This window comes from Tasmannia lanceolata, unplaced genomic scaffold (assembly GCF_043159265.1).
Source record: "Tasmannia lanceolata isolate RefF3 unplaced genomic scaffold, GAP_Taslan_0.1 ptg000020l, whole genome shotgun sequence".
Classification (NCBI taxonomy): domain Eukaryota; kingdom Viridiplantae; phylum Streptophyta; class Magnoliopsida; order Canellales; family Winteraceae; genus Tasmannia; species Tasmannia lanceolata.
In genome coordinates, this window is record NW_027518697.1 from 9485476 (window position 1) to 9545456 (window position 59981).

Sequence of the window (59981 nt, forward strand, 5' to 3'; positions counted from 1 at the left end):
AATAAAACAGTCAATCAAGGGTGCTTTCTTTAATTTTTTATATTTTTTTCCGCTCTAAAGAAAGAAAAAACAACTTTTAACTATTTTATTGACTCATTCTTGGATCTGTTGGTGGTAATGTCCTTCAGTCAAGGATATGAGAAAGAAGAAGATAAGCTTCAAGGCGCGTAATCGCTTTCCTTAAGATATTATTCGCCCCCACCAGTCGTGTGCAAAGGGAATCCCCGAATTACCTCCAAGATTTTGATGACGTTTTGCACAAGCGGAATCAAACCCAAAACACATTTTTAGAACTTCAAGCCTTTGAGAAAAATCACTAAAACTGTTTCTGCAGAAAACAGATTTTAGTGCACTGTTTTATTAACAAAACTATCTTGAAAATACAAGTGAGAAAGAGATTGCTAGAGAGAGAAGAAAAACTACAGCAATAACTGCTTTTCTCATTCTTTAAAAGATATGTTTTTGCTTATTTTATAGAATCCTTAATGTCTATTCACTAAGAGAAACATCTCTTAAAAACATCACTTTGATTGGTTTGAATAATGACCATTTGATCACAACTCTTGGTGATTTAAGTGTCTTGGATCACCCACAAAATGTCCTTTGTGTTTGTAAAACATCCATGATCTTGGGAAGCAAAAGACATGACGAAAGGATGAAAAACGGAAGTGAAAAGCCATGTCTATTTTCTCCCAACGGATAGTTTTTCGAACAGCCATGGTCAACCGGGCGACGCTCGCCAGAATGCTTCTGTTCATTTTATTTTTACGATCCAAAGAACCGCGGTCGACCTCCGACACCTCCCTGGAAATCAATTAAGTTTCCAGTAACCAATCGGCGGTCACCTGAAAAACCCCGGTCGACCGACCCTGTCTTAAAACTCTTTTTATATTTAAAATTAAAAACTTGTAAAACATTTTAATTTCCAAATACTACTTTGCATTTTGAGAATTCTCTAACAGGATCATCACTATGTTTTTGCTAACTTTCTTTGGAATGACTTTTTGTTACTAAAAAATAAGAAACATTTTTGGAGTCTCCAAAATGACAGTCATGAGACTAGTTAGAGAACATAGCCTTAGTGTCTTTAGTCCTACTTCATTGAGAGTGTCACTCTTTATTTAAGGCAAACCTTTCACTCTTTAGGGGTGTGATGGGGGTAAAAACCGACGCCCAATAGAAGGCGGACACATGGCACGGTGGGCTCAGTCGCACCAAGGACAAAGGGGTAATTTCACAATTCATATGCGAGCACTAAAAAAAGCCTTAAAGCTGCAAGTCTAAAACACAACCTCCAGAGAGATTTCTCGAAACCCATGATTTCAGAATACTAACTTAATCTAGGAAAGATGTCCAGCCAATCAGGAAAGAGTCCTCCAAAGGCAATTTTTTCCTTCTGATCCAGGACCCTCATCCTATAAAAAGGACTCCAAAGCTCAAATGTACGAGTTCTACAACCATCCATTACTTTTTCCGGTGTGCATTTGTTTCTGTCACTTAGCATCATAGAGCCTTCCTAGAGTCCAAAACTCCGAGTGATTTTCTGATGGTTTGTTCATGAGCGCAGGTTGTTCGCTTGTCTCGAGAGCCATCTTAGCTACTTCCAAATTTCAGCGCAACAGGGTACAAGGATTGGATGCGATTGTAAACGAATGGTGTGGCCAACAAGGAAGGTGAGAGGAATGGAATCATTTATTTTACAATACCGACTGAGATTTGCTATCATGGGGGAAGGAATTTGGGTTTGAGATAAGGGTTGTTGGATTCATGGTTTCAAATCTTGGTTTAGGAATGCGTTTAATTTCTGTCCTCACCGAAGCTGAAATTTCGGCCGAAATTGGCCGAAATCAATTTAACGGCTATTTTATCTCGTAGGGAATTTTGACCAAATTACGAAAATTTCGGTATTTTCAGTTGAAATTTCGAGATAATATTAAATAGTTATCAAAAATCTAGAATTTTGAATGAAACCCTTGAATTTTGGATGAAATTTCGGATAAACAAAATTTAGACTGAAATTTCAAAATTTCAGCCGAAATAAACTACGTATTACCAATTTCGGTTTCGGTTTCCACTGAAACCTGAAATTTCGGTCGGTCCGAAATTACTGATTTCGGTTAAAATTTAAAACCATGGTCGTAACAAACAACATTCTATTGTGGTTGGTAAGGTGGGATCGAACCTGCAACCTCAAGGTTTGGATAGAAAGCTACAGGTTCGAGCCAACGTAACAACGAACGTGCTCCGAAACAGGGATTCCGCTAACCCTCATTTTCCAGCTTATTCTCGAAAAAAGTGGCAGTAACATTTTTAGGGACACTTACTTCTAATGAAATGGGAATAGTTATTTAAGGGGGGTTTAGTCGTGGTGGATTTTAAAGGTTGTGTGAACTCTCACAAATTGTCCGTGACAATTGAGAACTTCAACTTTGAATGTGCGGACATCAAGGTCATTGAACTTTGAGGGAAACTGTTCATGACACTTTCGGTTCGTGTAAAATTCAGTTAGCAACTTCATGATTTATGTAAAACACATTCTGTCTCTTGATTTATGTCCAAATTAGATGCCAAGCCATCCAACACTCGCGAGGAATTTTGTAATCTTGGGTCAAGAGAACAGGCTGTTGATAACGTGTCAGAAATTTTGCCAAAAAATATTGATTTTTATGCTGATACAGATCTAAATGTATAATGATATATTTCAGCACAATTGGAGAGAATAGGAGAGGAAGAAGGTCTAAAATCGAATTAGGGTTTCAAAACCAGAAAACTCCGACCAAAACCCTAAAAATGAAAAAAAAATTATAGAAACCAAGAAGAAGGAAAACCCTATGCTAGCTGAAATCCAAAAAATGAAGGGACAGAGTAGGAAAGGAGGAGGGAATTAGGGTTTCATTCTTTCAAGCTTTGAAACTGGAAAGAAAAGGAGTGCCCGAACTCGTTAGTTTGCTGAGAGGGATGGAGAGAGAGTAGCCCTGCTCTTTAGCCTTGATGTGGGAGGTCCAATCCCAGATCTAACAACTCAGAAAAGAGAGCGATGGTGTGTTTTGCCACCCGCCACCACTGCGCGCGCGCGCGAGAGAGAGAGAGAGAGAGAGAGAGAGAGAGAGAGAGAGAGAGAGAGAGAGAGAGAGAGACGGAAACGGTCTGTGCGAAAGGAAGGAACGGTCTGTACGAAAGGAAGGAGGAGGGCTGTAGGAGGCATGGGATGTTTGGTCGGTTGAGGGTACTAGGGCTTGAGAATATGGAAGAAATGTTCGACGGCTGGGATCTTTCAAATACCACATATTTTAGCGTGACAATCTATGGCTAGTTTTAATATATATGTGGGACTTTAAGGCCGCGTCTAGTTAAAAGTTCGCCCGTTTGGAGAACTTGCGACTAATGGGTAATTTCATTGTGCCCAAAAATTGACGCCCACGACTAACACGGGACACGTGAAGTCCACCAAAAGTAGCGAAAATCCCTTGCCATTAACCCCCCTAAGTGCTAAGAAAACAAGATTAATTTATCATTTTTAATTCCTGAAAAGAGAAAAAAAATAGAGAAAAAGAGATCATTTTTTCATTGGAGAATGTGTTGCTCTGATTGTAGTGGAAAGCAATTCGAGGAATGGTGTTGGAAACAGCTAATCCCACAATAGATCTCCCAAACTCCAAGTCCTCGATTCCCAGTTCCCACACAGTTTTCCAACTTTTCTTGGGAAAGTGATATATTCGCACCCTTTTCTTCCCCGGGCCACCCCTTATTGTGTATTTCTCATGATGAGCTGACGCTTCTCTCTGTGGTGATCATGGCCGTTTCTTCGTGAGGATAGCAAGGAAGAGTTTATTTTATACTTGAATAGGCTTTACTATCCTTTGTTTATGTAGTCCTCAGCTATACTATATAAGTTGGATAAGCAATCCCAAGAATTTGTTTCGAGAAATTTGTTTTTTGAAGCAAGATAACCAGTGACAAGAACGCCTTATCTTAAGATTTCTATCAATAGGCCCAAAAGGGCACTTTTTAATTTACTCTAAAATTGGAGGGCTAGGATATTGCGATGAAAATTAAATGAAAATTTAGTAGGTCTAATGATATTTGCACTACCATGTTTTAATAATGGAACAAACTCAGCTTGTCTTTTCCCTTTTTAATTGGCTTTGAGAGCTTTTTGGGAATTCCAATAACCATTGAAAGCCGAATAGACAAGCTAAGTTGTGCAATTATTAAAATAGCGTGGTGCCAGCTTAAGTAGCCTTTAGTAAGAGAGATTTATGGACCTGATCATTATACATGTGACAGTGGACCCATGCCATAATAGAAAGGGTTCTTCTCATAAGGGGAAAGTCCCCATATATTGCTTAGGGCTGCACATTTAACCGCCTAAACCGATAAACCGAACCGAACCGGGCCTTTCGGTTTGGTTCGGTTCGGTTTTTAGTGGCATTGGTTCGGTCACGGTTTCAGTTTTCCATAAACCGTTTGGATCGGTTCGGTCACGGTCGAGGAAAAATTTTAACCGGAAAAACCGAACCGAACCGATGGACCAATGGTATTTTTGCCATTTTTTTATTTTTTGTTATAAATCATATATATATCATTTTTCTTTACTTAGCACACCCAAATCTAATGTATTTAACTAGAAAGCGAAGAGACCGACCAAAATGGGTAGTTCCAAGTAAATAAATGGGCGGAAATATAACACCAAAGACCAAAAGAATAAAAGTAGCAGCAATCCAACTCAAGGAAATCGGATAAACCGTGAACCGAACCGAACCGATCCGGTCAAGATCGGTTTGGTTCGGTTCGGTTACGGTTTGGAAATTTTCCAAACCGATGGCATCGGCTCGGTTTAAGAAATCCCCCAAAACCGAACCGGACCGAACCATGTGCAGCCCTAATATTGCTTGATAATGTAACAACTTTGCCTAAATTTAGAAATTATAAATAAACCCTCGTATCTTACATAATTTCAACATCCCTTAACTAAGAAAGTGATGAAATCTTTGGACAAAGAAACTGTCTAGATTATTATTATTATTTTTGAAAAAAAGGAAAGAGAGAGAGAGAGAGAGCACAATGAAGGTGTTATGGCCATTTTGAGCTTTGGCATGCTAATTCCATACGAACAGTGTCATCTATTTTAAAAAAAAAGTTAGCACAGTCATGTTAAAAAAGGGACTTGCTGGCGTCCATCGCAAAAGGCATTTTGTGGATGGCCATTGCATGTCAGAGCAGCCACACAGGCTCACTTTTCAGCGGATTTTGTCTTCATTCACTCTGACTTGCGTTTGCGATAGACGCTAGCAAATTTTGTTAAAAAAAAGTACCAAATGAAGGCAAGTAGGAGGCTGTGTCACATCTTGCAACTAAGTACGTTGCCACAAATCAGCCATTCCCTTCCCCGTGAATGGCTGAGATTAGTCTATCTGAAAAACATGTTTTTTAATCTCAGCCAATCACACTGATTTCAGGTGACATACTTGGTCACGGCTGATTGAGGTGAAATTGGAAAGTAGTTACTAAAAGTAGGGGTATTTTAAACTGTATAGGGGAGGCGATTAAAAGGGATTAAGCTAGGCAAATTCACGAAAAGCCATTTCAGGGCTCACTTTTGGGGGAGAGAAAATAATCATTCAAGAGATTTTAAATTCCTAATGTACTATTGAGACGTACTTTTATAGTTATCGCGTGGGAATAGCCACATCGAATGCTTATGGCTCTAGAACGTCCTATTAGGAATATGAAGTTAAGCGTGCTTGAACCAGAGTAGTGCTAAGATGGGTGACAACGTATTTTTATTATGAGTTTTTATGTGTTGTGTGTGCCTGAAGTCTAATATTTTACAAAAAGTATAGTGGCCCCTTTTCATAGGATGATCCAAACCGTTCATTAGTTGGCCCACAACGTTAATCGGTTGAATAGCATAGATCATCTCCATAGGATGGTCCTAACCCTCCATTATATAGGCTGTAACATCCTATGAAGTGGGTCCCACTGTACTTTTTGAAAAATAATGAACAGTACTCTTTGAAAAATAATGGACAGTCTGGACTTCATGCGCACATGACATGCAAAATAGAAAGGGAAGAGAAGACGTGTGAGAAACCCACCTGGTGTGTACATTATTTTGAGACTCTGGACGAGTAAGAAATTATTGAGGACATTGGGTGGGGATAGACTTAGGTGGATTTTCCCTTTTCCTCTCCCTGGCCTAAGATAGTACGTAGATTGCATATTGCTTAAAAAATAAGAAGACAGGCCTTAGATTTTCTTGCTTAAACAAAAAGAATCTAAGGCCAAACCAGGAAAATAATGCAAAGATTTGTATTATATTCCTACATAGATTTATTCAAGTCTAAGGCCAAACCAGAAAAATAATATACAGAGATTTGTATTATATTCCTCCATAGATTATTCTTCTCCCTCAGTTTGGACCTGGTGGCTATTCCATCCGATAAAAAGGAATAAATTCCTTTATCATCAAGAATTTTAAAAGGCTACTGACATTGCTGCCGTATTTTATTAATATAAGAAACTCTGCTTGTCTTTCCCCCTTCAATTCCCTTATGAGTAGGGGTGGACATGGTTCCGGTTCAATATGAAGAACCGAACCAAACCGTTCTGGGATTTGGTGGCTCAGTTCCGAACCATTTTGTTTCCAGTTCGGTTCTGGGTTTGGGTCTTGGAACCTAGAACCGAACCTTTTAAGAGACGGAGTTTTAATTTTTTACAATTTTTCTTTTGACTTGAGAACCGAACCGTCTAGAAGAGTGTAGATAATGAAACAAGAGTCAAGGGATCAAGCCTAGCCGTTCATACTTAAATGTCTACATATTCTTGTATAGAGCATCAGAGCATAACTAGTATGGTTCTGGTTCTAGTTTGGTCCTGGTTCTGATTCAGTTCCTTAGATAAGTTATTCAACAAAAAAATTGAAAAAAAAAACAAGTTGGGTAAACCCAGAACCGAACCGAACCGAACCGATCAAGTTCGGTTCTAGTTCTAGATCGGTTCTATGGTTCAATGGTTCGGTTATGGTTCCCAATTTTGGGAACCGATTGGTATTGGTTCGGTTCTGGGTATACCCCGGAACTACAAAGAACCGAACCATGTCCACCCTTACTTATGAGACCTTTTTGAGAACTGTTATAACTCTTTACAACTGTTTAAATAATAACAGACAAGCTTAGTTAGTGTATTTATCAAAATATTTTAGTGCCAACATCAATAACCTTTAAATTTGTTAGTTTTTATCAGCTTTTGACAAGATTTATTACTTTAAAAAAAGAAGATTCACTGGAAAACGTGAACAGTAGGGATTTTTTTTGGAGTCTTGAATTCTGCTATTTGATAATAATAAAGGGTTAACAGCTAATTTAGTAAAAAAGAAAGATGATCTTTTTGGCCATGTTTGGATGATTCTAGACCGTTGATCAAGCACGGTGAAAAAGACGTCCTTTAAGATTAAGCCATTGAGTTTTACACTTTTTCGTTTGGCATTGGACTTGGACCCACCGGTTTGTCTTGTGACCATCAGATCGTCAATCTTGATCACTAAGCACGTATGCCACGATTGCATGAGTCGTGGTAGGTTTCTTTTACAAGACACAAACAATCTTTGATGTCTTTCAGTGGTGTGTGACAAACCAAAGAATCCCAAAGTAATCGAATTCCATAAAAATTTAATTCCTAGAGAACTCAAATATTAAAGGTACCAATTGTAAATGATTTTCACTGTTTTTGTACGTAATTGAATTTCTTGGGGAATTTGTCCGTTTGGTTGCTGGTATTTTTTTGGTTCTTGGGACTTTTGTGGAAAAAAAAACTTCCTTGGAGATTGGTGGGGAAAAGTAACTCCCTGAAGTATCCTGGTAAAATAAAAATCCTATGTTTGGCTGACCGGACTCGTGGGAAAAAAATAATCTCGGTAAAATAAAAATCTTACTTTTGTTTGGTTGCTTGAACTGTTGGGAAGAAAAAAGTTCTTCGTGGTTATTTTGGTTCCTCGGATTTTGTGCAGGACTATGTTGGTTCATGATTTTTTTTTCCAGCTTTGGGTATCGTGCGGGGTTATTTTGGTTCATGAGATTTTTTTTTTCTAGCTTTGTCCACTAGTTGTACCATTTTATACGTCTCTCTCTCTCTCTCTCTCTCTCTCTCTCGTTCGTTAGTAGGATCCAAAATAAGGATTTTTGGCTTCCCACTCTATTTCTTTACTGCCCTTCAGTCATTTCTTCCGCCAATCTTGTTTTCCCCTGTTTCTGCTGTCGATTAGGTTTTTTAACAAGCATGAATGGTTTGGCATTAACTTTCGTCAATCCGTATTGAAACTGTGGTAATTTCTTGATCTTTAGCTGTTTCAAGGTTTCTTTCATTTGAAAAATGAATTGGGTCTTGTCCTTTTCAGCTTTTCTTTGCTTATAGCGTCCTCTATTCTCTTGGGAAGGTGTCATTTCATCGTTTTTAGCATAGTTTAGTTTAATTTCCTTACAGAAAAGGAGATGGGGAGATGGGTTTTTCTGTTGGCATTTGAAAGTTACTGTTGGAGGAGATATTTGTTAGGTGCCTAACCAATACTCCAAAAGGTCCAGAGCTGGTGGAACATGTTAGGGTAGGCTCTTTAAACCTGTCTCATACCAGGCTGGGTCCCACCTAGTCTCATACCTAGGCAGGCACCCACTCATGACCGCCGTCGACTGCGGACCACTCTGTGGCTGCTTTCACCCTGGTATTTTTTAGGTAGCCCTATCCAGTCCGTGGAAACTTCACTCTGGTGGCTTTCACTTTGGCTTTTTTACTAGGTAGCCCTTTCTAGGTAGTTCTCCCCACAAGTTGGCCCTTTCGTGACTCGAACACGGGATGCGATGTGGTGGCTGCTCTGATACCAGAGCTGATGGAATGCATTAGGCCCTTTAAACTTGTCCAATACCAGGCTGGGTCTCACCCAGTCCCATACCTAGGCCGGCCACCAGGCCCACACTCAGGTCCGTAACAATATTACAGAAAACTGCTGGGTTTAGAGCTGTTTGTGGGCTTTCTTGTTGGGAGATAAATTACATGTCTTGAAATGAGGTGGGATCTGTTCTTTTGTTTAGAAAATTGGGGGTTATTTTCCTATGTGTGCCAAGCTTGTTTAACTAGGCTCTGTTCTACAATTTGAGTGGACGAATAATTAGAAAACGAGGTAGGAACAGTACCTTCTCAATTTACTATTCACTTGTATTAAGGAGCTGATTTGCATCTCTGTTGTATTACGGAGCCTACTTCCCGTGCTATATTCTGCTTCCTTAATTTCACATAAGTTCACCCACACTCCTCCCTCTTTAATTGTTTGAATTTTAACCAGAATATTTGAGTGTTCAAGAAACGTATTGTACATAAGACCAGCTCCATACAGTTGAACAACCTGCCTAAATATTGCTTTAGTGCTAGGTTTTCATTGTAAAAGTATTGAAAGTTTAATACTAAATCATAGTACTTATTTGTTTTGTTTTTGTGGTTCTATCACATAATTCTTGTTTGCAAATTTAGTGAATCAATGAACCAATTAATTGCTATCTGAACCTAGCAAACAATGTTAGCTAACAAATTGTAGATTTTGAGCTGCGAACCAAACTCGAATTGAACTGAAACATGAACCTGACAAATATGATCTACCCTTCTTGATTCATGAAAGAACATAGGGAAGATAGGCTGTTCGTCAACTCTAATATAATGCTAACAGAAATGACAGACAATGGTACCATGTAGACTGTCCTTTAATCATTATGTTGTGGATAATGTACTTGTTCGAACATAGGGAAGATAGGCTGCTCGTCAACTCTATATTCCTTCAAAGTAGAAGCTTCAAGGCTTTAAAGTATAAAATATCATCTATACCAAAGGTGCCTTACATAACCCAGCCCTCCTAGCTTATATAGGCATGCATTAAAGACTTGGGACGCTTGTAGACTTGAAATATTAAATGCATTCAACTGAGGAACAATTTACAATGTGCTTAAAAAAGTAACACATGGTTCCAATGCATTCAACCTTTGGAAATTCCTATTCTTATAAGTCATTACAACCAAGGTCATGGATCTATCTTTAATCATATATCAACCAATCAAAATAATATCACACAATATTTTAACTAATATCTGTTACCCGAACTTCATTCAGAGCATACAGAACTTGACCAACACACCTTCGGACTGCATTTGGAGGTATCGCTAATCACATCTAAACAACCAAAAACAGGGTGAAACACCCACCAACCAGGATGACTATCGTTGTATGGGTGGTAAATAGCAATAAATCGAGAAGAAACTCCACATAATTGTGCTACACACCGAGCACAATAACAAACACTTGCTTTGTTGCATTCATTTTTAAGGAAGCATCCCAATATGCCAAATTTGAAAACCAAAGTCAAGAAAAAACAATGTTGAAATATCTTTGAAAGTTCAACTACCACACCTCCCATCTTCAACCCAAGGTTGCCAGAGCGGGAAGCGGGAAGCGAAGGCTCTCAGAAGATAGGAAGCAGAAAGCGTGAAGAGTCGGATAATTTTTTTAATAGTTACATATTTAAAAAAAAAAAAAAAAAATTACTAACAAAATATAAGAAATAATTATATGAACCAAATATTTAAAAAATAATTTTTATTAAAAGATCCAACATTTACTTAAAGGAAAATCATTAGCAGCTGAAATGCCTGTGTTGACTAGTCTGTTAACCAGTGCGTTGACAAGAAGAAAAAATTTTAGAAACCAAATTATGAGATTTTTTTTACCGGACTTTTAAGATATAATAATGTTTGGACATGATAGAATTTATGAATTTTTAAAATTTGAAAAATACCCCATCGTTTGGAAGTTAAGATTTTGACCCGATCCGTTTTTTCGAATTTTGTACTAAAACTAGAAAGTTAACTTTTTATCCTTTTAGATTTGGGTCTTGAAACTATATTCAAATGGGGGTTATTCCCTTATTTACATGTAATTCATGAGTACTTAAATGACTTTATATGTAAATACTAAGAAGACAACGAGAAGAGAACTAGCAAGAGACAAGGAGGGTAGATAGGAAACGCGCTTCCCATAGTGGGATATGCGTTTCCCATAGAGTGGGAATCGAATTTTCCATATAGTGGGAATCACGTTTCCCACGTTTCCGAAACGGGATTCCCAAAAATCGGGGAATCGAGAAGATTCCCGTTTCTGAATCGATTTCAGGGAATCGAGATTCCCCATTATGAGTAGAGATTCCTGCTTCCTTGCTTCAACCAATTATCACACCAGGAAAAGTAGTAGGAGATCTATGGACTTCTCACTAAATCTTGAATTTCCAATTTTAACTTTAGAAATTCCTTGAAACCTACATATCAGGAACCAAACCATTGAGAAAAATTATGCAAGAACCAGAAAATCCGTACGACCTAAAGATCAATCAAATGGTTGAGTTGTGCCGACTGGCCATGTGGCTGCTAACATTAGCTATGCGGTTTTTGAGGTCACTCCTAGTCGTTAGTGTCCTCTTCTTACCATTTGGTAACAGATGATGATCGCTTGTTCTTGGTTCTTATTCATGATTGAAGATGGAGGGAGATAAAGAGAAATCATGAATATCAAGGCTCTGATACCATGTTAAAAGCTGAAGATGAAGATTGAGGAAAGCAACATTAGGGACTTTCTCAAAACTTGCATTATTTATGAGAGCATTTTACAATTTACAAGAGCTGGACTAATTAGTCAATAATTAGGACCAAGAAGGAAATGTGGAAACAAGGTGAAGACGTATCGACCGTTCATCCAATAGTAATATTGCTTCATTCTGCTTCTTCGGATACGAAATTACATGCAAAAAACACAGCCATTGTCATACTGAGTCCTAAGTTTCAATGTTGCAAAATTAAAATCAAAAGGGTAAAATAATAAAACTATTTATGATTGCAAATCTCAGCTTGGGATGGATAAGAGAATGATGAAATGGATGGTCATGAGATGAACCTACTGTTGATGTCTCATGAGTTACAAATGCACTATAACAATTCATGAATGGTTTCAAGTTATGAGATAGTGCAGATTACAGTTTAGTCTCGTCGCTAGAGCATAATAGGTGGGTGGCACAAGTCATTGTGGTGATAGGTAACCATGGGAAGAGCTTGTGGCCGGGGTAGTTGTTATATTTGGTTAAGATATCTAAAAAATCAAGGATATGTCCTTTAAAAAGATTTAGCAACTTTTTTGCTGATTGTGTCCTTGGAATATCTAATGTGGAAAGGCAAAGACTTGGAAGGTGCCAAATAATGGGGAATGATCTAGAAAGAAGCCTTCCTGACATCCAGCACTGATAACTGATTAGATGAAAAAGAGCACTGTAGCACCCCTGCATGAGAAAAGCATTCTCTAACTGGTCACGAAGAAAATTATCAAAGAACCTCGGGTACCATTTGGACTCGAGTAAAACAGTTCATCAAAAAAATTCTTTTATCTGGGTTCTTTAATGAAATCAACGCCATTTCGACTGGAGAATGAGTCACTTCTTATTGCCTGTTATCGGAATGCTGGAAAATCTCTGAATTGTCCTTCTGGCCTTTTTGTTGGAAAAGTTGCCTTATTTTCCACCCACATGGGTTACTTGGGACAAAGGCAAAGGCTTAATAGAGTTGAGTTGAGTTGTATGGGTTACTTGGGTGGGAAGGCAAAAGGCAAAATAAGAAGGGTAATATTTTTAGGTTTTGGAAAACTAAAGTATTAAATACAGCTCTTGAAACCCACGAACAGTGTGCGGTGCTGCAAGAGGCTTGGGGTGTGTTCGGCTACCTAAAGGGTATAGAGAGAGAGAGGGTTTCATATTATTCAAAAAAGAAAAGAAAAAAGAAGAGGGTTTCATCTTGGGTTTTCTCTCAGATATTCTCTTGTGGGTTTTTCTCGGGTTTCTCTTGTCTATGGTCTTGGGTGAGAGAATCAAGGAAAGGATTGCGGGTTTTGGGTTAATCCATTGTAATCCTTGTATATTGTTTTTTTCATAGTGGAAGATCGTGTTTCTCGCCCGTGGATGTCGGCTTGGCCGAACCACATAAAATCTCGGCATTCATCTTGTGGCTTGTGTTTACTTTTATCTTTTACGTTTATTTGTGCATTATCGGATCGGATTTGCCAGACAGATTTTCTCAACAAGAACCTGGTTTGCTATTGGATCGTTGCATCTACTGTAGGAACATTTAATATCATTTGCATCACATTACATCTATCTCTCGTTCAAACGACTGCCGCATTTCTAGTTTCTCTGTTGGATGCTTTTGGTGGAAATTATTGTCTGTGACCGTGCCCCATTCAAATTCTCAAGGACATGTCACACTAATTTTCATTTGCTTCTCCGTGTGTAATAGCAGGACAAAATGAGAGAAATTCAGTTTATGCTCACACAATAAAATCCCATGGAATCAAAGTGGCAAGGTCACACATGCACGATTGGCTTACACTTATTCTACTTGCACTTATATATGGAGTTCTGAATGTTATTCATCCATTTTACTGCTTCGTTGGGAAGGAAATTATGGATGACCTTAAATACCCTCTCAAAAGCAACACCGTGCCATCTTGGGCAGTTCCATTAGGTTTATCTATATTATATGTGCAGTGACATTATCATTTAAAGGACTTGGATGCCTCATGTACATATTGATCTCTCGTAAAAGGTGTCATTTATTCCATTTTTACCCTGATAAATCAGATGATTTCAGTAGTTCTGCCAGTTGCCATTATCATAGCTTTCTACTTTCGTAGAAAAGATGTCTATGATCTGCACCATGCGATTTTAGGTAATTATTGTTTTGATATTCATAGCCTTACTATGAATAAGTAACTTTTTTTACTATGAATTTAAGGAACATTTAAAATTTGAGCTGCTAACATGACTATTGTTTGCAAGAGCAGGCCTTTTGTTTTCTGCACTATTAACAGGGGTTATAAGGAATGCAATCAAGGAAGCTGTTGGTCGACCTCGACCAGACTTCTTTTGGCCTTGTTTTCCTGAGGGAATGGAAGTAGGTTCATGGAAATAATTGCACTTTCTTTGATTAGTAGTTCTTAAATCTTTATTTTTTGCCTTATTTAGGGGGTTGATATTTTAAATCCCCCCACACCCTCTTTTTTTCATTTCTACCCAGTTTTTATTGGTCTATCTTTAAAATATAGTTCTTGATTTTCCCACATGAACTGAGAGAGAGAGAGAGAGAGAGAGAGAGAGAGAGAGAGAGAGAGAGAGAGAGAGATTTTTAAATGCCATTTTATTCATTTTGTAATACATCATATAAGTGGCATAAGAACAATAAAGAGGGGGTGCATCATCCAACAAAGGAGGTGCTATGTCATCGTCCTTTAATGTTGACATATTTAATATTCAGCATTCTTGAAAAGGGTACTAATTGATATCTAACTTCCACAGGCATACAATAATGTCACAGGTAATGTTAATTGTCATGGAGAGGATCCTGTCATTAGAGAAGGACATGAGAATTTCCCAAGTGGACATACTTCATGTAAGCAGCATTATCTTATCATATACCCTTTTGCTCGGTACTTGCATTTTGCATAACCTGAGCAGAAATCAAATTATATAGTGGACAGTAGAAATATGACTTCCAAACGAGAAAAGGCAAAAATATAACTTGGTTTAAGATTTGATGCTGATGCCTTTCGACTGAAAGAGTCAGTCATACAAACAATTATATTGGAGCTTATTGATCACTGGTAAACAAAGTTATATCAAGGTAATGTTGTTGCAACGATAATAGAGAGATAACAGTAAAGCAAAGTACATGCGAAAAAGGAGATACATTCATTAATCTGACCAATGTTTTCAATAACTTAGTTATGCTTTGAAAATACTAAATCATAGATTATATATATATATATATATATATATATATATATATATATATATATCGACCTTTTCAATGGAGAAGATTATTTTTGGGTCAGAAGCAAATTGTGCATTTTGTTGAAAGCATCATAATGTAAGTTTGAAGGGAAAACAGTGTGCCATTTTATCGAACACTCGAAATGGCAAGTAACAGAAGATTATAATACTCTTTACTAATAATAAACAAATACACCTATGATCTATCTACCACTAACTACCAATTTTGATAGATTCTGTCTTCAAAAAGACACAATAATCTCAATTGGAGAGATGGCTTTGTTGACAACATTATGAGACAAAACTAAATCATCCCTAGTGCTCGTGTCATGAGCCCGCTGAGAGAGAGAGAGCCATGAAAAAAGAACAGACCTGGGAACCATAGTGGTTATAAATATGTGAGAAGAATAGCAGAAACTGTGATAATTTTCTCAGTTGAAAACCTCATCAGTACACGGGGGTTTTTGTTATGAAATTTCTACATTTTCACTTTTTTCATATGATTTTACCAAGATAGCCAAAGTTTAGATGGATCAAAGACATATTTGCGTGAAATTTGGGACAGATGCCTTGAATTGCATGACAACAGTGAAATAAGAGATCAAATGGTGTGGCATTTAAGATCTAACCTTGCATCTTGAATGGACATAAAGATGTGTCAAATATCAATAAAAGCAAAGTGGAAAAGAATGGAGAAAAGTGATAGATGAAAAGAGCAATCAGTTAATTAAGGCAACTAAAAGGGGTCGTAGAAAGACGGGAAAAGAAAAGGATGCATAGTGAATTAGTGCTATTTTTCTAGAAGTGAATAGTTCCAATTTATGAGTAGATTTCAAATGACCAATAAAAAAAGAAGGCATGTTTAAATCATATAAAAAACAGTGGAAAATCGGTGGGAATCACCGAGCCAAACAATTGTTCGCTAATTTAAGTATTTAAAAACCCGAGTTTCATAGACCACACTCTTTTTAAATACAACATATACCTGATTATCATGTTGTAACTGTGCTGGCTGAAGCATCGCTTGAAATATAGTGCAAAGAAACACATCCAGAGACAGGGTGAGCTTGCATCCACATATGAAACACTTAAGTTTCCTGTTGTTTCTAAAACAGGGAAGGACTACCATATTGTGAGCAGGTATCAAATTTTTTTTAAAAAAAAAAAACACAGACAGAGTTCTCTTTGAAAAGTACATAGTTCTAAATTCTCTGCACATTTATAATGCAATTCAATTCAACCAAACAAATTGAAAAACTAATTTGTGAAACCAAATTGTGAAAAGGAAAAAGTAGAGGACGAAGAAGAAGCTGAGCAAAAGGCCTAAAAAGGAAAAAGTAGTAGAAGGAAAACAGAAGCCCTAAAAAACATAGATAGACTGAGTTCTAAATTATCTTGACATCTACCTTCGAATTCAATTTATCTAAACAGATAAATAAGTATTTTCTGAAACCAATTTGTGAAAAGGATTAAGTTTAAGAAGAAGAACATAAGGCCTAGGTACATGCTTGAATCGGCCTTTCTAACTAAACCCTTGAGACGTCTTCACAAAGTTCACTAGAAGACGCATTTGCTAAAACAATGAGAAGGACACTACAAAAAGAAAAAAGAGAAGAGAAGAGAAGCACATGTTTCATGCTAGAACCAAGTCTCATATCAGAAACCGACACATCCACATAAATGCACTTGTGTGGATCCATATAGTTAGATTAGAAATAAAAAATAATATATTTTCCATTAATTGAACGGTGTAAATACATGAAAATAGAAGACAAATATATTCAAATCTACATAATCATTGAAATTTAATTTAACCAAACAAATTTTTAAAAAAACAATTTACAAAACCAGCTTCTGAAAAGGAAAAAGTAGAATTTATGAAACCACAGACCCATATCCCATGAATTCAAATTTATTAATATCATTCAAATTTAGAATGAGAACATATAATGAAAGCAAAACACACTCAAATTAGATTAAGCAAGAAATGCTTGAATCGCTTCAGAAGTTAAACAAAACAAATTAATGAAATAAACATACCTTCGATCAACAATTCTGACTTCGTAATTCTCCTTATATTACTCTAAGCAATCCCAAAATACCACTTTATAAACTGAAAATCTTATGTTCTACTCACAGCAACATCGAGAAATCTGGAACATAGAAAGGGTAGGACAAAAAGCATCAATAAAGAGTCATTAGAGGCAAAATACAGGTTTATACAGTCAATGAAAATCTGATATTCTACTGACAGCAATGTCAAGAAATGTGGAACTCGTGAGTCAATTTGAAATTTAAAAAAACAACAGACACACATTTTTAAATTCTCTTCACATCTACAATAAAATTAAATTTAACCTAACAAATTTCTGAAAAGGAAGAAGTAGATGATGATGATGAAGAAGAACAGAAGGCCTGACATTTATAATCAAATTTAATTTATGCAGAAAAAAAAGGACGCCTAGCTGGAGGTCTTGAAGGGTTTTTAGTTACAGGGTTCTGTACAAACGGAGGTAAGGGTTTGCAAGGATGACAGAGGGAGAGGGAGGGGCCTCACATATTAGGGAGAGAGAGAGAAAGGGGAACTGAGAAGACCTAAATCAAAATATATCTGACGAAGAGAGAGAGGAACACGGACACGTATTAGAGAGAGATGGGAGGGACGTGTGTGAAATCGGTGAGGATACGTAAGGTCATTACAAATCTTATGAATTTGAATTTTTAAGGGGCATAAAGGTAAACCATATGAGAGAGAACGGAGGAGAAAATTCGGGAGATAAAAAAGAAATTCCCTTTTCCGAGTTCCTATATTGTATTGTAGTAGATACATATAGAGAAAAATGATTGTGCGGTCGACCGCACCAAGCTTAGGTGCGGTCGAGGGCCCCAAACTCATATGGGCCCACTTTCCTAGGATGATCCAAAGCATTCATTTGAAAGGCCCTTACATAGATGGGGTATGTACAAAAAATCAGCTCCATAGGATTATCCTAACCCATCCATTTGTGGGAGAGGTTAGGATGATCCAATGGACCTGATTTTTTGTACACACCCTATTTATGATGGGGCCTTGCAAATGAATGGTTTTGATCAGCACAAAAAATGTGGGACCCATGTGTTGGGCCCTCGACCGCACCTATATTAGTTAAGTGAAGCTACACACACCGACGGCTTAAAATACAGTGGGCTCACATTGTTTGGGTGATCCAAACCATTCATTTGATAGGCCCTCACATCGATAGGGTGTGCCAAAAAAATCAGCTCCATTGGATGATCCCAACCCTTCAAACTGTGAAGGCAAAAATGGACAGATTTGTGAAGTTTTTTACACGTCCATTTTTGCCTCCAAAAATCATAGGGTTGGGATGATCTTAAGGAGTGGATTTTTTGGGCACACCCTATTTATGTGAGAGCCCGTCAAATGAATGGTTTGCATCACCCAAACAATGTGAGGCCCATTGTATTTTAAGTCGTCGGTGTAGCTAAGTTAGCTACACATACGTGTAGCTACACTTCTCTCTCTCTCTCTCTCTCTCTCTCTCTCTCTCTCTCTCTATATATATATATATATATATATATATATATATATATATAGGTTATAGACTTATAGTTATGGTTATGGTGAGATTTTATATGATGGGCGACCTTTACATGTAAAGGTTGGAGAGAGAAAACACCACCTCGCTTGATTTTAAATCCATCAAAAGCCCCCTTTTTTTTACTTTTCTTTGGATCTAAAATCAAGGTGGCAGGTTTTTCTCTCTCTTTGCCCTTGTGATTTCACGGTCGGTCACCATATAATTTCTCGGTCACACTAAGCATGTTTCTTTCCGTTTTCATTCATCTTTTTTTCAAGAAATGTTTTTTGGAAATGTTTTTCCACCCTACAAAATCGTTTATAGCTTTCAATTTGAGTTTGCCGAAATTTAATTTGCCGCTGAAGATGAAATTGTTGCCGACATTAAGTTCCCCGCCTTAAATAGAAATTGCCCCTTTAATTAAGGATTAAAGAAAAAAAAAAACCAAAACCGGACTCGACTCATATGGGTGCACTGTGACTTTCTTAAATATCTCTTGGATAACATAGAAAATTATTTTACAATATATTGATACAATTGTTTTCATTGAGGTCATCATGTCTGTTATGTGAAAATATAGCGTCCTTCTTCAAGTTAGACACTTGATGACATGAATTTAGAAATTTTTGGTTTGAAGATTTTTTTTTTTTTTTTTCCTACAAGCTTTAAAATTAGTCACTATCCTACACTAAAAAAAAATGAAAACTCGACCCCGACCCAACTTGAGAAACTATCTTGGGTAGGGTCGGGTTGAGTAATCTCCGATTTTCTTGTAAAAAATTACACCTGACCCGAGATAATTATGGGGTAGAGGTTAGGGTTTTGGAAAACCCGACCCACCCGACCTGAGTTGCAACCCTATTCCAAACTAGACCCGGCAAAAAGTGACCCGGACCCGCGGGTCCACCCGGCCCGCCCGTAAATTTACGGGTCCGGGTCACCTATTGGTGACCCGTTAGAAATTGACCCGCGGGTCCACCCGGCCCGTCAAAAGTGGGCCGGGTCGGGTGGACCCGCGGGTGCCCGTAGAAAAGTGCAAAAGATGGTTTTTTTCTTATAATTGTCATATTGTTTTACTTTTTTCCGTAGTTTTCTCGGTAATTGTCATATTTTATATGTAATTTTTTTACTTTTGACCTTTTTGCGGTAATTTTTCATTTCAAACTTACAAATTCTTTCAAAAATCCGTAATGATTACTTCTCTTTATTTTCTTTATTGCTAGCCACCTTTGCCCCAGACTGTACTTCACCCAATCTTTGCAGCAAAGGAGGGGCTACAAGCCGAAAAATAGCCCAGGAGAAGGTGGCTAGCAAATCCCTAAATAAAAAAAAACTCTTAAAAATTAAGTCAAAAATCCGGGTGACCCGTGGGTCGACCCGGCCCGTACGTGCCGGGTGCGGGTCCAATGTCGATGACCCGTAGAATTTTCCGGGTCACTTTGACCCGGCCCGTTTGACCCGGACCCGTACGGGTCGGGCCAAATCCGCCCCGCCCCGCCCCGTTTGCCAGGTCTATTCCAAACCCATGCATATGGGGGGAGGGGCGCGGTGGGGGCATCATTTTACACATATGAATGGGCCCTCCATCTTCACCATGCGGACAGTGGGACCCATCATTTACCTCAAAGTTTAGATGGCGTGGGGCCCATTTTTTTTTTTTTACACCTGTGCAAACGCAATCTTACATAGTTACATCCAAATGAATAAGACAAAATCTGGTAAAAAGTGAGCCAATGTGGTTGTTCTTTGCAGCAAAAGGAGCCGCGAAATGGCTTTTCGCAAATCCCTAAAAGCAAAGAAAATTATAGATTTTTTGAAAAAGAGAATATGGATAATGGAGATTTTATATGGTGTAAGCCCTTATAGTCCCGTATTTTTCAAGAAGTACTGTACGAACCAAATCATAGGATGATCCAAACCGTCCATGTGATGGAACACAATGTAAATAGGTTGCTACCCAAAAATTGTTTCCATCGGATGATCCTAGACCTCCGATCTATAGAGGTTTCCACAATATGCAGTTCCTCATAGATCGGAGGGCTGGGATCATCCTATAGAAATGGTTTTTTGGGCATAACCTATTATCGTTGTGGCCCATCACATGGACCATTTGGATCATCCTATAGTGGAGTCCGGACAGTACTTTTTGAGAAATACGGGACTATAAGGGCTTACACCATATAGAATCTCTGGATAATGAGTTTAAACCAGCGGTGGATAACTCATTTTCAATGTGTGGCACGTGGGTTGTGGGTCCTACCATGTGCCCATGCGTGCTGAGTTGGACTTTTTGGACCCCTTGACAATTATTGCTGGAGAGCTGATATAGAAAAATGTTAAAGGGGTGAATTTATCCTCAAGCAGTGCTTATTTTCACAGCATATTTGAAATTTTGCTTTTTTTCACTATTAGTAGCTAATTTGGAAATTGAAGGATTTGATCGGATCCGGATCCAAATCACAGTGCAAAAAGGGCTGCAAAAGTGAGAAATCCAAATCAAATGTTTACTGTACCAAGCGCAAGAAAAGAAACCCCGGGCTACTACCTGTTTAGCTACCAGGCTCTATTTTCATTTCAAGGAACGAACCTGTACCCAACGCAAGAAAAGAATTCCTCCTTGCCCAAGAAAATTAAACTATTGAAACCTTTTCATACACTCTTTCATGAGGCACATGCAACTACTCTGAAGCTAAGCTTTTCTCCCTTTCCAAGGATAACTCTAGGGGCTTCTTTGGATATCCTTGAAAATTACGTGCATGTGATCTTACATGCATATATATTAGTATTTGCTTGCATTTTTGGCCCACCCCATCAAAACATGATGTAAAATGGTGGGCCCCACCCTATGCATGGGTTTGAGTGGAGCTATCGGGGCCCACTTTATCAAAATATGGTGTAAAATGATGAGCCTCACCACACAAAAAACAGATAAAATCCCCCCCCCTCTCAAACCCAGAGCTAGCTGGTTCTCCCTGAAATGCGTTGAGGCGCAGTACCTGACTGGACATCTAGGAGTAAAGCACTGTTTTTCCACCCCTCTCTTATTCTAATGCCCCAAAGGAAATTTCTTTTGAATGAGCTCACACTTGTTCAAAGCGAAGGAAGGCTTATGAATCTCATACATTTAAAATCCCTTATAGCTAACGAATGTATTATAGGAAAGTGCCAGAGCTTCTGCGATCATTATTCGTCTGAACAATGTATGCTTTATGATTAAATTTTTTTAGGGTGAAAAGTCCTAGAGCTTAAAAATATAAGTATTCGATAACTATAAATAAATTAGGGATTTGCTAGGGTCCTTCGCAAAAGGCATCTCGAGTAAACAAATATTTCATAATTTAATTTTCATTGTCGCCAAACATGTCTAGAGAAGTAAGGGGTGCCGCAAGAGGTGCAAGGTTTTTTAATTGGGTATGTAAGCATTGATCTACTAGGATTTTGTAATGACTATTTTGCCTAATTATAAATATTTTCTACCACTAAAATTAGAAGGAAAAGAAAAGAAATATACATATATAAGGGTGTTTTTGGCAGAAGAAGTCTTCTAATAATTTACTTTATTTGCAAAAAGAGTCTTCTAGTTTGATCGTTTGTAAATAGAGTCAGCACATTTGAGGGAATTTTGCAAGTCAGGTCATGCTATAAATTTGTGACCAAACCATGGTCGATAATTTTACTCGTGAAAAGACAAAAAATGTCCTAATATATTTGAAAAGATAAATTAACGCGACTCTCCCACCGAAGCATGTGTAAAATAGTGGACTCACTTTATGCATAGGCTCGTGTTATACTGTGGGACCCACCATATCAAAACATTAAAGTCTCCCACCACATCAAAGCATGAATTGTAAAATGGTGGGCCCCATCCCATCAAAACATGAGGTGTAAAGTGGTGGGACCCTCATCCTCTTGGTTATTTCAAGTTGTTCTTTGATTGTTCAAGCTTGGGAAATTCCGGTTCGGCAGGCATTGGAGGTGTCTTGAGAAACGATTTGGGTGAGGTTATTTGGGCCTTCGCAGGGTCCATTGGAGTAGCAGATGTGTCGGAAGCAGAAGTCCGGTCGGTTCAGCAGGGTCCAAGACCAGTGGGACAAAATGTAATGGCTCCCTTGGTGGTGGAAGGAGGCTCCTTAAATGTGATTCACCGGTTTAAAGGATCACATAATCATCCCTGGAGATTTGATAGGTTTTTTGACTAAATGCTTGACCGGATTGGTTCATCACCTAAAGTGTTTTAGCATCTGAGAAGATCCGCTAACTCGATGGTAGATAGTCTAGCGAGGTATGGTGTTTCTAAATATTCACTAGCATTATATGATTCCCTTCCCTCTTGATTTCTTGTAATTTTGGAGAGCTAGCAGGTTATCTCTTTGTTCATCTTGTGTATTTTGACCATCTCGTATTTTTTTTGTAATAATTTTTCAGCTATTATTCAAAAAAATTATGAGTGGAGTGGATTTGCAAAATTCATTCAAATGTGATTACTCCATTTGCAAATTGTGAAACTAGATGACTCATTTTACAAATAAAGCAAATTAGAAGACTTCATCTTACGAGTGCAACTTGGGTTGGGTTCAACCCGAAAAAAAGCCAGTTTGGGTCCGGGTTGAGTTTTCCCAACCTTGGTTGAGATCGAGTTGGGTTCAGGTTGAGGGTTTGGGCAACCTGACTCGAGTGAAACCCAACTTTTTTAATGATTTTTTTTTTGGGATTTGCTAAGGTCCATCGCAAAAGGGTTTTCGCGGCTGGTCTATTGCACCTAGACCAGCCACCTTGTGAATGGAGACAATATCTGTTGTCTTCATTAACGAGGTGGCTGGTCTGATTTTGCGATGGAAGCTAGCAATCCCCCTTTTTGTTTTTTATAAGCTTAAAAACTCAGGTTGGATCGGGTTGAACTCGGTTCAGGTCAGGTTCTTGTTGGAAAAAAAGGGTTCCTCAGGTTGGGTTGAACCTCTTTGGGTTGGAATTCGGGTCGGGTTCGGAATCGGTTGAAAAATAGGTTCCCGGGGTCGGGTTGCGTCGGGTTGAGGACAATCCTCAACCCTACCCAACCAGACACGGGGACCACCCATGTTTTCCCACGATCCCTCGTTACACTCCCATTTTAATGCGCGCATCGTCTTCCTCCATCGAGGGCTCCTACCTCCTTTCTTCGTGAGAAGGTCAAAGAACAAAATAAAAGAAAAAAAGAATTCTTTGATTTAGGCGCTAAGAGCACGAAGAGAAGAAAAACAAAATCTTAAAGGAAGTTTGTTCTCCAGATCCAGAGAAAACTCCTCAGGTTTGTCTTCTCTTAGTTTTTTTTTGTGGATATCATGGTTTCAAGATGTATACCTAATTTGCCTATAAAGAAGTTGAAACTTAGGGTTTCGATTTGAAACGAGTGATGATTATATGCTAGTGTTTAGGCTGTATTCATACCACCAATTTCGAAGACGATAATAAAATAGGTATATATATATTATGTTCCATATTCAGCCCTAAATAGTTATTAATTTTGGTGAAGATATATGAACCAGAGCCTTAGATTTATTGGAGTCAATTCAAGTCTAAATTCAAACCCTCAGTTCGTCTACCCTATCGCCTATTTTTTTTAAATTGTTTTAGCATCTCTCACATTATAGATCTAGATAGATATCATTATTTTTGTAAGAGTTAAATAGAATTAAAAATACAGGAAAATGGGAAATCCAAAGGACTACCTTCTTGCATTTAAATTCGCCTTTTTTGTTTCGTCGCACTCTTTAGTCGATATTCTGATTGCCTACTTGGTAATTTGAGGATCTGTTCTTTGTATTTGGTTTAGATCCTGATTAAAGCCTGGTGAGTCTCGAATCTGTTGTCTTCTCCACATTTCCTTTATCTTGCAGGTTATTGCCCTTTCTTCCTTTAGCTTGTTAATTTGAACTTTGTTTCTCTCTTGCTCTTCGTCTGCTTTCTGGTACGAAGTTTTTGATTTTTTGAGATTTTACTGGCTGGTGGTTTTCATCTTTGATCGCAAGGTTCAATGCCTTTTTTCCGTTTTCCTATTTCAAGCCTCAATTTTATCCTTCTCGCTTAGGCCATGTCTGGTAGCATGGCATTTCTTTTTCATGATAAATCGGCATCCCCAAGGGCATGGTTGGCTACCATGAATTTTTTTTTTCATGATAAATTGGGGGTCTCTAAGTGGAGATGAGGGTGAAGTGGCTAAAAATCAGGAAACAAAAAACAGAAAACTAGTGTCTCCGGTGATGAAAAGCGGCAAAAAATCAGTAAACAGTCGATCGGATTTTCAGTAGAGTTTTTTGTTTCCTGATTTTTAGCTACCTCACCTGCCCAACCCCTCTCTCACCACTTGGAGGCGCCAGTTTATTATGACAAAGATTTCATGGTAGCTAAACGTGCCCCAAGTGTTAAGAGAGGGGTAGGGCAGTGGGAGAAGGTGAGAGATTGAGATGGCACGATCGAGATGAGCAAGAGAAGTGGCTAAAATAAAGGAAAAAATTGTTCACTGATTTTTAGGCTCTGTTCGTTTCAGATTGTGACAACCGATGGCGAGGGCCCCGACCAATTATTGGCCCAAAATTAACAATTTTGGGCCAATAATTGGTCGGGGCCCTCACCATCATTGTCATAATCTGAAATGAACAGGGCCTTAGCCACTTCATCCTCATCTCCACTTGGAGACACTGATTTATCATGAAAAAAACTCATGGTAGCCAAACGCAAGGAAGCATGATTCTTCCCTGGAAGCCTTCGATTCCCGCTCCGATTCCCGTTTCGATTCCCGCTCTGGCAACCTTTAGTAGGATTCTTCTTTGGGAGCCTTCGATTCCCGCTTTCGATTCCCGTTTCGATTCCCGCTCTGGCAACCTTGGTCAAACGTGCCCTTATCTTAATTCCTTCAACCATTTGAAGCTCTCCGTGAAAACTGCCTGAAACAGCTATTAACTCTGTTTCTACTCTGACTAGTAACACCACCTACGACATTTGAGTGAACATTATCTAAATACAGGTTTAATATCTAACATTCCATACTAATGGGTTCTATCTTACCTGGGTGCTTTGGCTCAATAACTTAATCCCAACGCTCCTCTGGCTGTTTAGACATTTTTTAATTGTTGATGAAACCTTCTTCAACTCCTTACAGAATATGCTTTGCTTCGGTTGAGAAGAAAAGCTGTCGTACTTATTTTTTCTCTGGGTTTTAGCTAATAAATTTGTTCTGGGATGTCCATTGTGTAGCTTTTAGGAATGGCTGAGAATGCTGATCAGCTCCCAGCTATCAATGAAATTCCAACGAAATCTACTACTGTTCTAAAGAAAGAAAGTGGAACAGTGTCTAAGCAAAAAAGAGGAATTCTTTCTCGCATTTGGAATGGAATCTTTAGAAGACGCAATGATGATTTTGAGAAGAGACTGCAACATCTTTCCAAGGAAGAAGCCTCTGTTCATGCAAGGATGAAGAGAAGGGCGCAAAGGTGGCGAAGGACGGCAAGAAATCTTATCATTTTCTCTGTGATTCTTGAAGTGAGTCTTTGATCATACTTATTTTCATTTTTAGCTGCTTGTACAATGGTATGCTTTACTCTGGTTATCAAGTTTGCTTCTCTAGAAACTAACTAAAAAGGTAATCTTATTAAGCTTTAGGGATTTAGAGACTTAGAGCGTATGATGTAAATTTATTTTGCTTCTAATCTCTCATGGTAAATATATTTTTTTTCTCAAGCATTTTTTTCTGTATGTGGTTGATATTGGTATGCCATAAATAGTTGATATCATTCGCGTGCTGCACCTTTTTAGATCATGAAATTTCCCTTCCATACCTAGAAGATAGTTGCTCAAACTAACCACCTTAGCGATGATTGCTTCTGGTGGTACATATGCGTGTTTACTGCACCAAAATGAAAATAAGAATGAATAAAGAAACCACACACACAGATATATATATATATATATATATATATATATATATATATATAGAGAGAGAGAGAGAGAGAGAGAGAGAGAGAGAGAGAGAGAGAGATATTTGGTCTCTCTATCTCCAATATTCTTATACTGTGGAATCCTCAAGTGGATTTTCCATGAAGTTTCCCTTGTAGACGATGAATGAAGGACCTTGAAGAATTGGATTTGAATATCAAACTCTATGGGGCTTTGCCTTTTTTTTATGGCCGTTGACTCTATCTATCTCTGACATCAATTAATGATCTTGGCCCTTCTTTGTTCACCCTGACGGGCCTGACCTATACAAAAGCTGACCTAACTCATCAAATGCTTTCTAAGAAGAAATGGTGGTATAGAGTATTTTTCCCAAGTTATAAGTGGTGCTCTTCCCTCCCTCTAAAGGAGATCCTTCCCGAGTTATTCGCTTTAGCCTCTTCAAAGGAGGTGATGGTCAGGGACTATTTTGAGCACAGAGATAATAGGGTGATTTGGAAGCCAATTTTCTGATGAACTTTTTTGGATAGGGAACTTGGGGTGGTGGGCAGATTCGTGGAGACCCTTGAAGGGTGTTACATAAAACTATTTGGCTCGGACAAAAGTGTTTGGACCTGGAACTTGGCTAGGGAATTCTCTATCACGTTGTTCTACAATAATCTTATATCTTGCTCTGCTACTTCCAAAGTAGGCAAAGTTTCGGGCATCTAATCTCCACCTAGGGTATGTGCATTCGGTTGGGCCACGGTTCTTGAAAAAATTCAGACAGTTGAGTTCTTAAGAGCCCGGGAGATGTTGATTGTTGGCGATTGTGAACTATGTATAGAGGCTGGGGAATCGGTGGAACATATCTTCATGCATTGTAAGGTGACAAGAGAAGTGTGGACATGTATTTTATCTAGATTTGAGATATCTTGGGTCTTCCCTGCCTAGCTCATTAATTTGTTGGAATGTTGGCCGGTGGTTCCTTGGAGGAAAAAAGGGAAGATCCTTTGGAATGTTTCCCTTCTAGCAACTATATGGGTTTTACGGAAAGAGCAAAATGCACGGGTTTTTAAAGGATATTCAAAGAGATTGACGTTCCTATTCAATAAGGTGATTGCCATCACTGTATCTTGGGTGAGGAATTTACCTTCCTTTTAGGTTTGTGTCAGCTCATGATCTTTGGTATGGATGGAAGGAGATTTGCTATGATTCAGAATGGGAATCCAAGGTTGTTCAAGACTGGGAGCCCCTTGCGCACAGGTTCTTAAAACTAAATTTTGATGGGACGGGTCTAAATTTCAAAGAGATGGCATTGGAGGATTGATTCACGATGCTAATGGAAGAACATTGATGTCATTCTCGGGCCCCGCCGTTTTTTGTGATGCTAATGAAGCCAAAGCTAGGGCTCTATTGTTTTCTCTTTGATGGTATTCGAATCGCAAGTTGGGTCCCATCATCATAAAGGTGATTCATTAAACGTGATTGCTTGGGCATCAAATAAATGCAGGGGTCCGTGGAAACTTGAGAATATTAATGCCTAGATTCGGAACTTGGTTTGTGTCATTCGTCCTCAAACCCAACATATGCGAAGATCTGCCAATGAGCAAGCTGATCATTTGCTGAAGGATGGAGTGAGTCACCTTCGGTTGAGGTCCTCAATCATCCTCCATCGGATGGAGTCGGATAGGTCTCTTGCTCTTATATTCCGCTTCTCTATCTTGGGCTTGTTTGTGTCCTTCGTTTTTGGTTTGCTTTGCTTAACTATTGTGACCTGGTGGTCACGGAAACAGCCTCTCTGCAAAGCAGGGGTAAGGCTGCGTACATCTAGCCCTCCCCAGACCTCACAATGGCGGGAGCCTCGTGCAATGGGCTGCCCTTTGCTTAACTATTGTACTTGGCAGGTCCTCACTAGGCTTGTGTTTCTTTTGGGGACAACTTGTCCCCTCGGGCTGTAATTTGCTTATTTTTAATGAAAATCGTTACTTTTCAAGGAGAAATTATTTTTGACGGGTTTAGCTTGGGGAATCCTGGCCCTTCTTGTATTGGGGAGTACTTAGGGATGTGCAAGGAGCAGTGAGATGGGCATTTTCAGGTCCAATAGGAGTAGCGGATGCCAGTGAAGCTGAACTGCGAGCAGTTCATCAAGGAATAAAGTTACTTGAAAATATCGACCTTAATAAAGTGGTGATTGAAGGGGACTCACTTAAAGTGATAAGATAGCTTAGGAGTTCCCATTCGTATCCTTGGAGATTTACTCCTTTTTTTTAATGAGATCCAAGATAGGGTGGGTGGAGCTGATTTATCTTTCCTTTCTTGTTTGGCGGTCGGCCAATGCGGTGGCCGATAGATTAAGCTAGAGAGGGTGTCTCGAGGGCGGAGGTGGAGTTGTTTGATTTCCTCCCCCTTGACTCCTTCTTTCTTCTTGCCCCATGCGGGCTTGTCTCTGTATTTTCTGTTCTTTTTTCTCATTGTTCCTTGTATAGACCTCCTCCGTCTTTTACTTCTTGGAATGAAATCTTTTACCATTCGAAAAAAAGAGAGAGAAGAAATGGTGGTATAGTGAAACTATAAGTTGAGGAATATGACATTCCTTGGGTGTGTTTGGTTGCACAAAAGCTGGGTTGGCTTTAGGGTTTTGCTTGGCATTTTGGTGCCACATCAGCAAAAACACTTGTTTGGTTGCCAATATAGCATTGACATCCTAGGAGACTCCCAGGGATGTCTCTTGGCTAATAATTGCATGTCTGGTGATTTGTCACCGTCGCCCCCTCCCTATGATATCCAAGCCAAAATACACAAAAAAAGTGGAATTTTGCTTGGATTTCTTGGGAATGATGCTCTCTCTCTCTCTCTCTCTCTCTCTCTCTCTCTCTCTCTCTCTCTCTCTCTCTCACACACACACACACACACACACACACACACACACACACACACACATCTTTCTCGCTCCTCTCTATATTGGTCATGACACCCCCGACCACTATTCTACGAGGTTGACAACCAGACACTACTTACCACTATTCTTCGAGGCAAGTTCCAAGCAAATCCAATGCTTTTCTCCTCTCTGTGGACTACTTATTCCCCTACGCTCCGAGTCTATGTTGCACAATCAAACAGACCCTTATAGTTGATGTGTCTGCAAAGAAAGCAGAATAAGGTAACTGTGCAGGAAAAAGAAAAACATTAATTGAATGAATTCAATCATCAAGCATATCCATTTTTGATGTATATTCTTTTACTGTGAATTCCATGTAAGTGGATTTCCCAGGAAGTTTCCCTTGTAGATGATGAGTAAAGGACCTTGAAGAATTGGATTTGAATTTCAAACTCTATAGGGCTTGCCCTTTTCTGATGGTCATTGTCTCTATCTCTGACATCAATCAATGATCTTGTCCCTTCTTTGTTCACCCTAAGCTATACAAAAAGCTGGCCTAACTCTTCAAATGTTCTCTAAGAAGAAATGGCGGTATAGTGAAAGTAAAAGTTGAGGAATAAGACATTCCTTATAGTTGATGTGTCTGTAAGGAAAGCGGAATAAGGTAATTGTGCAAGAAAAAGGAAAACATGTAGCTTCTCTTCCATGCAATTTGGTTCATTTAATGCATGACCTACAAACAATGATGTGCAGTTGTTTAGTCAATCTAGATCAGCAGCTGCTTTGATGCTTGAGCCACAAGCTGTTAAACTGTCTGATTGCTCGATGCATAGAGTCAATGTGGTTAATTTTATGACCTAAAAACTTTCCACTTCCATGGCTTCATATAGAAACAACAAAGTTGCAATGCTATACAAGTCACATTCGCTCGTTAAACTAAACCCTAAAGTTGAAATCGGTTAATTAGGAGGTGACCCACCTAGCAAGTGTACTGTGTACCGAGTTTGGTCCCTACATGAAAATCCCACGATCATTGATTATAACAAATCTGGTATAAGGATTATAGTGGACTTATTCCTCCTAAAAAAATGTAGAATATGTTGCATGTATTACGCAAGTCGCTATCACAATGCATTTATTTAGAATGCTATTGGCTTGTATAATTTGAAGGCTTTTGTAGAACCAAAGAGAACACCCAAAGAGATCTCCTGAGTACTTGCATTGCATGTGTGCTACAGACTGCATAATTTTGGAAACTTCAACAAATTTTCTAGAAAGACATGGACTTCCTTTTTTTTTGAAAATGAAACACACTTTATATCACACAATGAAATTTTAATCGTCATATTTTATACATGTTAGGCATATTCTAGACATCCATCCATTCCATGAGTAGCTCCTTAGATGAAGTTGTTTGCAAGTTGAGATACTGTGCCTCTGTAACTCAATTTTCTCATGAATGAGTGTCATATGACTTGTTTGTTTGCAGAGCAAGATACCCACCTGATCAAGTTGGTTCACCTTAAAGTGTGAATTCCCTAGTATTTTATAAATCTTCTCCTCCTTTAGAAGGATAATATTTTGTACATTGAGTACCGAATAAATTTTGACATTCTGTCATATTCTTGCTATATGTAAACATCAGATATTTCTGAAAAACCACGCTATCTATAAGTTTATAACAGAATAAACTCATGCCTCGTGTTCATTTTTTTCCTTTTTGGGTTTGAGAACTGTTTCAATTTTAATTATTCTCTTGTAAGTACTTTTAGCCACTGAACAAATCTTCAGCTTGACGCAGGTTACTTACTATTTCTATATTTTTTCCAGGTAGTTTCAGTTGCATATGCTGTTATGACAACAAGATCATTGGATTTGGATTGGAAGATGAGGGCCATCCGAGTTTTGCCTATGTTTGTCTTGCCGGGTATATCTTTTGTCATCTATTCGACACTCGCAAGCTTCACAAAGATGTGTAATTATCTTAAACTCTAAACCTAATTTTAATTGTTTTTTCTCCTCCTTCAAATGTTGAAGTCTTCATCAGTAGAATAGTTAGTAACTTGCTTTTATGGTTGTGGTAATTCAAGATTGACACTTAAAACCTTCTTTTAACAATTTTTTTGGTTGTTACAGTTATTGCCATTGTTAACTTTTATCACTGAAAATTCGAATTGTCGTATATTTTAGAATGTTAAATGCTTATTAGTTTTGTTTGGGATTTTAATCAGTATCTTTAGAGGTTGGAAATTTGGTTTTGGAAAATGTGCTTCAGAAATATTTTAGTGGAAACTCTGATGATTGTTAGTTTCTCTCTTTTTTTCTCATTTTCAAATACTTTCATACAATTATTATAAGATGAAAGTGGATTAAATTTTTTCTAGAGTATCGTGTTGAAAATTTTTACAGTGTGGGTGGTGATTGTTGTTTGGACTTTGTCAATTTGTATTAAAAGCGAAGCTTACACAGTTTGGCCTGAGATTAAAATTTCATCCATGTTGTGTACTGAAAATATATAATCTTGTTCTTCATTTAAGCATTCTCCCTATTAATTGGTCTTCATATTTTGCCTTACTTTTGGTTGACTTTTTCTTGTGATATCTAACAATTGCTGTTGAGAATTTGGATATGTTACTTGTTGATGTTCTCACTTACCAAGTTCCTGCCTTTGAGCATAACAATCTCAAATCATCCAAATAACCCGAATTTGTCTTAATTTCTCTTTTCCTTTATCTTCCACAGAATTTTATTTTCAGAATGAAAACGAGAAAAGTTGTCTCGAGGGTGGAGTAATGAATATAGGATGAGGCAGCCATGATTCATGGCATGAAGGCCATAGGAAGTTTAAGATAGGCTAATGGATGTCTTTGGATTTTAGTTTTTCTGTCAACTTTGCAGAAGGCAAGAAGGTTGACAATGAAGAGGGAATTGTCATGTGTCAAAGTTTATAGAAATAGCAATGGAATGCCAATATTAGCTGAAGAAATATCAAAGGCATTCATTCTAAAATGACCTTTGGAGGTATCTGAGCTTTGTCAAGATGCAAACAAATATACTAAGCCTCAAGTTACAATTGATCTAGTTGTTTATGGTGCTAGCATTGGCTTGCAAGGGGTCAGGCTTATAGTTGAGCACAGTCGTTTAGGGTACCCTAAGGCCCCGTTTGGCTGGGCTTTTTCAGGAAGCCCCGGTTTCTGGGCTTCTTCACGCTTCCCGGGAAGGCAACTTCCCATGGAAGCGCATTTGGGAATGTCAAACGCAAAAACACCTCGATTTTCCTAGAAAGGGCGAAAGATCTCACTCTTGACTTCCATGGGAATGTCAAACGCAAAAACACCAGCTTCTGGAAACATGGTTTTTGATCTTTGGTAGAAGGCGGCTTCCTTCGAAAGTCAGCATGCCAAACAGTCAGGGCTTCCTAGGAGGGGCTTCCTCCCTCTGCAAACCCAGTCAAATGGGGGCCTGAATCAGTTTATTAATAGTGGATTCTTCTAGTACATTCAAAATTTTAATTAGAAAAAGTAAAAGAGAGGAAGGATATTTTGGATTCGTTGATTGAGTCATTTTCTGCAGGAAAACTACTGCAAATTTTAATTTGAAAAAGTGAGAGGAAGAAGATTTTGGATTTGTTGGGACGCATTTTCTAAAGGTAAACGAATTCGAGAAGCGAAACATGAAATGGAAACGGGAAAGGTAGAGTAAAAATAGAGGGGAAAGGAGAAACGGAAAAATGATAGAAAATCACATGAGAAATGCATTGAGAAATGTCTTAGGAAACACATTAGAAACATTTCAGACACGATAAAGAAACACAAATGAAAACACTTGAAACGCAAGGAAAACACAAAATATATGGTTCTTTAAATTTAAAATTTGTTAATTTCAAATTTCTATTTGAATATTTCTTATTTTTATTTTTTATTACATTATATCTATGATTTGTGGACACCGACATGAGTGTCGCATGTCGGACACGGCAAATTCCAAAAATTTAGACACGGGGACACGGCTAAAATAGAAAGTACATGTAATTATGGTTTGTGGACACGAATTTGTGTGTCGAGTTTCAACATAGAAATGAGCTATCTGAAATGGCAGCCCGTAAAAATCTAGAAATAGTTCCACACTCATATATATATATATATATATATATATATATATATATATATATATATATATAAAGTCACTGACGCTTTAGCAATACATTTAAATGTGTCTAAAGGAGTGTCGAAATGTGTAGACACGGGTGTTGTTTCAGACACGACACGTGTTTCGGCAATAAATTCGAAGTGTCAACCAAATCATAGCATTATATGCTATTGTTTTCCTTTTTTGATATCTATTCCACAATCTTTTGGTGTGTTTTTTCCAAAACGATTTTCGTAAGTTTCACACATGTTTCTCAGACGTTTCACATACGTTTTCTCCTAGTTTTCCATACGTTTCTCAAGGTTTCAAACATGTTTCACATAAGTTTCTCATTTGTTTTCCATGCATTTCGGAAACGTTTCCCCAAATTTTTATCATGTTTCCAAAACGCATTTTAGGGGAAACGAGATCCTGCCTAGAAGTTTCTGGCTACTATGTAAGGGACTTCTATCAGTGGCATTAAATTCTGTGACACTCTTTACCCTATGTATTTACTTGTATCAAATACTGCTGTCGGTAAAAGTAACTATCATGTTTTAAACTTACAACTCCCTTTGATTTGACTGTGATGATTTTTGCTTTTAATATGTGGTTATAATTTTTATTATGTGAGTATTATAGATACCCTTTAAATATCTTATAAAATCCATCTTCTAAGTTAATTCTAGGTTAGTTTTACGGTATTTTTCTTTACATATTCCTTGTGCCGCTCGGGTGTGAGGGAGCATCGGCTCTGGACAGAATCAGCTTCTTCTTGCATTGTTAGGACCTCTAGCTTGGGAGGCTGTGGAAATCCATGTTGAAAATATGAAGTTTCAGTTGGACTAGAAATCCTTACTACTAACTATGCTCTCAAGGGCGCTTTTGTAGACTAATTGGTGTTTTTGAATCATGTATTGAAAGAAAGGGAAAGTGTGTTTTCATGAGCAAGGGAAAGAAGCGAGATTTCTGACTTCGAGGGACCAGTGACCACAATGTTTATATTGGCACTCATTTACATTCATTTTGATAATGACACTCTCATCGCTTCACTTTTTCACCAGTTTTGATAACAAAATATCCTCACTTTCAGTCCAATTCACACCTACTCCTCTTCAATTTACTTCCGTCTACTTCACTTTTCACTTGGGAAATGATAAATGCGCTCCTTTTCATCACATGGGACACCCAACTGCAGTGTGCGTAGCAATCAAATCCGTTGAATCCTTCTGACGAGAAGTACATCAACCCTCTGCAGTCATTGATACACTGCTGCTGGGTGTCCCAAGTGATGAAAAGGGGGCATTTATCATTTTCCTTTCACTTTCCTTTCGAATTGCGGAAAACAACTCATTGAGTACCTGCAGAGTCGTAGCCAAAGATGTGTTATATAAGATTCGATTTTGCTCCAAACCTAGCTTGTATTGATCAAATATATTTACAATCATATAGACTAATATTAAATATATATAATGAAATATGTGTATTATCCTTAGAAGTCTTCCTGTACGTGTGCCGCTCCCACGCTCAAACTTCGTTTTGGCACTCCTTAGGAAGGAGCTTCCAAGGAGTGTGGCTCCATTACGCTCCTGATCTGATGACCGTCACCCTGCGGCGTTCCCAACCTACTTAGCCCCTCCATCTATCGTGGTATCAAGGTTTTAAATTTCGGTTTCGATTTTGGTTGGCATGGAAACAGAAAATTTTGGTTTCAGTAGAAATTTTTATGGAAATCTTGTAAAATCACGGAAACGTATGGACATATGCAAATGATGAAATTTTAATATGAAACTTTGAGAAATGCTAGAATAAACACAAATACATACTTGAAACCATCACATAACAAGAAATCCATTCATAATGGCTTAATCACATTGAACACCTAGTGACATGCGTTCGCCCATGTTTGAACAGTAAAGTCGATAAAGAAGTGCAATGTAATGAAGTATAAGAAATTACAATAACCAGTCTCCTTCCCAAGGACCCCAACTCTATGAAAATACCACGAAGTTACGAGGTATTATTGGTCACATGCTGATCTTTCTATTTTTCTTAAAAAAAAAAAACATGTTTCCATTGTTTTGTCGTTCCGACTATTTTGGTCGAATTTCGGGAATTTTAGGAATTTTGGTCGAATTTTGGTCAGAAATAATAACGTGGAAGGAACTCATTGACATTTTGTTTCCGTGGGGATGGATACGGAAACATTTCGGTCGATTTGGGGAAATTTCAGAAAAAATTAAAACTGTTGCTAGTATCTTTGAAATCCGGTGTATCAAACTCCTCCAACTCTTTAGAGTACTTCATTGGAGAAAGCACAAAGGTGTTTTCAGAAGGCACGGGAAAGAGGGCACGAAAATGAAGTTGGTTAGAAATTACTATTTTTTTGATGTACTTGAATTTTGAAAGACATAAAGAAAATATTTCATAAACGCTTTCATGGTGCTCCCAACCTTATTAGATTCACCTGATTTTTCATTTAAATACGAGAAGTTATGACTTATGACACAAGGTTTACATACATAATGTTATAAATTAATGAACAAGAATCGATATTGCTCCAAACCAAGCTTGTATTGATCAATTATATTTACAACAACACACACTAATATTATATGGTATTGCCTAGGCAATTTTGCAAAAAGCCCCATTTCGTGGCTCACTTATTTAGGATAGGGCAGCCATCTAAGATGAATTAAATGATCAGACAAAATCTGTGTCTGTTCTCTCCTACAAAATTGAGCCTTGAAATGACTTTTTTGTGAAATTGCCTAGATAATCCTGTATTAAATATGTAAAATGAAATATTTGCAATATCATAATCACCTTGTTGTTCTCTATATACTATATGAAATATGATGCAATGAATTGATATCTTTCTGCATAATCTTTCTGGATACTCTTGTCTATTAAGTTATAATATTATGTATGAAAATCATGTGTCAGAACTTTTCATATTCAAATGAAAAATTCCGTAGTAGCTGTTAAAGGAAATAGTATATTGGTAATGCTCCGTCCAAATATTTGTTCTTTAATATTTAATTGCATTCCTGGTAGCATATTCTATAATGAAATAATGGAATCTTGAGTTCAAATTAATGTCATTGGGGACCTTGTCATGAGTCAATCTCAGTTATAGTTGCCAGAGTGGGAAGCGAGTGCTATAGAAGCGATGCGCGGGTAGCAAGGGATTTAGAAAAGAGAAAATGCGGGAGCAAAAACCTCTAAAGAAAGTAAAGAGAAAATGTGTAGGAAGCCTCATTGGAAGCGAACTTAAAGTACATAGAAAGTGTAGAATTATAGTAGCTTAGAAAGAAGGGTTAATATAGTTACGGATTAAAACTAGTAAAGAAGACTTCAAGACTGATTATAATTACAGGTTTTAGGAATTTATAGTTTATTTTATTCATGTAGATTTAATGTTGAATTTTGGAAAAAGATCCACATAAGCTTCATTTGAAACTTAATGAGTTTTTAAATTTTAAATGCAATTTTTTTTAAAATATTATGCTCATCCGACATTATCAAAAGGAGAAAATGATGTTTATCTCTGCAGGTGATCGCAAGGACCAGAAAACACTTGAAAGATTGTGTGCTGAAAGGCAAGCAAAAATTGATGAGCTTAAAGAGAGAACAAACTATTATTTGACACAACAGCTTATTCAGGTTATAAAAAGATTCCTTTACTTTTGTGTTAGATTTTCCCTGACTGGCTGGATCTGCTTAGTGTCAAGCTGGTATCTTGTATCTACCATTGAACTCTCTTCTATGCTGTTTATTTGAATCTATGCAACTACATCCATGTGTGCTGCCTGTATTTTGTAATGACCGCAGGCAATGTCATGTACAGAGAGATGTCTAGTGGGATGTCTTGTCCCCGTTGTAGTAATTCGATTGCAACTATTAATAAATTGTTTCCTTCCAAAAATAAATTACAGAGATATGACCCAGATCCGGCTGCAAAGGCTGCTGCAGCAAGTATCCTGGCATCGAAGTTAGGTGCTGAGTCAGGTCTGAAAGTATATTTAGGAGATGAGCCTAAATCCAATGTGTCCTTAGGGAAAAGCAATGATGTTGAGCTGGTGGAATCTAGTGGACTCCGAAAGCGGAAACAATTTCACACCAGAAATAGTAGTACAGGCAGTGGCATAATGCAACAAGTCGGCGAGGAAATGCCTCAGGAGTACGGCCTTGACAACCCAGAAGTTCCTGAACAAAATCAGGCGGTTGTTGTCAAACACCATAAAGGATCAGCTGTTAATGATGGAGGATGGATTGCTCGTATTGCAGCCATGCTCGTGGGTGAGGATCCAACACAGTGCTACGCACTCATATGTGGCAACTGTCATATGCACAATGGTGAGTGTATTCATATCATCCTTCAATGGTTCTTTCTTTTTCCCTTGGTCTCTTACCATAGATCTTTTACTTGAGCTGTAGATATTATAATTTAGCCAGCTGCATCTTAAAATAACCTATGTCACAAATATCATGTTTTTAAGTACCCACTAATAGCATTAGGGAAGGGAGGAAAAAGGCAGGAACCTCCCCGCATTAGGGAAGGGAGTTAAAAGGCATGAACCTCCCCCTACCGGACACTATACCTCGTAGGTATGAGAGGTAGAACCATTATAAGTCGGGACAGCAGCCGACGCAACGAATCCAGACGGAGATTATTCAATTGGACTCCTTATCGCGGTATTTTGATAAAAGAACAAAATCCCAAATTAATCCTGAGATTTTAAAAATATAGTGATATTTTCATTTTTCTCATAAAATTTCGCAATAATATCATGATATTATCCTGATATTTTTATGATATTTTTATTTTATATTTTTTCTTAAATTTTATATATTTTATATTTTAAATAATTTTATTTTTATCGTTTTTCCTGATATATATATATATATATATATATATATATATATATATATATCCCGAGATTTTCCCTTGCCGAGAAATTCCTGATAACGATATTTGTGACATAGAAAATAACTAAGACACCTCTTTCTTGGCATTCTATCTTAACTGCAATGAGTGCTCAGTTGTGTCTCTTGTGGGGTAGTTGCTTTCAGAAACAAACAAATATTCCCATGGCGTTTTTGTATGCAGGACTTGCTAGGAAAGAGGATTTTGCGTACATAACTTATTATTGCCCACATTGCCATGCACTGAATGGTTCACAGCCATCGGATGGTCTGGGTTCAGGTGCTAGTTCTAGCAAGGTAGGCACTCCAATTTCAGGCAATAATGACGAGAAGAGTAAACCCAGTAGTTCCGAGGTTTCAAGTGCTTCAGCGGCTGTAATGGAGACGGCGGCTGAAAGGAAAGATACTGGTGCACCGGCTGTAATGGAGACGGCGGCTGAAGGGAAAGATACTGGTGCACCGGCTGTAATGGAGACGGCGGCTGAAGGGAAAGATACTGGTGCACTGCCTAATTAACGCTCGTCTGTTTAGCTTTCCTTTTCATTTTATTTTTTGGCTTGTGTAAGCCTTTTGTGTGTTGAAGAGAACTGTTTTACTTCTTTGTTTGGCTTTGTAACCAAACGTGCAGTAATTTGTTCATAAGAAAAGATAAAAAAAAGAGGAACATTGTTATGTTGTATATAACCATACCAATGTTAATTGCATTTGGGATTCCAAGGGATTAAAAAGAACAGCAGATTGCTAAACTAGGCGGTGATTGTTCTTGGAAGAATGCTAATAGGGGTGCAACTCGGGTTGGGTTCAACCAGAAAAAAATGTCGGGTCAGGTTGAGTATTTTTCGGGTTCGGGTTTGGGTTGAGGGCTTGGGCAACCCAACCCAAAACCTGACATTTCTTTCTTTTTTTTCTTTTTAGTTTTTTGTAAGCTTAAGAAGTTGGGTTGAACCTCATCGGGTTGGAACTCAGGTCGGGTTCGGGTCGAGTGAGGAACTTCCTCAGGTTGGGTTCGGGTTGGCCTCAACCCGATCCGAGTTGCACCCCTAAATGCTAAACTTGAAGGGTGTACTTACAAAAAACAACCAGAAGAGCGTCCCCATCTTAGGCCAAATTTTGGAGCCGGGATTACAAGCATATCTAATTTCTATTATTTCCTTCAATAGCGCATGCATTATGAGATTGGTTTTCTTTTTTTCTACAACGACGCATCTCTCATAAACCAAGGCCTTTTAAACTCTCTATTCCAGGAAAGAAATCTCAGCAACAAATGAAATTCGAAAAAGGAACTTACAAAGAAGCTCCCTGCTAATAGTAGTATCCGTGATCGGAGTAAGTTAAAAAGAGGAAAAACAATTGAGAAAAGAAAAAAAGAAATAGAGAACACTAACTGGAGACAATATAAAACAAAAGGAAGAGAGGATATAGAAAACTAGGGGATGGGGTCATTTTATGTTAAAAGATTAACCTGAATTCTAAAAAATCTACGATTGAAGGGTGCCCTTGCAAAAGCACTTTGCCCTGACTTTTGCTGAGGGCGTCCTTGAAGTTTGTTTTTGGGAGGGCAACCTTAATTCTAGGGGTGCAAGTTTGGCCCTGTGAACCCTGACCCGCCCTGAACCCGAACTGGGTCAGGGTTGGAAAATCCAATCCTGAGGGCGGGGTTTTAGGCCCTGACTCAGGGTCGGGTCGGGCTCAGGGTTGATACCTCGGGCCAACCCGACTTGACCCTGTTTACACTTTACACTTTACCTTGACCCGGCCCAACCCAACCCTATTTACACTTTATAGTATATGTGACTTACCAAACCACAAATGGTCTTAACTTATGATCATTCTATTTACATGATTTTAGGGGCACGGCCCATTTATATTGGGGTGAATGGCTTGTATCTTCGAATAAGGTGGCCTCCACTACTTTTGTATCTTTTTTGAACGTTTTGGCCCCCACTACCTATTTATGTTGTGGCCCAACAAATGAATGGTTTGGATCATCCTATGAAGTGGGTTGTACGGTACTTTTTGAAAAATACTAGACTATACAGCCGCACACCTTATAAAATTTCGCTTTTATATTATGGACACCAATGTATTTGCATTAGGGTCAATAAGGGCCAGCCTGGCCCCGCCCAATCAGGGCCAATCAGGGCGGGCAAGGACCACGCTGAGCCCTATAGGGCGAGCATTGGGTTGAGGTTTTCTGGCCCTGACCCTGAGTAATGGGATCCAGGGTTGGGCTAGGGTTTTGAAAAACCCGGCCCAACCTGACCCTGTTGCCGCCCTACTTAATTCTATCAATCCTACATATTCATTCTTAATTTTTTCATTGAATCATAAATTTATATAATTTTAGATAAAATAAATGGATACAAAAAACCCAAAAAAAAAATATGAATCATAAATTTATATAATTTTAGATAAAATAAATGGATACAAAAAACCCAAAATAAAATAAAATACAATGATAAAAATGATCGCATAAACTAAGACAAGATATGTAAGATAGAGAGCACGATCTTTAGGGCCAGTTAGAAGGTTTTTCATGGGCTTGTTCATTTAAGTAGTAACAAAAACTTCTTTGTCGATGTCATGAACTGTGTACCACGAACTTTGTCTCTACGAATTAGCCTGCGCTTGTACTGTATTCAAGAAGATCATACTCTACAAAGTAGCTTGCGCTTGCAACGTATTGAAGCCTTCCTTAAAGAAAGGAAAAGAAACTGTGATAGAAAACTTATTGGGCCACAAATTAGTATAAATAAGATGTAGTTTTAGAAAAACAAAAACTAAACTAGATAGGAACGGAGACGGAGAGATGAAGGAAGAAAATACAAACGCATACAATAGCTAAAACAAGAAAGATGAAGGAAGAAGATGATGTTTTCAAAATCCTCTAAAAAATCATATATATATATATATATTGAAACCCGAAAAAAAATCAATAAAAAAAAGAAGACAGTGCATGCTAAGAAGCCTTAAAGAAAGGAAAAGAAATTGTGATTCTGACTCGGGTCAGATTAGTGTAAATAAGAAGCAGTTTTCGAAAAACAAAAACTAAACTAGATAGGAACAAGGAGACAGAGATAGAAACAGAGAGAGATGAAGGAAGAAAATACAAAAGCATGCCATAGTAAAAACAAGAGAGATGATGGAAGAGGATGCTGTTTTGAAAATCCCCTAAAAAATTATATACATTTTTTGAAACCACAAAAAAACTAGTGAAAAAAGACAGAGAGAGATGAGGCAGAAGTAGATAGAGTTTTCGAAAAACAATGGATAGAGGAAGGGGAGGAGAATGGGTTCTACCATACCTTCAAGATGTTTGCACATAGTAAACTAGGTACTCTTGGGAACGAACCAACGATCATGTATGAGATAAAGAATGATAAAGACACCTAATACCCGCTTATTAAAGATCAAATTAATTAGAGCAAAATGAAATGCACGTCAAGTGTGCTTGCACGGCTGCTGATAAATATGGTAATTTATCGGCCTATTTAGAGAGAATAAATTAAATGGTGACGAGTGGTACGGTGAAAAATGAAAACTAATACTATAATAAATGTTCTATTGAAGGAAAAATGGAAACTGGATAAGCTGGTAATAGAGTAGCAAGAAATGATGTGGACCAATGGTGGCGGATAAAGAATGTGTGCTACTGCTCTCCTTTCATTTTTTTGACTCATTAACTGCATTTTCGCCATTTTTCAGTCGTCTCCTACATAAAAAGGACAGTATCTTAATTGAAGTTCGATGGTATTGTTCATATTTTAAGTTTAACCAACCGTTTGTAAGCTAATGATGGTCTTATTGATGCAATTTTTAGCCAATGGAGTAGGTCCAATCTGTATCGTTTTGGTGGTGTAGGAGAGTTGAGAGAGTGCACACCCCAGTACACACAAGGGCACTTCCATTGGATCCATGTCAGTCCTCAAAGTTTTATCGCAACAAGGGCGCCCTTGCGATGTGATACAGAGAAAAGTGGAAACCTCTGACGGGCAAATGGAGATGAAAAAGTTTGGGTAACCGACGACCTAGCAAATGGTTAGTAGTTATTAGAAGATAAGGATGAGAGGAGGGATGAGCGAAGAAGAAGAGTGAGGGAGAAGATGGTGAGACTCTCCATGTAATATGATGTATATATAGGAGCCCAAATAGGGCTACATCGTACGAAGATGACAATACCCTCCTGTCTTTTTTCAGTATACTCAAGTCCAAACCATTGGGATCCCTTAGAGGTTCCAACCAGGGAGTGTGGAGATCCAAAAAACACATAGTTTCTCCTACAAAAATGACCTCTCCGGTCGGGGAACGCATTGGATATTTACCTAAACAGTTAGGTCCTTGAGCGGATCCTACGTTAGCCCCAAGACGTTGGTCTCTAACTAGAAAAGTAAATGCTTGAGCTTGAGAAGAACATACATGGAATGAGCAAAGTACCCTTCTGCACTCTTCAATACTCCCCCTCAAGCTGGAGTGTATATACCATACAACTCCACACTCTAGCTTGTTATAAAATAAATACAATAAACAACTATAATACCCATACAACAAAAAAAGATAATCCCCTACACACAACCAACTTGGTACAACACTCCCCCTCAAGCTAGTGTGGTGAATACATAGGTGTGGTGAATACATAATGAAAAACATAACAAAAAATAGCAATCGTTACAGTGAGCACAGTAGCAAGATTAACGACCATAAAAAAACTACAGCTCCCCTGAATCAGCACGACGACGAGAGCCATCACAACAGGGCCTTCCCTTGAATCAGAGAACGGCGATCAAATCTGCATGTCTATAAGGATTGAACGGAGGCACCTCGGCAGGGAAACGACAACGATCCATCAAACAAAATAAGCACACCAAAGGTGCGCATAGCGAACAACGACGAAGCATGAATAACGATAAGGTAAAAAGCACATCGCCAGTAGAAGTCCAATCACCAGAAAGGTAAGAGTAACCAACAACCAACCAACAAAAGGGAGAGTGAAAACCAGCCCACCACAACAACCAACCAATGACGGCCACACATCACTTCACCTGGAGAAACAACAACAGAGCCGAATGCAACACAAACAACCAGGCATTTGCCATAACAACAACAAGGCCGAATGCAATGCCAACGACCCGACATATAACCGCAAACAACAACAAGGCGTAATACTACGCAAAGCATCTAAATACATATGGAGAAGCAACAAGAGGGTGGATTGCAAAGCAAACCACTACAACCACAATAAAGTCGTAAAACTACGCCAAGGCAAGTACACATATGTAGAAGCACCAACAAATAGCACTCGCAAAGTGAGTCCACCAACGATACCAAGCGTGGAAGGAACAAACCAACAACGGGAAGAACTAGCCAACAACCAACCACAACAATGATGATCTCTACCACGATCAACCCAACCAAGAAACCAACTACAACCAAAACCAATCCAACCAATGACGATCACAAACCAACAACCAACCAAACAACCAAGCATGCAACAAACCAACAACCAAACACCAACAAACAACCAACAATCACCAACTAAACATCAACCAACCACTAACAAATCACCAACCAACGAACTACCAATAAAAAAAAGGGCGCACCTACATCAACCCGGAGCCGCCAACAACAAAACAACACTCCATTCATGGAAGGGAGATGAGAACAACTCGCACTCCCCTTCATGAGGCCTAAGGCCTTCAACTTACAGCGGAAAGGAGACTTTTAATGCACAACATCTCTCTTTGACATTTTATCAAACACTTGCTATACCATTGAGATCAACATAAACAACACATAACACAACTAGGGCGAAGAAAGAAATGATAAAGATGGATTGATTTTCTAGTCATAACCATGAAACTAGAAAATCAATAAAGAACGATGAGTATTTCTATAAGTTAGATCGTCGTAGATCCGATGATAGTATTTTGACCGAGATAACACCATTAACATGATGGACATGACTTCAACGCAATAGACCTACTATTGGCAAAATTTTCCCATTCATAAGAATGGAGGAAAGTGGAAGAGGAAGAAGAATATCACAAACATGGTTTTAAATTTCGACCGAAATCTGAAATTTCGGGTTTCGGTCGGACTGACACCGAAATTGCAAATATGCAAAATGAAAATTTATTTCGCCGAAATTCTTGGAATTTCGGTCGAAATTTGGGTCCAAAATTTTAGGAATATATTATATTTTATTCGTTATTTAATATTCCTCTGAAATTTCGGGCGAAATTACCGAAATTTCAGGCCGGATAAAAAACCTTTTTTTGATGCCGTTGGATTTCGAACGAAATTTTGAAATTTCGATCGAAATTTCGATTTTGGTGGGGCCCGAAACCGGTACCGGAACCAAAATTTAAAACCATGATCACAAAACTGTCATATGTAAATAGAAATTGAAGTAAAATAAAAAAAATAGAACAATGGGGTGATTTCAACTTTGACAATAAATTTAGGGCCCCATTGCCCACATCACATCAACAATGACACTAACATCATCTACAATAGATTGTTTACTTCATGAAGGATTGGCGATAGTTTTCAAGGAGTCATCTTGGCTTTTGTACAAAATAATTCTCTGACTATGATGCTCTGATGTCAATCGATGTAAATATCATTATAGTATAGATGCTCTTGTACCAATTGGTATAGATGATGATAATCAAAGTCTTAAATCAAGAACTAATATACAACTTAGTCATAAATTCCCAATTACTGAATTATAATTAATAACTAGATATTTCCACAAAGCCTCTTTTAAAAGACCCAGGCCACTCCAAATAGCTACATGAAAAGGCTCGACAACTTGGGGAAAACCTAACAGTGGATTACGAGATGGTTAACTGACTCGGCTATCAAGCAACATATGATACACCTATTAGTATAAATGTTAAAATCCTTCTCCATTCATGTCCTCGTTATTTTTTTCATTATTGTGATAGCTAGCTTACTGAATTTTGCATCTCAACCTTCATAAATGCAGAAATTCAATAGATCAAATATGCTCTTAATATTCAAAAATGAAATCACCCAACACCTTCGCTTCCAGCTTCTTTTGATTTTCATTGTCCTAAACATAAGGTAGATGCCCAAGGAAGAAGCACGTGGAATATGAATATTTCTTATGGAGGAGTTAATATGGTACCATATTTCTAAGTTTCATGTCATTTGACCAAACAAACTATGATAAACATGATATGGTCCCAATAGACTAATCACTGGCAAAGTTCTTCTGTTCAACATTGCTCAAGTAAGACAAACTAATTCTTACTCTTGAGAGTAATATTTTTATGGGGAGACACACATCACATGAAATTGCCTCTGATTCAATAGATTTTGGGAGCATAAAATAAAACTCGAAACATTCAAAATTATCTTTCAACTTCTTAATAAATTGATTTCTCAATAAATGGCTTAATTTTTTTAAATATTCAATTACTTCATTATTTGAAATTAATACAACATTATTTATAAAAAAGAAGAAGAGAAAATGTTATACAAGTGTAGCAAGAGTGATCATTGATGGAGGATATGCTGTAACTCAAGTGCTTGTAAGTTGTAAGACTACAATGATCCTGACACATGAAATATCATGGTGGATGATTGTTATCTGTAGGTTTTCCCTACATCTAAGACACCCCTGACGTCGCTTGCACCTTTGGTTCCATGACGCCTTTGGTCTAAACCTTAAAGAGCTAGTATTGGTCCTACTTGATGTAGAGTGAGGATTCCCAACTGCCTATAAGCTTATGTCCTCAATTCTCTCATCCAAAATTGATCATGCTAGTATTGTTCCTACTTGATGTAGAGTGAGGATTCCCAACTACCTATAAGCTTATGTCCTCAATTCTCTCATCCAAAATTGATCATGTAGCCCATGTGATAAACCTTCCATAGTAAAGTAGGAAAATAGATTAGAACCTAAAATTTTGAATCCAATAAACTTTAGTTTGATAATATAGATCATTCACGTGGTAGGAGTATGCAATTTAATGGTGACATTGTGATGACTTGTTATTCTTTTGTACAAGTATTAATCAAGTTTCAAACACACAATTTATTATTTAACATGTATTCTTTAAGCACAATCAAGAAATAGATTAGTAATATATCCAATAGATTAAACTTACAATTTGAATGGTGGTTTGGGTTTTTGGATTTTTTCAGTTTCCTCCAACATCTCAAGTGTGTGTAAAAGTATTAACATGAAATGCACCTTTAATCACAAACAACGATTAGAATGTTTTATAGTAAATAATATTGATCATTTAAGAAAATTAACTTTATAAAGACACTAAGATTGTACTTTCTCACTTACTTCGATAGTTTGAGAATAGAAGAAAATTTTGAAGTCTGATCGTTAACATCGAAAATTATAAGTTCCAATGACCTACTTATATCTTTGCCAACTCAAGTTTGGCTCATATGTTGTGGAAATGAACAAAAAGAGGAAATATTCTCATGTTTCATCGATCATGCCGATAGAGCTCATTCTATCATGATAAATTACAGCACACTTCTTACTATTAGGGTTGATTCTATCATGCTAAATTAGAGCATATACTTCACACTAATGGAGTTGATTCTATCATTCTAATTAAACTAGAGCACAGTGGCTGACACATGCTCTAATTGTTTATGTATATGATGCAAAGGGGCCATAATGTACATAGCCAATGGTATTGGTTTGGCATGAAAAATGAACAAAAATAGGAAATATTCTCATTTTTGATCGTTCATACAAATAAAGCTAATTCTATCATGCTAAACTAGAGCATAGTTCACACTTATAGAGTTGGTTATATCATGCTAAACTAGAGCATAGTTCACACTAATAGAGTTGATTCTATCCTGCTGATTAAACTAGAGCATAGACGTTTATACATGCTCTAATTGTTTACGTATATGCTGCAAATGGGTCGTAATGTACATAGGGAGTGGGAGCATATATGGATCTTAACGATTATAGCTTATCATTTTCCTTGTATGACCTAAGCCTGAATCTCGTTTTTAGTGTACTTTATCTCCCAACCACGAGGTTGAGGGTGAAGATGTGGGTTTTAATTAGATGTTAGGGCTCAAGATAGACGGTCACAAATCAAACATAGGCAGTGCCCACACTGTCGATCTAATAGTAGGTGTTCCTTGTTGTATTATAATGAGGACACAGTGAAGCATTCTCTATATTTAAATCATACTTATCCTCTATCAACATTGCTTTTATATTCCCAAGTATCATGATGGGATCCAGCATGTGGATTGCCTAACAAAGAGCTATATTGAGGAGAACAACTAAGAGAAAAGTCATCATTGGGATAAATGTCAACAATCATGTCTTATATGAGGACATATATGGGTAATCTAGACCGTTGATGTTGTAGAATATCATGAAATGGACCACACGGTCACGGTTAATTTCATGGCACCATTCATGAGATTAAGGAGTACAAAAAACCAAGGATCATTCTATATTGGTTGAAAGGAAATTGGTTGCAACGTTAACCTTTGCATTTGGTTGTGATTAAAACGAATTACCTCCATATCGTGGGATTTGCTAGGCAATTTCACGGAAAGCCATTTTGTGATTCACTTTTGCAGGAAATAATAGCCACGCAGGCTCACTTTTGAGCAAATTTTGTCTTATTCATTTAATTCATCTGAGGTGGCTGTTCTCACCTGCAAAAGTGAGCCATGAAATGGCTTTCCGCAAAATTGCCTAGCAAATCCCCCATATCATTTATTATTTTCTTTTCTTTACCTACTCTTCTGCTAGTTTTTATGTTTCTCTGTTGATGGGTTCTTTGCCAGTTATAACATTACTGCATAGACACATTGCTATGTAGTGTCTCTACGTTGACAGTTTTTTGCAGACAATAGTGCCAATGCACCATAAATGTTAGCAAAATTAGGGTTAAAGTGCTCCAATTTTATGATTGAAAGACTAAGGGGCCGTTTGGATACGCGGATTTCAGAATCTAGGTTTTTAGTTTTAATACAGTGTAAAAGAGGGTTCATGATCAAATTGATGTGTGTTGTCCTGACAGAGTTTCTTGGATTTTAAGTGAGAAATTCATGTTTTAATCTCCCGCAACCTGAGATTTCGAAAACCTGGAAATATGGGAGGATATGCTACTGTCTTGCTGACGGAAAGAAGGGTGAGAAGTCAAAAATGAGTAAAAAATAACGGCCGGTCCGCTTCTTCTCTTGTCTCTTAGCTACAATTTTGAAGAAACCCCGGGTTTTAAAATCCACGTATCCAAACGGCCCCTAAAGGGATTATTTGCTTGGGGAAATTTTTTTTTTCCAAGGAAAAAAGAATTTTCTAGTGCTGGATAAACTCATTTTCAAGGAATTTTTTTCCCCAAAATAAAAACTTTGCTTGTTTTTCTCGGAGAACTGCATAACCTACTAGACCCTACAATTTTATTTTCCATAATTTTCCTTTCCCTAGTTCCAAACACCCCCGTGAAGGATTTTTCCTAATCATTCCGATTTGTTTTACCAAAAAGATCTGCTGTTCAAGTCCTTGTAGCAATATACATATTCACGCCTATAGTAATACAATTTATTCCCCGCTCACCAAAATTCATAAACAGATGAACATAAAAAGTGATAAAATGTGACAGATCGGAGGTTTAAAAACGCAGATATAGACAAAACCTAATAAACCGGAACCATAAAGGGCAGATATAGGCAAAACCTGATGCCTTGAACCAAGGAAAAGTCAAAAGAGGGGGTTTTTCTTGGATTAAAAATCAAGGGAGAGATGGCTCTTTCTCTCTCTCTCTCTCTCTCTCTCTCCGCCCTTTATGGTTTGACTGTCAGGCACCATATAAGTTCTCATTGTTTTGTCCCCTAAAATAGTACAACAAATAAAAATAGTAGAGCAAACAATACATAGCCTGTTCACATGCTAAATATCTCTTTAATCAAGCATTCTAAGCTAATTAATTAGTCACTAGACTTTTGCTCATTGAATGTGGCCCTATCTTATGTCAGTGTTTAAAAACGCAAATGTGACGTGGAACGCAGGCAAGAAAAATCCTTGTCGACTCGGAGCGGATGCGGCCAAGAATGTGGTTGATGCGGTCATAACTCGGGAGAGTCTAAGGAATTTTTATTAACTCTGTAGGGAGAAACGTGGAATGCGGATGTGGTGCAACGCGGAACGCGGCCAAGAAAAATCCTTATCGACTCAGGCGAGTTCCTTGTCGGGTCAACGAGTTTTTATACACTAGCTTATTTTGTTCATCCAAGGATTAGCTTATATATATGCAAAGATTTCTATCCCCATGGACAACATTCACAATAGAGATGTCTTCATATATCAAACTTTATATTTATAACTCCTCTCAAATGAGTGATGCACTAGTAAAAATGAAATAGATGTTGGAGTTTGCTACAAAATAATTTCTGCTCGCCGACTTATGAGAGTCAAATGAGTAGAATTATAAGGGAGGAGATGTGGTGGTGGATGTGGCGGGAGAGTTCAAGTTGGTGTCATCTCCGAGACTATGTTCTTCTCTAATGCTCCTATCTTCCAAATGCAAGAGACTTGTCGGAGTCCGCTGCGATTGCTTTGGACATTGTTGTCGTTGAGAGGGCAATGTGGCTACAGGAGCATAGATCTCGTGGGTGGCAATGCTCGCAGCAGATGCGACCGATGATCGATATTCGGATGGTGGGACCCGTATGCCCCCTACTAAAACAAATTGATGGGGTTGAGGGGTCCCATTGGGTGGAACTGTTGGGGTGGGTCGCCTTGTGTGCAGCCGATATTTCTGAAACAAAATGCAATCAACATGTGAAATCCTTCGATGGGCATGCAGAGGAGAAAAACGAATGCAAATGTAGGGGAAAAAAAGTTAACACTAATTAAGTATAGGCACCTTTGGCTACCATGATTTTTTTTATTTTTTATTTTAGCATGATAAACTAACAGTTACAAAGTTCATGAATAATTTAGTACGGAAAATATCTGAAAGATTAAGAAGTTTTGTAAAAGTTAGGAAAGAAAAGGGGGCGAATTTATCACCTTGTAGTGTAAAAAGAGAATCATAAATACACTAGAGGGTTCTTGCCGGGAAAGAAAAGGGGGCAAATTTATCACTTCCCTTCTCCTTTTCAAGGTATTGATTGACGAAAACGAGCAAAACGCAGCATACCCATATGGAGCTCGTGTTTGGTGATTAGGACAGTGGGTTTATCATATATTTAAAGCAACATTTTACCAAAATGAACTTGTTCTTTCTGTCAAATTTCAATTAAAAAAAATTTAGTATTTGGTTTCCTTAGAGAGAGTGGCAAAGGAAGAAAATCAATACAAAGAAATCCAAATATCTTCTAACAGTGACATCACGTGATACTCTTGAGAGCCGATTGCAAGTCATAGCTGATTTTTGCACTCAAAATTACATTGAGACCCTGTTTGGATTGCAAGAGTTTTTTTGGAAAAGTTTGGAAAATAATTTCTTTTCAAAATCTCATAATTTTACCTTGCTTGATTACATATTAAAAACAGTGAATTGAACCATTGAAATTAAGTATTATTTACAGGAACCATTAATTTACAGTAATATCCCTAAAATTTATCATTTGCCTCTAAATTGTGGAAACAAAAAAAAAACTAGGAAAATGTAGAGAAAGAAGTTTTGAAAAGGAAGAGCTCACCTGTAAATGGCTTTTGACTTCGTCGCTGGTCAGCCCATCTACCTTCATCAATTCTCTTATTTGCTTTGGTGTTGCAGCTGGAACAAAACCAACGTACCGAGCTTTTTCAATTTTTCATGTACCCATTTGTTAGAAAAATAGTTGGAAATGATATTTCCACACCCCTTTCCAGAATCTAACCTACTTCCTTATCTGTTACGTGACAATCCCCATACACATTGCACACACCCACATGCATTTATTTCTAAATTATATTGTATGTATTATATATTTTGTATTTAAACTTGATTTTCAAACTGTGTTTATCAATCACATGGCATGTGTAGTGGGGACGTTGGGAAAGGATGAGTTTGCACATCTGTTGGTGAAACAAGCCTAATATAGGGTGACTCATGCAGTATCACAGCTAATAAAAGAGTTGTTGCCTTAGAGTGTGTATGATTGGTGGGTGTGGGCTACTCTAGGAAAGAAAAGTGTCACCAAAAATGTTGATCTTGGGCGCCTTTCATTGATTGTGAATGGACCTCAAACATAAGCTATGAATGGAAATGGAAGTCTCCTGATTGATGAGATGGAAATTTTTTTAAGGAAGATTGGAGGAAGATAAAGTAGAGGCCTCTGCATAGAGTATATATAAATACCCTGAGAATCCGAAAAATCATCCATGTGATTACATATGTGTTGCAAAAGGAAGGATTCACAAGTAAGCACGCTTCTTAGAGAATAAGAACTCACTCAAGAAAAGAATCCCTAATCTCACTCCTAATTTCCCTTTTATAGCATCCATTGGCTTAATCCATAAACCTTATTTTTGCAGGTTCCCATGTATTCTTGCAGGATCTTCATATATATTTCTTTGTATGTTTGTGAAAATGGAGTTATTTTTAATAAAAGCAGACAAAAGGCGGGGTGGAAATATCATTTTCCAAACACAATAAACATGTTTATAAGAGACAAACCATGTGAACCACCCAGTTTTTGAAGTGCATGTAAGAAGCGCCGGTGTAGCTCCTGCGACCAGCATCTCCTCGCCTTCCGACTAGATGACTGCCCGCCTTTCTCATCTCCGGTACCGCCACTCGAGCTTTCTGTTCGTTTGTTTTGATTACAAAAGAGCCGAAATGCACCCTTACCCTTACTGGGGTCCACCACCTGCGGTTTATGTGCTGGATCCTGTAGAAAAAAGACGAAGAAGAAGAAAGATGTGAAACAACCAATTACTCCAAAACCTTAAACAATTAGAGTAATTTAATCATTTATACTTCAAAACTCTAAGTGCCTTCAATTTCTTTATGGCATTGTTGGGTTTTGAACCTAAGACCTGGGAAATAGATAGATCTGAAAGGAACAAAACCTGGCTCCAAACCAGGCTGGAGGAACTTGGGTGTGGAAATATCAATTCCTAGCAAGGGGTGTGGAAATATCAGGCCTGAAATGGAATTGATATTTCCGCACCCCTTGCTATTAGAGCTATTGGCACCTCCAACCTGGGTTGGAGCCCAAGTTTTTTTCATCTGATAGCATGTGAAACAACCAATGGAATTTTGCATGTGAGAACAGCCACACAGGTTGACATTTTGGGAGATTTTGTCTTATTCATTTAATTTATCTGACGTGGCTGTTCTCATATGCAAAATAAATCCGCGAAATGGCATTGGTAGAAATTTACTAGCAAAATAAATGAAAGGGAAATGATATATTCCACCCATTTGCCCCTTTTGTGTTGTTTTTGGAAGAAAAGGGAGTGGAGATATCATTGCCACGGCAAGGTGAAGGAATTATAATAAGTGGGATGGGATTAACAAATAAAATTACATGTCTTTCAGGAAGAGGTGGGTCAGATTGGGAGTCCTGATTCCAGAGCTGAACGTATCTAAGCCAATCGGGTTTGTTGCCATCATCATCTTTATTCCCGGTATCAATCCCTTGCTGGTTTTCAACTTGAGAAGAAGTAGAAGAAGAGCTACGTTTGATAGGTATGAACTCTTCTAGAACAGGATGACTTTCGCCCGAAGTTGCTTCATAATCGGACCCTCCACGCAAAGGGAATAACAACTCAGTCCGAATCTGATGTTTGCAATTCTCAATAGCTGCCAAAAAAAAGACCCAATTAAGTTCTTCAACATATAGAAGAGAAAAAGAGAGAGAGAGATAAGATAAGATACCTTGGGTGATAAGTTGGAAAGTGAGAGGCAGTTCTCTATGGAAGACCTCAATCTTCTTAAGCTCTTCTTCTAATGCTTCAACGTATTCCTTTAATCCACTCATCTTATCTGTAAAACAAAATAAAACTATGTTTTAAGATGGAGATTGGGGAATTAAAAGGGGTTTGAGCATTGAGAGTTCCGGAAAGGGAAAGGAGAGAGAGAATCTTAGGGGATCTGTTTTAGAATATATAGTGAGGAAAGGGAGGATAAAAATACAGGGATTATTTTTCTCGCCCCTGTTAACGTGATTTGACGTCAAAAAGCGTTAAAGTCTGCCCACCACTCACGTTAAAAGTGGGGCGCATTATCTCACAGGGAGTGAAAAAAATCATCTCCCTAAAAATAAAAGTAACTAGAGAGTTCGGTAGACAAAAAACAACAAAACAAAGTAAAAGGGTAAGAGAGAGGGGGGACGGGGGAGTCGAAGTCGCGGCGTCGCGTATGAATATAGAAGAAAAAGGAGGAATCTTTGGAGAGATGAATATTCGCTCTGGTTATGACGTTAGCAAGAGTGGGCCCTAAAATGGGATAAGAACGAAGACCTCGACACCCCGAATATTCTCTCTCTCTTTGCGATTCCATGGGCCACCAACTTATTGGTTTCTGTCATGGTAATGATATCAGAACAACCATGTTTTGATATTTTCACTAAACTATCTTGTCTTTTAGTGTTTAAAGAGCTGTCAAAAGGTTATTACATTTCCGAAAAAGCTCCCAAGAGCCAATTAAAGAAGAAAAGACAGTAAGGTTTGTGCAAATATCAAAATATGACTGTGCTGATAACATTTTTCTTAATATAGGATGACAAGTGCTAAAAAGACTAGGGTTTTTCCGTGACCATCACTGTGGGCCTCACACGTGCTTACATAATCTTATCCACGAACACAAGTAGGTACCTGTTATGGGTCCACCTACCGTGATCAGATGATCTTAACCCTTTGTTTGTTGGCTTCCTTTGAGTTTTGTCATCTTGATTTTATGGACATTATGTCCGTGCCTTGGTGCGCATAATGGGGATACGACATGAGAGCTGCCCTTTGATATGTTATCTAACGAGAGCATCTAAGAAAGTTGGCTGTCCTTGGATCAAATATCAAGGGTCTGCCCTGTGGTGTATAATTAGGGTCTGCTTGATCAATGGTTGGTTATAAGAGGAAAAATATGATTGGACAATGTACAAGGTCCACTTGTACATTAAACAAGTGGACCTTGTACATTAGGATCTCACCGTTGGATCATCTTGGAGGTAGATTATGTAAGTTGGGTAAACGAGGCAACTAGATAAATTAGGCAAGTGGATTAGAAGAGGCAAGCAAGAGAGATTAGGAAAGTAGATTTGATTATGATTATTTCCTTTTATAATTATCTTGATTCCATTCCATGTTTATCATGTAAGTGCTCTATATAAGCACACATTGATCCTCTTGTAAATGTATCCAAGATTAGTGAAATTCAGAATTTTATCACATTTACCTCTTAGTTGTTGAACAGGATGGTCACGCATTAAAAATCATTAATTCTAATTCTTTAATTTGCGACGGTGAGTACAGATCTTTGCTTATTTGTTTTCTCACCGTCAATTTAACGGCAGCAAATAAATTGGAGGGTTAGAATCATCCAATGAAATTGAATCCTGACCATATAGACTAAGGCTATGTTCACTTACGTTCCCGGGAAAGCAAATCCCTGGAAAACAGCATCTTTTTCCCTTGACAAGACCTTGACAAGACAGAATTCTGGTATTCACTTGCTTTCCTGAGAAAGTAACAAGCCTAGGTGGAAAATGTCAAATAATGACATGGAAATTGTAAAAATGATGTGGAAATGTCTCTTTTCTCACAAGTGTGGGAAACCAGATCCCACTATTTTGGTAGGATTTGCTTTTCCGGAAAAACTAGTGAAAAAAGGTGGGCAAGCAGTTTCTCAGAAAACATTTTCCTGCACAGTTCCTGCGCACGTGAACAGGCACGGGAAACCTTTTCCTACACAGTTTTCATGGATTTCTTTTTCTAATGCCACGTCAGATTCCAAGGAAAAGAAAAGGTTTCTCTAGCGTTATCTTCTCATGCCAAACAGATAAAATCAATCTTTTATCTCGTCTTGACAGAACCCTAAATGAGGTTTATTTTTTAACATATTTTGTTATAAAATTAAAATTGCTAAAATGTGCTTGCTTCTTCGCAGAGAATAGTCACCATCTATGGGTTGCCTGCCTCTCAGTGTTCATAGCTGCAATGATTACCATTGCCAGAATGTTAGTATTACAAAATAAGATTGTGTACCGCTATTTTTTATTTTCTTTTTCCATTCCTTCTCCTATATACTTGCAAAATATATATTTTGAACAAAGTTTTCTAGTAAGGGAATCTCTTTAACATTTTTCTTTACCTTTAAAAAGGTTTTCTAGACCAAAGAGTAACAATGAACAAAGGCCACAAAAAAGCCCAGAAGCAACTAAAAGGCAAGCAAATATAGAGCTCCAAAAAGAAGGGGCAACACCAAAACAAGCCCAAAAGTAGGACCTCCACAATTAACCTTTGGGGAAAGTCTTAGAGAGTGAGGGAAGCACACATGATGATGGTTGAAGGAATAATGCAGGTTTCCCCCTCTTTTTTTGATTTTTTTCCCAATCACTTTCTGAATCGACAAGTGGTGATTTCAGCTTTTCTTTGCCCTTGGCTATGGGAAGATTGGGACTAGGGCTAATTTCTTCCGCAAGGGAAGCAAAACTGTTAGAGAGAAGCTGAGAAGGAGGGCTTGTAGGGGCTTTAAGAGGCTGCTCAAGATGAATAGGACTCCTAATGGGTTCATGGGCAGGTTCGATTGTCCTTTGGACATGCCTCCGTACCATCTTTGGAGGGGCTGAGTGAGCTGGACAATTACCAGAGTGGTGGTTGAAGTCCATACAATTTGAACAGGCTTTTGGTTTCCAATCGTATACAATTTCCTGAATGATTTCACCAGAGGATGTACGGAGTTTAATAGAGTCTGGGAGGTGTTGCTCAACTGAAACCTGAATACACATTCTTGCAAAGCTTAATCTTGAAGCCTCAGCAGTGTGGCTATCCATAAAAAAGAGGTTTTATGATCATGCTACCAATTCTACTCAAACAGTGGGGATTCCAGAATTTCAGATGGAGGCCAGGAAGCCGAACCCAGATTGAGATTTCTGGAAGTTTTTTCTTAGCAGGGGGAGTCTAGGTTCCATTTCTGTAGAATAAGAGGTTTTCCACCATAGTGCAGGTTGTATGCTTCCAGAACTCTGGTGCATTCTTCATCAGAAGAAAATTTGAGAAGATCCTGAAACATAATTTCCATGCTAGCTTTTTCCTCTTCTCGTGGAAAGATATGGTTGAGCTTGGTAGGAGCAGGAGGGCTAGGTGAAGATGGGGTGATAGGGTTTTCATTGAAGAGGTTTTTCCGAGGGAGAGTTCTATCCTCTAAATCGGAAGCACTCTTCCAGGTGTGAGCATCATCATCCTTTGCAGATTTCAGAGGAGTAGGATTGCAAGGAAGAAGGCTTCTAGCTTTCGAAGCTGAATTGGGAAGAATTGGATCGAAATTAGATGATATCTCAGGGTAGTTTTTTCCAAGAACTTCACTGGAAGCAAACTCAGAGGACAAGGGAAGAGTGTTGTCATTTCAAGCAACTAGGGATTGAGGGTGGTGGATCGATAATCCAATCACAGGGAATCTCTTATATCTTATATCACTGATTTTTTTTCTTATTAAGCATTAGAAATAAGAGAGTTCATGCTATGAGCAATCATATATAAAAGATTATAAATTTATGGAACTTAAATTACTAGAGCACCAACTATATTTGTTTTTCTAACAAAAACCCTAAAGAAAGGCAAATAATTATACTTTAAGGGTTAAAAAAGGGCATCTTTATTTTAAAAAAAGAAAAGAAAGAAAGAATACCAAATGTATTTTGACATAGGTATTATTTAGGGGTTTTTTCTTTTTTTGAAAAAAAGGATACCTTGCTGATTAAATCATGATTCTCGCTGACTAGAAAACAAAAGGGCCGTTTGGATACGCAGATTTTTTTTTTTAAGAAGGCAACAGAATATATATTTATATGTATGAGTAAGCAGAACCGAGATGGTCCTTGCGGAACAATGAGCAAAGAAAATAGCAAGACAATAAGTCAAGGGGGGAGATAGTCAAAACACTCCAATTCGGCCCGAGAAACTCCACTCTTAGCCAGAGAGTCGGCTGCCACATTGGCCGATCTCCGGACATGCTGAAAGACCATGGAGTAACCCTTTCCTCTATCCTCTATCTCCTCAAAGAAAGGCACAAATCGCCAAGGGGGAGAAGCGACTCCCGAAAGCCAGCGAATAACATTTACGGAATCGCCTTCGACTATCAGACTGTCGCACTCCAAGCGAGGCAAGGAGAGGATCCCACTGTGAACGGCTCTAACCTCCGCCTCAGACGAGTCGGCAAATCCAATAGGCCCCGAATAGGCCCAAATGACTTCCCCTTTGTGATTCCGACATAACCCCCCCACTCCAGCCGATCCGGGGTTACATATAGAGGAACCGTCAAAATTAAGCTTCAGAGACCCCGGCGGCGGGGGAGGACCAGGAGGGTCGACATTTCACTTTGGTGCCAGATTCCATGCATATGGTTGACCACCCTTCCCAGAGGTCATACGCAGAAACAAACCGAAAAAGAGGAAGTGAACGGGCCCAGGAGATGACCGCTGCTACCACCTGTATATAAATCTAATATGGGGACCTTACCTTCCCTTCAAAGACCCGCGCATTCCGTTCTTTCCACAAGAACCACCAGGAGGCTAAGAGACACATCTTCCACAAAATTCTACCTTTCCTCTTCCACGGAGCCCATTCCCAACTCCGAAGAAATTCGGCCATAGAATTGGAAGCAACCCAACTGATCCCAAATCTAGAAAAAAGATGACCCCAAATATATGAAGCAACCTGGCAATGAATAAATAGGTGGTCGATGGATTCCCCGGCGGATAGGCATAGGGGGCAGTGATCCACCAGCCACATTCCTCTCTTCCGCAAGAAATCCATCGTCTGAATTCGTCCCCAGCTAACCGACCACCCAAAGAAAGCAACTCTTGGAGGGCACGCTAGGCGCCAAACCGCGGAGGACGCATGCTCCACTGGAGTGGGGATCAGATGGAGATAAAAAGATTTAACGGAGAAAAGCCCCGACGGATTCCAAAGCCAAATACGACGATCTACGCCCGAAGACTTGATGAAGCAAGAGTCCAATAAGGAGATGAGGGCGCTGTAATCGCTTAACTCTCGAACAAAGAAGGCTCTGCGGAATTTGGGAATCCACTCCACTTGCCCGTGGACCCGATCGAAACATTCCGATACCCACGCATCTTTCTGAGAAGATACTATATATAAGTCAGGAAACAAAGCTCGGAGAGAATGGGACGAACACCAAGGGTCCTGCCAAAACCGAATGCGATCCCCCCTATATACTCGGAAGCGAACTCCAAGGGCAAAAACGGAATTCAAACGCAATATGTCCCTCCATACCGTTATTCCTTTGATTTTGAAATTATCAACGGAGTCCCACTTCCCATGAGATGAACCATACTTACTATCAATGACCCGAACCCACAAAGAGGAAAGTTCTTCGCCATATCTCCATAACCACTTGCCCATGAGGGCCTGATTAAAGAGGTCGACTCTCCTGATGCCCAAACCTCCATTTTTAAGTGGTGAGCAAACGAGACGCCATTTAAGAAGGGAGACCCCCTTGGAAGCCACCCCACAGAAATCGTCTCTGAATTTGCTCTATGCGCTTAGCAACAGAAGATGGACAATGAAAAAGGGATAGAAAATAAATCGGCATATTAGAGAGAACAGCTTTTATAAGCACCAATCTACCTCCTTTGGAAACCAAACGGCGCTTTCATGTGGCCAACCGACGCTCAATCCTTTGTATAATAGGAGCCCATAGATTGTGTCTCGGACGGCCCACCCCGAGAGGGAGACCCAAATAGGTAGCGGGAAAGACGTCTAGACCGCACCCCATAATTCCGGCGAAGGAGGAAGCCTCGCTCTCAGATACATTAATCGCATACAACCGAGATTTGCCAAAATTGGATCGTTGACCTGAGACCATCTCATAACACCGAAGCATGGCTTTAAGATTAAGAAGCTGGGAGAGAGCCGGGGAACAGAACAGGAGGGTGTCATCCGCAAACTGAAGCAGCGAGACTTCAACCTTGCTGGTCCCAATTAGGAATCCTCTATATAGCCCCATATCGCTACCCTTTTTCAGTATATTGCATAATGATTCGGCCACTATCAAGAAAAGAAATGGAGAGAGAGGGTCGCCCTGCCGCAACCCTCTAGAGGATTTGAAGAATCCTTTTGCTGACCCGTTGAGTAGAACAGAAAACCATGCAGATGATAAGCAATTCCGGATCCACCCTCTCCATTTTCCCCCAAAACCCATACGACCCATAAGATAATCTAAAGCGGCCCAATCCACGCGGTCATATGCTTTCTCCATATCAAGCTTACATAAGATGCCGCCTTCCCCTGTCCGCCGGTAATAGTCAATTGCCTCATTTGCCGTTAAGGAACAATCTAGAATTTGACGCTTGCCTATAAAGGCACTCTGATTTACCGAGATAATGGATGGAAGAACCACTTTGATACGGTCTGCCAGCACCTTCGCAAGCACCTTGTATAGACTGCCCACCAAGCTAATCGGACGAAAATCTGATACTTTGGATGCTCCATCAATTTTGGGAATAAGGACTAGAAAAGTCGCCC

At 38.5% G+C, this 59981-nt stretch overlaps 2 protein-coding genes and 1 pseudogene across 4 annotated transcripts; 2 read left to right on the forward strand and 1 right to left on the reverse strand.

The window, feature by feature from the left end:
* Window positions 1-13373: 13373 nt before the first annotated feature.
* LOC143853746 (lipid phosphate phosphatase 2-like) lies at window positions 13374-14572 on the forward strand (annotated as a pseudogene).
* An 8809-nt stretch (window positions 14573-23381) lies between these two features.
* LOC143854227 (uncharacterized protein At2g24330-like) lies at window positions 23382-39001 on the forward strand. 3 transcript variants are annotated; one of them, XM_077364080.1, is made up of 7 exons: window positions 23384-23758; window positions 24284-24347; window positions 25705-25989; window positions 31091-31235; window positions 36945-37054; window positions 37327-37747; window positions 38502-39001. In XM_077364080.1, exons 3-7 carry the CDS (start codon window positions 25714-25716, stop codon window positions 38831-38833), a joined length of 1284 nt encoding a protein of 427 aa, XP_077220195.1. In that variant the 5' UTR covers window positions 23384-23758; window positions 24284-24347; window positions 25705-25713; the 3' UTR covers window positions 38834-39001. The 3 variants fall into 3 exon arrangements, with proteins under 3 accessions (XP_077220196.1, XP_077220195.1, XP_077220194.1); XM_077364079.1 differs by lacking the exon at window positions 24284-24347 and having other exon boundaries at window positions 23642-23654; window positions 23686-23758; XM_077364081.1 differs by lacking the exon at window positions 24284-24347 and having other exon boundaries at window positions 23382-23758; window positions 31091-31187.
* Window positions 39002-49660: 10659 nt separating this feature from the next.
* Window positions 49661-53333, reverse strand: LOC143855155 (transcription factor HHO3-like). Its single transcript, XM_077365363.1, has 5 exons — window positions 53158-53333; window positions 52808-53082; window positions 51952-52165; window positions 50993-51069; window positions 49661-50103 (listed from the first exon to the last, which is right to left on the reverse strand). Exons 1-5 carry the CDS (start codon window positions 53258-53260, stop codon window positions 49771-49773), a joined length of 1002 nt encoding a protein of 333 aa, XP_077221478.1. The 5' UTR covers window positions 53261-53333; the 3' UTR covers window positions 49661-49770.
* Window positions 53334-59981: the final 6648 nt, after the last annotated feature.

Excerpts from the sequence above, each read along its gene's own strand:
- LOC143854227 (XM_077364080.1), top strand. The coding sequence starts at position 25,714 with ATGGCTGAGAATGCTGATCAGCTCCCAGCTATCAATGAAATTCCAACG. Across the intron at positions 25,990-31,090 it reads TTTTCTCTGTGATTCTTGAA|GTAGTTTCAGTTGCATATGC; the intron begins GTGAGTCTTTGA and ends TATTTTTTCCAG. Across the intron at positions 31,236-36,944 it reads CGCAAGCTTCACAAAGATGT|GTGATCGCAAGGACCAGAAA; the intron begins GTAATTATCTTA and ends TTATCTCTGCAG.
- LOC143855155 (XM_077365363.1), bottom strand. The coding sequence starts at position 53,260 with ATGAGTGGATTAAAGGAATACGTTGAAGCATTAGAAGAAGAGCTTAAG. Across the intron at positions 53,083-53,157 it reads TTTCCAACTTATCACCCAAG|CTATTGAGAATTGCAAACAT; the intron begins GTATCTTATCTT and ends TTTTTTTGGCAG. Across the intron at positions 51,070-51,951 it reads AAAACTGGGTGGTTCACATG|CTGCAACACCAAAGCAAATA; the intron begins GTTTGTCTCTTA and ends GTTTTGTTCCAG.